This window comes from Salvelinus alpinus, chromosome 29 (assembly GCF_045679555.1).
Source record: "Salvelinus alpinus chromosome 29, SLU_Salpinus.1, whole genome shotgun sequence".
Lineage (NCBI taxonomy): Eukaryota > Metazoa > Chordata > Actinopteri > Salmoniformes > Salmonidae > Salvelinus > Salvelinus alpinus.
This window is the reverse complement of record NC_092114.1, coordinates 16,041,373-16,113,461: the sequence shown is the minus strand read 5'-3', so window position 1 is coordinate 16,113,461 and position 72,089 is coordinate 16,041,373. Positions and strand designations below refer to the sequence as shown.

The 72,089-nt window shown below is 45.4% G+C and overlaps 1 protein-coding gene across 1 annotated transcript; it reads right to left on the bottom strand.

Moving 5' to 3' along the window:
* Positions 1 to 14,893: 14,893 nt before the first annotated feature.
* LOC139559132 (E3 ubiquitin-protein ligase TRIM71-like) lies at positions 14,894 to 57,864 on the bottom strand. The gene is made up of 9 exons (XM_071374866.1): positions 54,643 to 57,864; positions 32,735 to 32,902; positions 26,369 to 26,503; positions 25,008 to 25,112; positions 24,733 to 24,870; positions 23,596 to 23,931; positions 23,273 to 23,434; positions 22,449 to 22,643; positions 14,894 to 22,345 (listed from the first exon to the last, which is right to left on the bottom strand). Exons 1-9 carry the CDS (start codon positions 55,360 to 55,362, stop codon positions 21,827 to 21,829), a joined length of 2,478 nt encoding a protein of 825 aa, XP_071230967.1. The 5' UTR covers positions 55,363 to 57,864; the 3' UTR covers positions 14,894 to 21,826.
* Between the last annotated feature and the right edge of the window lie 14,225 nt (positions 57,865 to 72,089).

Below are 72,089 nucleotides of genomic sequence, written 5' to 3'. Positions count from 1 at the left end.
TATTAGAAGAATCTCAAATGTAAAATATATTTTGATTTGTTTGTTTAACACTTTTTTTGCTTACTACATATGTGTTATTTCATAGTCTTGATGTCTTCCCTAATATTCTACAATGTAGAAAATAGGTTTTAAAAATTAAGAAAACCTTGAATGAGTAGGCGTGTCCAAACTTTTGACTGGTACTGTATATATTTTTACAATACAAAACATCCACATACAAACAACAGTTTACAGACACACACAAACATCCACAACATCACTCCTGCTCAGACCCACCTCCTCACACCATCTCCAGAGCCCACATTACTCTCCGCCAAATGCCCTCAAACTGCACCATTTTGTGGGAGAACCTAGACATTCCTCAGCCTTACATCACGGGGAGGAAGTAGAGGTGGGTCTCTCTTTATGTAGTGTTGTCTCTCTTGTCGTGATGTGTGTTTTGTCCTATATTTATATGTTATATATTTGCTTTTTTTAATTGTTTTTATCCCAGCCCCCTGTCCCCGCAGGAGGTCTTTTGCCTTTTTGGTAGGTCGTCATTGTAAATAAGAATTTGTTCTTAACTGACTTGCCATGTTAAATAAAGGTTCAATAAAACCTAGTCTGGTATCATCATCACTTGACACGGTAAAACATGAATAAAGATAAAAATACACCTTATGGAACAGCGGGGATTGTGAAGAGACACATACACACAGATACTCTACACACACATGTACATAGTTTGTATTGTAGATACTGTATGTAATAGTAGAATAGTGGCCTGAGGGAACACACTTAATGTGTTGTGAAAAGTGTTGTAAAATGTAATGTCATATTAATAAATATTAAAATTGTATATAACTACTATAATGTTGCTTGACCCCAGAACGAGTAGCTGCTACCTTGGCAGGAACTAATGGGGATCCATAATAAACCACAGGAAGAGTAGCTGCTGCCTTGGCAGGAACTAATGGGGATCCATAATAAACCACAGGAAGAGTAGCTGCTGCCTTGGCAGGAACTAATGGGGATCCATAATAAACCACAGGAAGAGTAGCTGCTGCCTTGGCAGGAACTAATGGGGATCCATAATAAACCACAGGAAGAGTAGCTGCTGCCTTGGCAGGAACTAATGGGGATCCATAATAAATACAAACAACGTCTTGTGGGTTTTTGGTTGCAAGCCAGTTTGCTTTAACATGTAATCTCCTGTTAGTAGTGTTTTAAGAAATCCAGTAGTAATATGTAGCACATCGCTACATTCTGCTGTTGGTTGCAATTCACCCTCAGTGTCCTATGTAAGAATGAGCTAGGTTTAGGGTTAGGATTGAGTCAGGAAGTACATTTGAAACTAGGATTAGGATTGAGCAAGGAAGTAGATGTGAAGCTAGGGTTCAGATTGGGCAGACAGGAAGCATGACCTGGAGAAGGGTAAGGGCACATCCCTTGACCTAAATGTAGCACAGGGCATAGTTTCCCAAAGGCATCTTAAGGCTAAATTCATCGTTAAATCTCCAAGCTGTTTCCTAAAGCCATCGTTATTAACTTTGCACTTAAAAAGGTTTGTAATCTAACGCCTGCCTCTGAACACTCGTACAACAGCTTGCCCTTCCGCGGCACTTTATAAATCAAATCAAATTGTATTTGTCACATGCGCCGAATACAACAGGTGTGGTAGACCTGACAGTGAAATGCTGAATACAACAGGTGTAGTAGACCTGACAGTGAAATGCCGAATACAACAGGTGTAGTAGACCTGACAGTGAAATGCTGAATACAACAGGTGTAGTAGACCTAAAAGTGAAATGCTGAATACAACAGGTGTAGTAGACCTGACAGTGAAATGCTGAATACAACAGGTGTAGTAGACCTGACAGTGAAATGCTGAATACAACAGGTGTAGTAGACCTGACAGTGAAATGCTGAATACAACAGGTGTAGTAGACCTTACAGTGAAATGCTGAATACAACAGGTGTAGTAGACCTGACAGTGAAATGCTGAATAAAACAGGTGTAGTAGACCTGACAGTGAAATGCTGAATACAACAGGTGTAGTAGACCCTGACAGTGAAATGCCGAATACAACAGGTGTAGTAGACCTGACAGTGAAATGCTGAATACAACAGGTGTAGTAGACCTAAAAGTGAAATGCTGAATACAACAGGTGTAGTAGACCTGACAGTGAAATGCTGAATACAACAGGTGTAGTAGACCTGACAGTGAAATGCTGAATACAACAGGTGTAGTAGACCTTACAGTGAAATGCTGAATACAACAGGTGTAGTAGACCTGACAGTGAAATGCTGAATACAACAGGTGTAGTAGACCTGACAGTGAAATGCTGAATACAGCAGGTGTAGTAGACCTGACAGTGAAATGCTGAATACAACAGGTGTAGTAGACCTGACAGTGAAATGCTGAATACAACAGGTGTAGTAGACCTTACAGTGAAATGCTGAATACAACAGGTGTAGTAGACCTTACAGTGAAACGCTGAATACAACAGGTGTAGTAGACCTGACAGTGAAATGCTGAATACAACAGGTATAGTAGACCTGACAGTGAAATGCTGAATACAACAGGTGTAGTAGACCTTACAGTGAAATTCTGAATACAACAGGTGTAGTAGACCTTACAGTGAAATGCTGAATACAACAGGTGTAGTAGACCTCACAGTGAAATGATGAATACAACAGGTGTAGTAGACCTTACAGTGAAACGCTGAATACAACAGGTGTAGTAGACCTTACAGTGAAATGCTGAATACAACAGGTGTAGTAGACCTTACAGTGAAATGCTGAATAGAACAGGTGTAGTAGACCTGACAGTGAAATGCTGAATACAACAGGTGTAGTAGACCTGACAGTGAAATGCTGAATACAACAGGTGTAGTAGACCTTACAGTGAAATGCTGAATACAACAGGTGTAGTAGACCTTACAGTGAAATGCTGAATACAACAGGTGTAGTAGACCTTACAGTGAAATGCTGAATACAACAGGTGTAGTAGACCTTACAGTGAAATGCTGAATACAACAGGTGTAGTAGACCTCACAGTGAAATGCTGAATACAACAGGTGTAGTAGACCTTACAGTGAAATGCTGAATACAACAGGTGTAGTAGACCTTACAGTGAAATGCTTACTTACAAGCCCTTAACCAACAATGCAGTATGAATAACAAATAATTCAAGAGCAGCTGTAAATAACAATAACGGGGCTATATACAGGGGGTACCAGTACAGAGTCCGATGTGCAGTGGCACCGAGGTATTTGAGCTAATACGTACGAGTAGGTAGAGTTATTAAAGTGACTAGGCATAGATAATAACAGAGAGTAGCAGCAGAGTAGAAGAAGGGGGGGTTGCCATTGCAAATAGTCTGGGTAGCCATTGGATTAGATGTTCAGGAGTCTTATGGTTTAGGGGTAGAAGCTGTTTAGAAGACTAGGCGCTCTGGTAGCGCTTACCGTGAGGTAGCAGAGATAATTGCCTAGTCCCTTTTAACAGCAGAGAGAATTGCCTAGTCCCTTTTAACAGGTAGCAGAGAGAATTGCCTAGTCCCTTTTAACAGGTAGCAGAGATAATTGCCTAGTCCCTTTTAACAGCAGAGAGAATTGCCTAGTCCCTTTTAACAGGTAGCAGAGAGAATTGCCTAGTCCCTTTTAACAGGTAGCAGAGAGAATTGCCTAGTCCCTTTTAACAGGTAGCAGAGAGAAATACCTAGTCCCTTTTAACACTACATCTACATATTACCTCAAGTACCTCATACTCCTCCCTGCACATTGACTCAGTACCGGTACAGCTTGTATTGTCTCCTTATTGCTTTTTTATTGTATTAGTATTTATATTTTTTATTGTCTCTGCATTGTTTGGAAAGGGCAAGTAAATCAGCATTTCACGGGTTAAGTCTACACCTGTTATATTCGGCGCTATATATTAAGTCTACACCAGTTATATTCGGCGCTATATATTAAGTCTACACCTGTTATATTCGGCGCTATATATTAAGTCTACACCGGTTATATTCGGCTCTATATATTAAGTCTACACCGGTTATATTCGGCTCTATATATTAAGTCTACACCAGTTATATTCGGCTCTATATATTAAGTCTACACCTGTTATATTCGGCTCTATATATTAAGTCTACACCGGTTATATTCGGCGCTATATATTAAGTCTACACCGGTTATATTCGGCTCTATATATTAAGTTTACACCGGTTATATTCGGCGCTATATATTAAGTCTACACCGGTTATATTCGGCGCTATATATTAAGTCTACACCGGTTATATTCGGCGCTATATATTAAGTCTACACCGGTTATATTCGGCGCTATATATTAAGTCTACACCGGTTATATTCGGCGCATGTGACAAATACCATTTGATTTGATTAATTGGTGAGTGTACTAAAAAGGCACTAGCCAGGTCATTTTGACCTCCTGGCTTCTGAGTCGTGGCTGAAACACTGTCTGGCCCGCGTGCGTATGCTCCTGTGCGTCATTGAAACAAGTATGAAAGGTTCTCTGGTTAAACGTACTATAAGGCAATATTGACACCAAGCTGTAGAAAGAGGCAACTACAGCTGGTACAGAGTAAACCAGTGGTCCACTACAGCTGGTACAGAGTAAACCAGTGGTCAACTACAGCTGGTACAGAGTAAACCAGTGGTACAGAGTAAACCAGGGGTCAACTACAGCTGGTACAGAGTAAACCAGTGGTACAGAGTAAACCAGTGGTCAACTACAGCTGGTACAGAGTAAACCAGTGGTCAACTACAGCTGGTACAGAGTAAACCAGCGGTCAGCTACAGAGCATTGGTGTGGTGCTATTTTTTCAGGTGCGGGAGAGCAAACATTGAAAAAATAAAGTATCAATTTTCTCAAAGTTTGAAACGACAGATGTATCTTATTGAATATCATTATAGAATATGCATAAAATAGCATTCTCCAATTGACCATGCCTCCGCATTATTGGCTCAAGAAAATGTTATATAGGCCATCATCACTGTCAATCGCGAATGATAATTCTTCACACTTTCACTAGCAGTGAAATGTCCAAACTGCAAGCTGTATCTGCATGGCAATCAACTGATCGCAATCAGTTTCATGGGAATATGAATTTAGGTCAAATGTTATTTGTCACATGCGCCGAATACAACAGGTACAATACAACCTTACCGTGAACTGCTTACTTACAAGCCCTTAACCAACAATGCAGTTAAGAAAATACCTATAAAAAAGTAAGAGATAAGAATAACAAATAATGAAAAGATCTGCAGTAAATAACAGTAGAGGGGCTATATTATATATGTAACCGATGTGAAATGGCTAGCTAGTTAGCGGTGGTGCGCGCTAATAGCGTTTCAATCGGTGACTTCACTCCCTCTGAGACCTTGAAGTAGTTGATCTGCAAGAGCCGCGGCTTTTATGGCGCGATGGGTAACGATGCTTCGTGGGTGACTGTTGTTGATGTGTGCAGTGTGCCTGGTACGAGCCCGGGGCGAGGAGAGGAACGGAAGCTAAACTGTTTCACAGGGGCACAGGTTAGTTGAGGTAATTGAGCTAATATATACATGTAGGTAGAGTTAAAGTGACTATGCATAGATTATAAACAGAGAGTAGCAGCAGCGTAAAAGAGGTGTCTGGGTAGCCCTTTGATTAGCTGTCTGGGTTGGCGCCCCCCCTTGGTTTGTGCCGTGGCGGAGATCTATGTGGGATATACTCGGCCTTGTCTCAGGATGGTAAGTTGGTGGTTGAAGATATCCCTCTAGTGGTGTGGGGGCTGTGCTTTGGAAAAGTGGGTGGGGTTATATCCTTCCTGTTTGGCCCTGTCCGGGGGTATCATCGGATGGGGCCACAGTATCTCCTGACCCCTCCTGTCTCAGCCTCCAGTATTTATGCTGCAGTAGTTTATGTGTCGGGGGGCTAGGGTCAGTTTGTTATATCTGGAGTTCTTCTCCTGTCTTATCCGGTGTCCTGTGTGAATTTAAGTATGCTCTCTCTAATTCTCTCTCTTTCTTTCTTTCTCTCTCTCGGAGGACCTGAGCCCTAGGACCATGCGTCAGGACTACCTGGCATGATGACTCCTTGCTGTCCCCAGTCCACCTAGCCGTGCTGCTGCTCCAGTTTCAACTCTTCTGCCTGCGGCTATGGAACCCTGACCTGTTCACCAGACGTGCTACCTGTCCCAGACCTGCTGTTTTCAACTCTCTAGAGACCGCAGGAGCAGTAGAGATACTCTTAATGATCGGCTATGAAAAGCCAACTGACATTTACTCCTGAGGTGCTGACTTGCTGCACCCTCGACAACTACTGTGATTATTATTATTTGACCATGCTGGTCATTTATGAACATTTGAACATCTTGGCCATGTTCTGTTATAATCTCCACCCGGCACAGCCAGAAGAGGACTGGCCACCCCTAATAGCCTGGTTCCTCTCTAGGTTTCTTCCTAGGTGTTGGCCTTTCTAGGGAGTTTTTCCTAGCCACCGTGATTCTACACCTGTATTGCCTGCTGTTTGGGGTTTTAGGCTGGGTTTCTGTACAGCACTTTGAGATATCAGCTGATGTACGAAGGGCTATATAAATACATTTGATTTGATTCAGGAGTCTTATGGCTTGGGGGTAGAAGCTGTTAAGAAGCCTTTAAGAGGGCCTCCCGGGTGGCGCAGTGGTCTAGGGCACTGCATCGCAGTGCTAACTGCGCCACCAGAGTCTCTGGGTTCGCGCCCAGGCTCTGTCGCAGCCGGCCGCGACCAAGAGGTCCGTGGGGCGACGCACAATTGGCATAGCGTCGTCCGGGGTAGGGAGGGTTTGGCCGGTAGGGATATCCTTGTCTCATCGCGCTCCAGCGACTCCTGTGGCGGGCCGGGCGCAGAGCGCGCCAGCCAAGGGGGCCAGGTACACGGTGTTTCCTCCGACACATTGGTGCGGCTGGCTTCCGGGTTGGAGGTGCGCTGTGTTAAGAAGCAGTATGGCTGGTTGGGTTGTGCTTCGGAGGACGCATGGCTTTCGACCTTCGTCTCTCCCGAGCCCGTACGGGAGTTGTAGCGATGAGACAAGGTAGTAATTACTAGCGATTGGATACCACGAAAATTGAGGAGAAAAAAAAAAAAAAAAAGAAGCCTTTAAGACCTCGACTTCGCGCTCCGGTACCGCTTGCCGTGCGGTAGCAGAGAAAACAGTCTATAACTAGGGTGGCTGGAGTGTTTGACCATTTTTAGGGCCTTCCTTTGACACCGCCTGATATAGAGGTTCTGGATGGCAGGAAGCTTGGCCCCAGTGATGCACTGGGCCGTACGCACTACCCTTTGTAGTGCCTTGCGGTCGGAGGCAGAGCAGTTGCCATTCCAGGCAGTGATGCAACCAGTCAGGATGCTCTCCATGGTGCAGCTGTAGAACCTTTTGAAGATCTGAGGACATATGCCAAATCTTTTCAGTCTCCTGAGGGGGGAATAGGCTTTGTCGTGCCCTCTTCACGACAAAGATCTTCTTCAATTACTGTTTCGTTAGCGAATTAGAGCAGATGGCGAATTATTAGCCTTTCTTGTATTTTGTTTCAATCAAAGCATACATCCTGCCTAGTGATGCGACTATTCAGCTTCAGCGAGTTAATCACCCTAAAAGCTCATAAGAACTGACTGAGGAGTTGTTTTTGGTGTAACAGTAATAAAGGCCTAGTATGCTATTATATTCGGCTCTGTTATGTAAAATATTAATGAATCATTAGGCCTATGGGATCTTGCAAGACATCCAACTCAATATTTCATTAAAAAAAATAAAAAAATATGCAGCCCCCTCCCCAACGTAAAAAATGTTTTCACATGACCCTCTCCTTGGCCTGTAAAAAAAAAAGGCACACCCTCCCCCCCTCAGAAAATCAACTCAAAAAGAATGTTTAAGACCACAAATAACAATAACTGTTTACGATCCTGTGTTTATAAAACGTGGATATCGATGTCATGCAGGGCGAAGGGGCCAGAAGGTTGAGGGTTCGGCGAAGGGGCCAGAAGGTTGAGGGTTCGGCGAAGGGGCCAGAAGGTTGAGGGTTCGGCGAAGGGGCCAGAAGGTTGAGGGTTCGGCGAAGGGGCCAGAAGGTTGAGGGTTAGGCGAAGGGGCCAGAAGGTTGAGGGTTCGGCGAAGGGGCCAGAAGGTTGAGGGTTCGGCGAAGGGGCCAGAAGGTTGAGGGTTCGGCGAAGGGGCCAGAAGGTTGAGGGTTCAGCGAAGGGGCCAGAAGGTTGAGGGTTCGGCGAAGGGGCCAGAAGGTTGAGGGTTTGGCGAAGGGGCCAGAAGGTTGAGGGTTTGACCGACCACCACGGTCGAGCTCACTCTCCCTGCCTGTTTCATAAGGCACTTTTTACACTTCAATCAGAGCCAGCTGCAGACAATGATCAGTTAAAGGGGAAATCTGATTTAACATTTTGATACCATATATAAAATATATGTGTAGCAGGTTGAAAATCCCTGACTTAGAACTAAAAGTAAAGGGGATTCAGGGAATACCTTTTTTTATTTGCTGGACTAAGTACATCCAATCCTATGCAGTCAGCAATTTGTTATGCAGTAGTTGTAGATGCAATTACAGTCAGGACACAAGAGGGCGCTCCAATTGAACGGTCTTCATTACTAAAATGGAAAGTTGGAGAGGGGCTGCTAGCTAACAAGCTTGTGAGCTAGGCTAGCTAGCTATGGAGAGGGGCTAGCTAGCTATGGAGAGGGGCTAGCTAGCTATGGAGAGGGGCTGCTAGCTAACAAGCTTGTGAGCTAGGCTAGCTAGCTATGGAGAGGGGCTAGCTAGCTATGGAGAGGGGCTAGCTAGCTATGGAGAGGGGCTGCTAGCTATGGAGAGGGGCTAGCTAGCTATGGAGAGGGGCTGCTAGCTAACAAGCTTGTGAGCTAGGCTAGCTAGCTATGGAGAGGGGCTAGCTAGCTAATGGGGAATGCGTGTGCACCGGGCAATGTGTGTTCATAAAGTTATTTTAAAATGTATATTACAGTGAATGTATAAGATGGTGTATTTGTAAAAACAGGAGAGTAATATCATGTCATGGTTCAAGGGAGATGCAGAACATAGTGCATTCTGAAAGTATTCAGACCCCTTCACTTTTTCCACATTTTGTTACAATACAGCCGTATTCTAAAATTGATGAAATTGTTTTCTTCGCTCACCAATCTACACACAATACCCCATAATGACAAAGCAAAATCAGGTTTTTCGATTTTTTTTCAAATTTGTAAAGTACAGAGGGATCCTTGATGAAAACCTGCTACAGAGCACTCAGAACCTCAGACTGGGGTGAAGGTTCACCTTCCAACAGGACAATGACCCTAAGCACACAGCCAAGACAACACAGGAGGGGCTTCGGGACAAGTCTCTGAATGTCCTTGAATGGCCCAGCCAGAGCCTGGACTTGAACCCAATTGCACATCTCTGGAGAGGCCTGAAAATAGCTGTGCAATGACGCTCCCCATCCAACCTGACATAGCTTGAGAGGATCTGCAGAGAAGAATGAAGAAACTCCCACAAATACAGGTGTACCAAGCTTGTAGCATTACACCCAAGAAGACTCGATGCTGTAAATCGCTGCCAAAAGGTGATTCAACAAAGTACTGAGTAAAGGGTCTGAATACTTATGTAAATCTGAGTTAAATTTTTTTAATATATTAGCTACATTTTCTAAAAAACCTGTTCTTGCTTTGTCATTATTGGGTATTGTGTGTAGGTTGATGAGGGAAAAAACGATTGAATAAATTATAGAATAAGGCTGTAACGTAATAAAATGTGGAAAAAGTCTGAATAGTTTGCCGACTGCACTGTATATACAGTACCAGTAAAAAGTTTGGACACACCTACTCATTCAAGGGTTTTTCTTTATATTTACTATATTGTAGAATAATAGTTAACACATCAAAACTATGAAATAACACATATGGAATCATGTAGTGACCAACAAAAAAAAGTGTTAAATCAAAATATATATTTGAGATTCTTCAAAGTAGCCACTCTTTGCCTTGATGACAGCTTTGCACACTCTTGGCATTCTCTCAACCAGCTTCATGATGTAGTCACCTGGAATGCATTTCAATTAACAGGTGTGCCTTGTTAAAAGTTCATTTGTGGAATTTCTTCCCTTTTTAATGCATTTGAGCCAATCAGTTGTGTTGTGATGGTGGTATACAGAAAATAGCCCTATTTGGTAAAAGACCAAGTCCATATTATGGCAAGAACAGCTCAAATAAGCAAAGAGAAACTACAGTTCATCATTACTTTTAGACATGAAGGTCAGTTAACTGGAAAATGTCAAGAACTTGAAAGTTTCTTCAAGTGCAGTCGCATAAACTATCAATCGCTATAATGAAACTGTCTCTCATTAAGACCTGGGGGTGCTTTGCTGGTGACACCTTCCGTGATTTATTTAGAATTGAAGGCACACTTAACCAGCATGGCTACCACAGCATTCTGCAGCGATACACAATCCCATCTGGTTTGTGCTTAGTGGGACTATCATTTGTTTTTTAACAGGACAATGACCCAACACACCTCCAGGCTGTGTAAAGCAGTGGTGTAATGTACTTAAGTAGTACTTTAAAGTATTTTTTACTTACCCTAAAAAAACGACTTATCTGTAATTGACTTTACTATTCATATTTGACAACTTTTACTTCACTACATTCCTAAATAAAAATATGTACTTTTTACTCCATACATTTTCCCTGACACCCAAAGGTACTCATTACATTTTTAATGCTTAGCAGTGCAGGAAAAATGGTCCAATTCATACACTAATCAAGGAGCATCCCTGGTCATCCCTACTGCCTCTGATCTGGCAAACTCACGGACTCACAATACACATATGCTTCGTTTGTAAATTATGTCTGAGTGTTGGAGTGTGTCCCTGGCTATCCATAAATTAAAAAGATTAGCTTAATAAGGAATTTGAAACAATTTATACATCTACTTTTGATACTTAAGTATATTTCAAACCAAATACTTTAAGAATTTTACTCAAATAGTATTTTACTTAGTGACTTTCACTTTCACTTTTACTTGAGTCATTTTCTATTAAGGTATCTTTACTTTTACTCAAGTATGACAAATTGGGTACTTTTTCCATCACTGGTGTAAAGGCTATTTGACCAAGAAGGAGAGTGATGGAGTGCTGCATCAGATGACCTGGCCTCTACAATCACACGACCTCAACCCAATTGAGATGGTTTGGGATGAGTTGGACTGCAGGGCGAAGGAAAAGAAGCCAACAAGTGCTCAGCATATGTGGGAACTCCTCCAAGACTGTTGGAAAAGTATTCCAGGTGAAGCTGGTTGAGAGAATGCCAAGAGTGTGCAAAGCTTATATGGCTACCCGTCCACCCCGACCAACCACCCTACTTTCATTTTTGCCTTAGGTAAGTAACCTTCTGTCTTATGTAACCATACCAAATGTAACATATCATACTAATTTGAGTGTCACAGATTACATTTACTATCTTATGTCTAGTCTATGAGACCAGGCTGCTCCACTGCTGTTCCAGCAGTACTACAACCCTGGTAAAACCAGTGATCATCTATCTCTGTGTGTGTGTGTGTGTGTGTGTGTGTGTGTGTGTGTGTGTCTCTTCACAGTCCCCGCTGTTCCATAAGGTGTAATTGTATCTTTATTCATGTTTTACAAGTGATGATGATACCAGACAGCTGCGTCTAGGTTTAAAAATATATATATATTTTAACCTTTATTTAACTAGGCAAGTAAGTTAATTAAGAACAAATTCTTATTTACAATGACGGCCTACCACGTCCAAACCCGGACGATGCTGGGCCAATTGTGCACCGTCCTTTGGGACAATCACGGCCGGATGTGATACAGCCTGGATTCAAACCAGGGACTGTAATGACGCCTTTTTTCACTGAGATGCAGTGCATTAGACCCCTGCCCCACTCGGGAGTCCAACTACAGCTGGTACAGAGAAAACAAGTGGTCAACTACAGCTGGTACAGAGAAAACAAGTGGTCACCTATTCCGAACAGTTAAAAGGAATGCAGGCTTTAGTTCCAGCCCAGCACTAGGACACATCTTGATCAACATAATGATCACTAGTGGTTAGAGCGTTGGGCAAGTAACCGAAAGGTTGCAAGTTCGAATCCCCGAGCTGACAAGGTACAAATCTGTCGTTCTGCCCCTGAACAAGGCAGTTAAACCCACTGTTCCTAGGCCGTCATTGAAAGAAAGAATTTGTTCTTAACTGACTTGCCTAGTTAAAATAAAATAAATTAAAATTAAACTCCATCAGGTTTAAATTAACCCTGGACCAGAGTTGAAGAATTACAATCAATGTCTGGTAAGGGATGGGCAAGTTGAGATGTGGTAAGGGATGGGCAAGTTGAGATGTGGTAAGGGATGGGCAAGTTGAGATGTGGTAAGGGATGGGCAAGTTGAGATGTGGTAAGGGATGGGCAAGTTGAGATGTGGTAAGGGATGGGCAAGTTGAGATGTGCATGCATACTTGTATTTGAATCATGCAACCATGTTGATGGGAGTTTTTTGTGAGATAAAAAAAATACACTTAAACCCAAGCAGATCTCATTTCAGGATTTGGCTCTAGTTGAGTTGAGGATGGGTAAATCACATATCCTGTAACTTCCCCTTTCTCCACTAGGGGGCACCACAGTAACACCAGTATGCGTGTTGTAGTAAGTGTACATTCTGGGTTAGAAGTACACCCCCCCCACCCCCCGTACCAAAATGTACATTCAACTAGTTTTAAGGATGACTGCATCCTCCCCGCTGCAGCATCAAAGAGTTCTAAGTAATCCAATGTTCCTTTCATTCTCATTTTCCAATAACTACTCTAAACCAATGACATGTACGAGCCACAAGAGGTTCATGGTATCTTGATTAGGGAGGACAGGCTCGTGGTAATGGCTGGAGCAGAATGGTATCAAATTCATTGTTGCCATTCCATTCACTCTGTTCAAGCCTCCAATGGTATTTCTGAATGGAGATACAGGAAAAGGAATTGTTTATTATACGAGAGAGAGAGAGAGAGAGAGAGAGAGAGAGAGAGAGAGAGAGAGAGAGAGAGAGATGAGTCTAGAAGCATAGCCTGCATACATCATAACCATATGACTATAGCTGTTAATAACCTTGCACACATGCCACTCTGTCACCTCCAGCACAAAAGGGAGAGAGGGTACCAGAGTTCAAACACACTGAAAACAAAGAGATGTTTTTATGACGTGCCCTCGCCTCAGTTCTGTGCCTCAAGGAAGGGACATGAACGTCACAGAAAATGTTTAGATAATTGTCATTGTTAAGATTTCTGTCCAAGGTGCCGTTGGCTGGTTTCACAAGCCTTCTCTCTATTCAACACCCGTGAGTAGACCTACTCAGAGCAGGGTTGTCCTTGTCCGAGTAGCGCAGCGGTCTAAGGCACTCCATCTCAGCGCTAGAGACGTCACTACAGACCCCGGTTCGACTCCAGGCTGTATCACAACCAGCCATGATTGGGAGTCCCACAATTGGCCCAGCGTCGCTAGGGTTTGGCCGGGGGTAGGCCGTCATTGTAAATCAGAATTTGTTCTTAACTGACTTGCCTAGTTGAATAAAGGTTAAATTTAAAAAATAAACCCAAGTAGCACTTTATTCAGCATCTACTAATTTGTTCAAGTATGCTGAAGTGTGTACTTAGAATGTAGTCTGGGATAAAGCTCCATTATATAATGGTTAATATACACTATATATATATATATATATATATACATATATATATATATATATTGTGTGTGTACTGTGTGTGTACGTGTATATATATATATACATATATATATATATATATTGTGTGTGTACTGTGTGTGTACGTGTATATATATATATATATATATATATATACACACGTACACACACAGTATGTTGACACCCCTTCAAATTAGTGGATTCGGCTATTTCAGCCGCACCCGTTGCTGACAGGTGTATAAAAATCGAGCACACAGCCATGCAATCTCCATAGACAAACATTGGCAGGTCTTACTGAAGAGCTCTGTGACTTTAAACGTGGCACCGTCTTAAGATGCAACCTTTCCAACAACCTACAGGACAGAACAGTTCGTCAACTTTCTGCCCTGCTAGAGCTGTCCCGGTCAACTGTAAGTGCTGTTATTGTGAAGTGGAAACATCTAGTGGTAGGCAACACAAGTTAACAGAACGGGACCGCCTAGTGCTGAAGCAAAAAGCACTCCCAAATTGCAACTGGCTCTGGAAGCAACGTCAGCACACTAGCTGTTCGTCGGAAGCTTCATGAAATGAGTTCCCATGGTCCAGCAGCAGCACACAAGTCTACGTTCACCATGCACAATGCCAAACTTGGCTGGAGTGGTGTAAAGCTCGCCGCCATTGGACTCTGGAGCAGTGGAAATGTGTTCTCTGGAGTGATGAATCCCGCTTCACCATCTGACAGTCCGACGGACAAATCTGGGTTTGGCGGATGCCAGAAGAATGCTACTTGCCCGAATGCATAGTACCAACTGTAAAGTTTGGTGGAGGGATAATTGTCTGGGGCTGTTTTTCATGGTTTGGGCCCTCTAGATCCAATCTAAAAGCTACAGCATACGATGACATTCTAGACGATTCTGTGCTTCCAACTTTGTGGCAACCGTTTGGTTAAGGCCCTTTTCCTGTTTCACAAGCGAGGTCCATACAGAAATGGTTTGTTGAGATTGGTGTGGAAGAACTTGACTGGCTTACACAGAGCCCTGACCTCAACTCCATCGAACACCTTTGGGATGAATTAGAACGCCCGACAAGAACCAGTACTGTATATTCTTTCAATAGATTAACAATGTAAGAGTCAAACATTTTCAATGAATCATTTTATAGCTTTGCAATTGATGAGAAAAATTAACTCCAGACCGAAATCAAAGAAATACGTTTATTTAAGTGTAAACAAAAAAACTGCATAGGAAATGTGTAAAGTCCACAGAAGGCAGCAGACGAGGGAAGGCAACAGACGAGGGAAGGCAACAGACGAGGGAAGGCAACAGACGAGGGAAGGCAACAGAAGACAGCAGGTAACAGAAGACAGCAGGTAACAGAAGACAGCAGGTAACAGAAGACAGCAGGTAACAGAGTCTCCTCTTCTTTATTTAAACTGAAGACCTGACAACTGCACTTCCACACCGACCACTGTGTGTGAGGAGAGGGGGAGGGGGAAACACGTGCATACACACATACACACTCCTTACAGATAACTTCAGTGTGTATGTGATAGTACACCAACACAAAACACACACCAGCAGCGTCCATCTAAACTCAGCTGGTCCCTGCTGTCCTCATGCCTCGTCGACAGAGGAGAACACATTCAGTGGATTTGACAACAACACAATGCAGCACACAAACACACACTCACACCTACTGCACACAGGACAGAACAGAGCCTTAGAGATAGGTCTACAGAGTGACTGTTGATAAACAGACTCAGAATTCTTTTTTTAAAGAGGCCATTTTGTCACCAAAGGCTCCATGACAGTAAGATTCTAAATTGCATTCTCACTGGAATGGAACATTGGGTAACAACATGGCGTCCATTGTAATTCTCCAGACATAGATTTATTGGTAGTACAGTATCCGTTCTGTTTTGTGATCCTGCTAGCAATGAGTAGGGTGTGAGTGAGAATCACTCCCAGCAAACCATTTTCTTAAAAAATAAAAATAAAAAATACATTCCAAAAGGGTCGCCGAGAGTCGTGTGGTCTGGAGTATGTCCTTTGGTGTTTATCAAACAAACAACTGGAACATTTAACAAAAATAAAACCTGAAAATTAAACATAAAACAGTACATTTGAGGGAAATAATTCAAAAAGCAAAATGTTTCCATTTTCGAGATTGAGAACTAATGTATAATATGCAAAAACGGACACACAGAAAAGATTGGTCGCGTTCCAGACCGTCTTTACCACACACACACACGCAGAAATCTCAGCATTTTCACAACCCAACTGCAAAGAAAGAGGGTCCTGGAACATGACCAATGAGACTCATACTGAGGTCATAACAGAAAGGTTCACTACATTTTCACTATGGGGGACATATTTCACTGACACCCGCATCACTAGGGGGTAAACATTTCACTGTGACACCCGCAGGGACATAGAACTACCTGAGTTTCTATTTTTTTTCTTCCTTTTAAAAATGTTACGTATTTTAACTTTTCTTTAAAAGATACAATCATTAACATGTTGCACACCTTCCACCTGGAGCAGTTTCGCTTACACCAACTTTTCTCTTCTGTTCTCTTAAAGCCGTGAGATGCCAGAAACAAAATGGTGGACAGAAACATAGGGGCCAATAAAACCCTGCCCATCAGGAGTACAGGAGACCAATCAAGTGCTCAGCACCACACTTCCTGGATATTTGTGTGAGGGGAAAAAATACACTTTTTTTAAAAAAATCAAGCGATTCTAATGATGCTTGCCCGGCTAATCCTGTGAAGAAACCTAGCTTATTTTGATAGAGAGAATGAGGTTGTCATTACTAGGCCAAAACCAAAATGTCTACAGTGTAAACAGTCTTCATTGTGTGTGTGTGGAGGGATCATTAAACTGAGCTGCTCTAAAAGTTGTTGTACTAAACTGCACTCTGCTACAGATTCCAGACATGGCCGGCCAAGCACCGATTGGCCTCTGTAGAGCCTCTTGGGAACAGGAAATACAATCGCAAAGGTCAAAAGGTTAAATCCATCCATGATAAAACCATCCCCAGATTCAGCTACCAACCCGTCGAGTTTACAACACCTATATCTGTGAGACGTTGTTTCACTTTAAAAAAATGTAAGCATGCAAAAAATAACAAATCTAAAATAAAAAAAAGATACAAAAACAAACAAATAAAGTTTCAAATAATAGTTTTTCCTCTTTAAGAGTGAAAACCTAAGGATGTTAAAGATAGAATTTTGTCATTTTTTATTAAAATGTAAAAGATTGCAGACTTTTTCATATAGTAATACTGAAACACATCGACAGATCATATCGGTGACACGCCTGTGGGTTCTAAGCAGCAGAGTCTGGGGCCTCTAATGTCTCCGGTCTATTAACGTGCAATAAACAGGCTTATTAACGTGCAACAGGCTTATTAACTCGTAATAAACATCTTATTCACGCAATGTGTTCCTACACACACCACATTTTTTTTTGCATTGTCAAAGAGTGAGTTTTCAAATAAGTTAGTACCAACCAACATTGTGCTAACTCTTAGGGTACACACTTCTAAGATGTTCTTACTGAGGAGAACCTGTGCAGATATTAGAGGTAATTCTTGTAGGTCTAAAGGGGGTATGATGAAGGCCTCAAATTAGCCAACAGTGACATCGCCATCATTCTCACTATTGGCCAATCAGGTTACAGCTCTACTGAGGTGACGCAAAAAAAGGGGGGGGGGGGTTCAGCCCACATAAGTGCATCCAATCAAAGCACAGGGATCTGTCCTCGGCTGCTTTGATTCGCTAAACACTAATACCTATGATATAATGGTCCAATGACATTCACCGTCTATGACAGTGTCATTCCGACGCCAACTCCGTTTTGACACCAAACTCCCACAAATATCTTTTTGGCACAATGCTCTGATTTTCACTATTTTGTTTCTCCATATGATTAAAAAAGGCATAATGCACCACAATGCTAAACAGACGACTCATGGACACAATGTGTAGAGATGGCCATTTGTAACTTGTCATTTTACATGAAAAGGAGCCACCAGGATTAAGATCTTTGGTCCAACAGGTGACAGGTAAATGTTACATGATTTAAAGTGGGAGTTGAGGTAAAAGTAATACGAGGTATGTTTAAAAAACAAAACAAATAAAAGACTAACTTAAAAGGTCTGGAAACTGAAGTATACAGTACAAGAGAGTTGATGTTTAGAAGTTACTAGTCAAAATATTTGAAGAGGTAGGCCAATATATATACACACACACACACACACAGTTGAAGTCAAAAGTTTACATACACTTAGGTTGGAGTCATTAAAACTCATTTTTCAACCACTCCACAAATTTCTTGTTATCGAACTATAGTTTTGGCAAGTCGGTTAGGACATCTACTTCGTGCATGACACAAGTCCTTTTTCCAACAATTGTTTCCAACAATTGTCAATTATTTCACTTATAATTCACTGTGTCACAATTCCAGTGGGTCAGAAGTTTACATACACTAAGTTGACTGTGCCTTTAAACAGCTTGGAAAATTCCAGAAAATTATGTCATGGCTTTAGAAGCTTCTGATAGGCTAATTGACATAATTTGAGTCAATTGGAGGTATACTTGTGGATGTATTTCAAGGCCTACCTTGAAACTCAGTGCCTCATTGCTTGACATCATGGGAAAATCAAAAGAATTCAGCCAACACCTCAGAAAAAAAATTGTAGACCTCTAAAGTATGAACACCATGGGACCACGCAGCCGTCATACCGCTCAGGAAGGAGAAGCGTTCTGTCTCCTAGAGATGAACGTACTTTGGTGTGAAAAGTGCAAATCAATCCCAGAACAACAGCAAAGGACCTTGTGAAGATGCAGAAGGAAACAGGTACAAAAGTATCTATATGCACAGTAAAACAAGTCCTATATCGACATAACCTGAAAGGCCGCTCAGCAAGGAAGAAGCCACTGCTCCAAAACCACCAAAGATCGTACTTTTTGAAGAAATGCCCTCTGGTCTGATGAAACAAAAATAGAACTGTTTGGCCATAATGACCATCATTATGTTTGGATGAAAAACGGGGAGGCTTGCAAGCCGAAGAATACCATCCCAACCGTGAAGCATGGGGGTGGCAGCATCATGTTGTGGGGGTGCTTTGCTGCAGGAGGGACTGGTGCACTTCACAAAATAGATGGCAACATGAGGAAGTCAGGAAGTTAACGCTTGGTCCCAAATTGGTATTCCAAATGGACAATGACCCCAAGCATACTTCCAAAGTTGTGGCAAAATGGCTTAAGGACAACAAAGTCAAGGTATTGGAGCGGCCATCACAAAGCATTGACCTCAACCCTACAGAAAATGTGTGGGCAGAACTGAAAAAGCATGTGTGAGCAAGGAGGCCTTCAAACCTGACTCAGTTACACCAGCTCTGTCAGGAGGAATGGGCCAAAATTCACCCAACTTATTATGGGAAGCTTGTGGAAGGCTACCTGAAACGTTTGACCCAAGTTAAACAATTTAAAGGCAATGCTACCAAATACTAATTGAGCGTATGTAAACTTCTGACCCACTGGGAATGTGATGAAAGAAATAAAAGCTGAAGTAAATCATTCTCTCTAATATTATTCTGACATTTCACATTCTTAAAATAAAGTGCTAATCCTAACTGACCTAAGACAGGGAATTTTTACTAGGAATAAATGTCAGGAATTGTGAAAAACTGAGTTTAAATGTTTTTGGCCCAGGTGTATGTAAACTTTCGACTTCAACTGACACACACACACACACACACACACACACACACACACACACACACACACACACACACACACACACACACACACACACACACACACACACACACACACACACACACACACACACACACACACACACACACACACACAGTAACATGAGGCATTTAAAGTTAGGTAAAAGGTGTGTTGAGGTAGATTTGTAAAATTACATTTGTATGTTGATGAGGTCTGAGAATTGAGGTACTGTAGCCAGTTACTGGTTAAGGTAGGCTGTATTACAATTGAGTTACACATGAGTAACTGTGAGGAATATGAAAGTATATAAAATGTTGAGGTATCTGACAGTTAAGGTAAACGATGGGATGTGAAAGTTTTACGTAAATTAGGATTTAAAGTGCAGGTCTGCACTTTCCTCTGAGGTAAGAAGCTCAGTCAGAAACCAACTAATAAAAACGCCCATACCGCTAGGCTAGACTACGCTAAAGTGGCTAACTTCACAAGAGAAAGGGAGATTTACAACCCCTCCAAAAAAGTCCACCACAGGTGATAAATCAGGAATCTGTTTGCACTCAATGGTTAAATGGGTTGAGATGCTAATGCTAAATAAGGGATGCTAGACATGAAGCGGTGTCACGGTTAGCATGGGTGGTGGAGCTAGATTGAACCTCTCAGGGTTGTGAGATGGAAAGTGGCCTGGAAAGATACTCTTTGGTTGCTGTGAGATGTGGTTTGTTTTCAGACCTTTCTACAACGTTCTCCTCGGGAAGTAGGCTTGAAAGGTACTTCCATTTTAAAAGCTAAAAGTAGGCCTGATATTCTTCTTCTCCCCATTGACAGTGCTTTGAACAGATCTTTTTGGTGACAGCTGGTGAGCGTTTTAGACCTCCAACATAAATGATTAAACAACAAAATGTCTTCAATGGGACTTGTAGTTCTTTCGACGCCAAACATACAGTTGGCCGAAATTCTACCTTTGGTTGACTCCACTAGCTGGTCTCTAGACCTCCATCTTTCAGAGGTCTGGTCAGCATGTACATGTTCCGGAACACTCTCTCTCTCCGGCATTTCAGAATGGCCGTCAATAACTAGGGTGGGGCAGTGACGTCAGAAGGGGATTGGATTAAATCCTAGCCCCCAAGAGCCAATCAGTGCCCCACAATTCAACCACTCAGGATCACTGATTTCTGATTGGCTCTCACTCCTGTGGACAGCCAATCAAGACGCCTGCTTTCTGGAGGCATTGTTATTCTTCCGCATCATTCACAATGAGATGTCAGACAGAATTCATAATCAATCTCCTAATCAACAACCAATACATCCTGATAACTCCTGATAAACTTGTAAAATACTTTGGTGGGCCCTTCGTTTGAGAGTACACAAATGCTGTTTTTGCTTTTTCATATTGATTTTCATTATTTTTCTCCTCATAATCAGACCAGCTTGCTGATGCCTGAAAGGAATCAACAATGTTCAATTGATAATTGGATACTTTGGGACAGAAAAGAGAATCTCCCCACAACAACAACGACTAGCTCATGATTTCAACCAATCATCAAACTGCATCTGTCCCAGGACAGACTCCCGGCGCCACTGCGATCAATAAACCAGTCAAGCTAAAAGGAGATTCTTCTGGTCCATCTGGTACTGTGACCTGAGTTAACTAACACAGAGTCAGTCTAACGGGTTTGGCATTACATAAAACCCTCCGTTCTTACCTCTATTCTGTCAGTCTGCAGTGACACTACACATGGAGAGATGAGGGGACATGCTAAACCAAAATCTACAGAACAAGCTACCCTAAACATCACTGAACACACTAGACTCCACTACAGGTCAGGTCAAAACGTCTTTTCATTTTTATGTCTCTCTTTAAATAAAAAAAGTATTGAGGTAGACTTTTTTTATTTTCTTCTTTGTAAAACTTGACAGACTAGAGTAGACCTCTGCTCGGAGAGGGTGAGTACATTCATTAAGAACTAGATGAGGTAGGTGGCGGAGCAGAGGATTCAATATTTCAAGAAAAAGTGAGAAAAATCCCTGAGAAGGCGACGTGAGGAGAGTTGAGAGAGAGCAATTCAGATAGAAGACAGGGAAATCGTGATCTCTTCCTTGTTACTTTCACTACTGATTATCAACTAGTCTTAGTGGTCCCCTTTGTCATACAGTATACCACAGGAATATGATTCCACAAACTAAAACCTAAAAGTAAAAAATAATTTAAAAACGAACAAATTAATTTCCCCTTCATTTGTAATAACGCATTTCTACCTGCTCTGATTATCTCTCTTTAAACTGTCCTCTCTTTGTGTGTTTGTTGAATCCTTTTCCTCGCTCTTCAATTTCCTCTCCCTAACAGAGAAACGGAGAGAAAACAGAGCGAGAGAAAGAAAGCGAAAAGTGATTAGAACTTGAGGATGCGGTTGTTTCCGAAGTCGACGACCACGATGACTCCGTCAGGTGTCACAGCAACACCGGAGGGGCGGTCCATCTGTCCGAAGCCACTGCCATGGGTGCCAAATTTGCATAAGAAGTTCCCGTTGGGCTCGAACACCTGCACCCGGTGGTTCCTCGAGTCGGCAACGATGATCCGGTTCTCCTGGTCCACCGCTATGCCCTGGGGACGCAGGAACTTCCCGTTACCGGTACCCTCAGAGCCCAGGAACCGGGCAGACTGGCAATCTGGCCGAATCACCAGCAGACGGTGGTTGTTGAAGTCGGTGACGACTAGGTGGTCCTCATGGTTAAAGGCGACGCCACGCGGCGAGTCAAAGTGTTTCCACAGGGCGCCCTCAAAGCCGTACTTGTTGATGAACGAGCCATCAGGGCCAAAGAGCTGGATGCGGTGGTTCCTGGTGTCAGAGACCAAGATCTTCCCCGCAGAGTTCACTGCCACATCCCAGGGGTAGTTGAACTGACCGTTCTACAATAGAGTACAGTAGAATATAGTTATTAGTTCAGCTCTGATGAGTGTGTGTGTCTATACTACTGTACGTGAGAGAGCGCGCGATTGAAATAGTTTGTACCTTAGTGCCCTTCTCGCCGAACTTGAGCATAAACTGTCCGTCAAAGGTGAACACCTGCACACGGTGGTTGTCTTTGTCCGTTACGATGATCTGCTGTTGGCTGTCGCACGCCACGCCCGCTGGACGATCAAACTGACCGGGGCGAGAGCCCAGGGAGCCAAACTTGTGGTGGAAGGCACCGCACGGCTTGAAGATCTGGACAGTAGGAGGTAGTCGCAGAAGAAAGGAAATAATTAAAAGAGTCACTGTTCTAAAGATGGCTAGCTAGGGCAGTGTACACGCTGTGCTTCACTGTTCTAAAGATGGCTAGCTAGGGCACTGTACATGCTGTGCTTCACTGTTTTAAAGATGGCTAGCTAGGGCACTGTACATGCTGTGCTTCACTGTTTTAAAGATGGCTAGCTAGGGCACTGTACATGCTGTGCTTCACTGTTTTAAAGATGGCTAGCTAGGGCACTGTACACGCTGTGCTTCACTGTTCTAAAGATGGCTAGCTAGGGCACTGTACACGCTGTTCTTCACTGTTCTAACGATGGCTAGCTAGGGCACTGTATATGCTGTACTTCACTGTTTTAAAGATGGCTAGCTAGGGCACTGTACACGCTGTTCTTCACTGTTCTAACGATGGCTAGCTAGGGCACTGTACACGCTGTGCTTCAGCTCTCAAGAAGAGGGCTACTGAGAGACAGATAGCTGGCAAGTTAAAAGCAAACAAACTGACACTGATTTAGCAAGAGTTAGCTTTCTAGCATCATAAAACCCTTTCTCCTTAGTATTACGGCTGAGTCGACACCAACCCACGACATGAAATTAATGAAACCCACCTGTACGCGGTTGTTACTGCGGTCGGCCACCACCACGTATCCCTCTTTATCCACACTGATTCCCCAGGGACGACACAGCTGACCATCACCCTCCCCCTCACTGCCAAACGCAGACACCGGTGAACCCAGAGCCCCATAGCGTCGCCCAGACTTCACCAGTACCTGGAACATAGGCAGGGAGAATGCTACTTAGCATTTCATCCTATCTACAGCAATTTACAAGTTGTATTACTTAGTTGTTGCTTAAGAGATGTGCATAGAATATGTTGGAGTGTAAATATATTACTTGGTTGTTACATTTATTATAATACTATACATTTTACCTTGAAGGGGCTGCCCATGATGTGCTGGTTACAGACCAGAACTGACACCAAATCTTCTCCCTCAGTCTTGGGCAAGTAGCTGACGGTGTACGACCCGTTCTGGTTGTCACACACCTCCGCAGCCGATAGGTTACCATCCGCGGCTGCCATCACCACCGCTGACACTGCGTCACCGCCCGAGAGGCAGGGCTCCCTGTCGTGGTCGTAGCCAATTACGGTGAAGGAGGCGGTCTTGCCACGGAGTGCGGTCTTTAGGCCCTCGCCGTGAGCTTTGGTGACGGGAGCAAACGCTCCGCTACTGATCAACCCCATGGACTGAATGGCTTTGTACAGGGCCTGGTGAAGACAATATCATCAATAATACTATTAATATGCCACGAACTAGGGACAAGTGGAAATAGCAACATTAATATAATGTATATGAAATTGGCTGACATGTAGATAATTCCAGTCATCCAAAGAGCCACAAGAGTCTCTAACCCCTCTCGCTTGGTCTGGCGGGGCGAACAGGAACCTGTTATTTACCTGGTCTGGCGGGGCGAACAGGAACCTGTTATTTACCTGGTCTGGAGGGGCAAACAGGAACCTGTTATTTACCTGGTCTGGAGGGGCAAACAGGAACCTGTTATTTACCTGGTCTGGAGGGGCAAACAGGAACCTGTTATTTACCTGGTCTGGAGGGGCAAACAGGAACCTGTTATTTACCTGGTCTGGAGGGGCAAACAGGAACCTGTTATTTACCTGGTCTGGAGGGGCGAACAGGAACCTGTTATTTACCTGGTCTGGAGGGGCAAACAGGAACCTGTTATTTACCTGGTCTGGAGGGGCAAACAGGAACCTGTTATTTACCTGGTCTGGAGGGGCAAACAGGAACCTGTTATTTACCTGGTCTGGCGGGGCAAACAGGAACCTGTTATTTACCTGGTCTGGCGGGGCGAACAGGAACCTGTTATTTAGCTGGTCTGGCGGGGCGAACAGGAACCTCTTATTTACCTGGTCTGGCGGGGCGAACAGGAACCTGTTATTTACCTGGTCTGGCGGGGCGAACAGGAACCTGTTATTTACCTGGTCTGGAGGGGCGAACAGGAACCTCTTATTTACCTGGTCTGGCGGGGCGAACAGGAACCTGTTATTTACCTGGTCTGGAGGGGTGAACATTAAACGATCGTCCTCCTGTGGCTGCAGCAGGCCTCTGAGAGACTTGAGCTCCTGAATCTGGGTCAGCGTGCGTTCTCTGGCCAGCAGCACGTCCAGGTGACAACCCTCATCCAGCACCTGATGAGTTATGAGGTGAGGAGACATGGATGCCATAGTTAGCAATAATCATGAATGACTTTCAACATAGTATTTAGAAACCTGGTCGTCTTGCCCTCCCCCCCTCCTCCCCTCCGGACATGCACCTTTTAACATACCTGAGTGACGGCTGCGATGGTGCTGTCCAGCTTGGTCAGGTTCTGATGCAGCTTCTCTACCTGCAGGTACAGGGACTTGGCTTTCAGCTGGTGGATCTTCTCAACCTGGGAGAGGGAGGGAGAAGGGGGAGAGAGAGAGAGAGAGATTAATTCATGTGGGTGTACAAGTATGGGCAAATCCAGCAGTGTGAAAACAGTAGTTTGTTAAATCTCAGATTGTTGTAGATCAGTGTACAGGTTAGAGTGGGATATTGGACATATAGTGACAGCATTGACTAACAGTCAAAACAGGCCATTCAACAGGGGGATGAAGGGTGTGAGGTGAATCAAAAGCTAGAGGTTAACAATACTTAAAAGTTCAACCTGTCTGGATCCATGTTAAAGGGAAGAACTAAACCTCCAGCCTGTCTGGTTCCATGTTAAAGGGAAGAACTAAACCTCCAGCCTGTCTGGATCCATGTTAAATGGAAGGACTAAACCCCCAGCCTGTCTGGATCCATGTTAAAGGGAAGAACTAAACCTCCAGCCTGTCTGGTTCCATGTTAAAGGAAAGGACTAAACCCCCAGCCTGTCTGGATCCATGTTAAAGGAAAGGACTAAACCCCCAGCCTGTCTGGTTCCATGTTAAAGGGAAGGACTAAACCCCCAGCCTGTCTGGTTCCATGTTAAAGGGAAGGACTAAACCCCCAGCCTGTCTGGTTCCATGTTAAAGGGAAGGACTAAACCCCCAGCCTGTCTGGTTCCATGTTAAAGGGAAGGACTAAACCTCCAGCCTGTCTGGTTCCATGTTAAAGGGAAGGACTAAACCCCCAGCCTGTCTGGTTCCATGTTAAAGGGAAGGACTAAACCCCCAGCCTGTCTGGATCCATGTTAAATGGAAGGACTAAACCTCCAGCCTGTCTGGATCCATGTTAAATGGAAGGACTAAACCTCCAGCCTGTCTGGTTCCATGTTAAAGGGAAGGACTAAACCTCCAGCCTGTCTGGTTCCATGTTAAAAGGGAAGGACTAAACCTCCAGTCATGAGTCATAAACACACACACAAAGCAACAGAAAAGGCATAAGTCATGTGGGCGGACAGGGAGAATCAGGACATGCAACGTGAAGTTGTATACAAACATGTAGAACACGTCTACTGTAAAAACACCTTGTCTTCAAAACATGTTAGTCAAACAGTGACAACAGCTGTTGGATGAGCCCTCTAACCACGTAAATATGTGAGTGAGTGAGTGAGTGAGTGAGAGACAGAGAGAGACAGAGAGAGAAAGAGACTGACAGGCAGAGACTGACAGGCAGAGACTGACAGAGAGAGACAGAGACAGAGACACACAAACACACCAACACAGTTGGAGAAAAGCTTACCTTCCAGAGTAGCTGACTCTCTCTGTCCTCCAAGGCTTTCAGGAGTCTGAGGACCATGTTCTTCACCTCTGTCTGAACCACCTTGGCCTTGATGTCTACCTGCTCTGCTATGGCCTGGACCTTCTCCATACTCAACTAGAACAGGGGATATTACAGGGTTAGAAATAACACACACACACACACCACCTTGATCTCTAGGATACAGGACCAACTGGGGGTATAGGGTCAAAACATATAATACAACATCACTGGACCTTCCCCATTCTCAGATTAACAAGAACTAACCAGGTTAAAAATACCCACATAACACTTCTACCCAGCTATGACAAAATCTTTAACTATTTTTCCAGACAAAAACTAATAACGAGACGCCTGAAAAAAAAAAACACTATTACAAATGACTTTAGTTGATGAAAATGTAACGAGACGAAAAGTCCACGTGACACTAATCAACATTCAAATGGACATGAATCTCCTTTTCCATCTGTTTTGTCCATGCCGTCGCAGAATATCTAATGCAGTCAATCCACTCATTGGCCAATAACGTCTTTCAGTTGCACGGGCTCCTTCCAAACACACAGCTAGGCGGTCATTTCAATCCCCGGTGTCTCTTTTGAACTGATGCACAGCCAGGATACAGGACACAATTGTACAAAACAATAAAAGGTATTTGATCAACTTTGCTTTCATATAGGCAATTTGTTTGCGCTGATCACATCAGAAGCTCCATTTTGCAGGGAAAGCTCAGACTCTCCCCCTTTCAAGGAAATCACTTATTTACCACGTTCCAATGGTTACGATGACAAAATAAGATAGATTGTTTAACCTGTAGCCAAGCTGTACAGTGCTGTGAAAAAGTATTTGCCACCCTTTCTAATTTTCTCTACTTTTACATATTTTGTTATACTAAATGTAAATCAGATCTTCAAGCAAAACCTAATATTAGATAAAGGGATCCTGAGTGAACAAATAACACAGCAATGACATACTTATTTCTTAAACAAAGTTATGCAACAGCCAATGTCCCTGTGTGAAAAAGTAATTGCCCCCTTACACTCAGTAACTGGTTGAGCCTCCTTTAGCTGCTCTAACCAAACACTTCCTGTAGTTGTTGATGAGTCTCTCACGTCGCTGTGGAGGAATTTTGGCCCACTCTTCCATACAGAACTGCTTGTTTCAAGTCCTGCCACAACATCCTAAATTAGGATTAGCTCTGGACTTAGACTAGGCCATTCCAAAACGTGTTGCTTTTTAACAATGTTCATGTCGACTTGTGTGTTTTGGATCATGGTCTTGCTGCAGGACCCAGCTGTGCTTCAGTTCACAGACGGATGGTCTGAAATTCTCCTGTAGAATTCTCTGATACAGAGCAGAATTCATGCTTCCTGTTTGGTTTTCGCCAGACATAAATGGGACCGTTGTCGTCCAAAAAACGTTATACTTTTGACTTTTCTGTCCATCCAAGAGTCTTGACGGTCATTCAAATGCTTTTTGGAAACTTGAGTAAATGTTTTGGATGAGATGGGTCCCATAATGTCTGGTGAAAACCAAACACTGCATTCTACGTTAAGAACCTCACACCAACGGTCCAGCATGGTGGTGGTAGCGTGATGGTTTGGGGTCCAGCATGGTGGTGGTAGCGTGATGGTTTGGGGTCCAGCATGGTGGTGGTAGCGTGATGGTTTGGGGTCCAGCATGGTGGTGGTAGCGTGATGGTTTGGGGTCCAGCATGGTGGTGGTAGCGTGATGGTTTGGGGTCCAGCATGGTGGTGGTAGCGTGATGGTTTGGGGTCCAGCATGGTGGTGGAAGCGTGATGGTTTGGGGTCCAGCATGGTGGTGGTAGCGTGATGGTTTGGGGTCCAGCATGGTGGTGGTAGCGTGATGGTTTGGGGTCCAGCATGGTGGTGGTAGCGTGATGGTTTGGGGGATGCTTTGCTGCCTCAGGACCTGGACCACTTGCCTTAATCGAAGGAACCATGAATTCTGCTCTGTATCAGAGAATTGTACAGGAGAATGTCAGGCCATCTGTCAGGAAGCAGAAGCACAGCTGGGTCATGCAGCAAGACAATGATCCAAAACACACAATCAAGTCTACATGAAAATGGTGAAAAAGCAACATATTTTAAGTTTTGGAATGGCCTAGTCAAAGTCCAGACCTAATCAGAATTAAAATCTTGTGGCAGGACTTGAAACGAGCAGTTTATGCTTAAAAAACCCCCACAAAATGTCATTGAGTTAAGGCAGTTCTGTATGGAAGAGTGGGCCAAAATTCCTCCACAGCGATGTGAGAGACTGATCAACAACTACAGGAAGTGTTTGGTTGCAGTCATTTCAGCTAAAGGAGGCTCAACCAGTTACTGAGTTTAAAGGGGGCAATTACTTTTCACACAGGGGCATTGGGTGTTGCATAACTTTGTTAAATAAATAAATACAATACAAATAACAAAAAAAGATATACTTAAACTCAGGTTCCTTTTATCTAATAGCAGGTTTTTGTTAATGATCTGATAACATTCGGTAGCAAACATACAGAAAATCAGAAAGTGGGTAAATACTTTTTCACGGCACTGTATAACTTCTTTACCTTCAAATTCAACTCTGGAACTCGAAGTTCCACTGCTTTAAAATCCCCTATAATCAAGGACTGACTTAGACCTGGGACACCAGGTGGGTGCAATTCATTATTAGGTAGAACAGACACCAGCAGGCTCCGGACCTCGTAGGGGTAAGAGTTATGGTTAATTATGACTGGCATTGGTTACAATCTACCACAATAGCAATGTCGCCAGCTAAGGTATACAGGTAGCCTAGTGGTTAGAGTGTAGGGACGGCAGGTAGCCGAGTGGTTAGAGTGTAGGGACGGCAGAGCGTTGGGTCAGTAACCGAAAGGTTGCTGGATCGAATCCTCGAGCTGACAAGGTAAAAGTCTGTCGTTCTGCCCCTGAACAAGGCAGTTACCCCGGTAGGCCGTCAAATAAGAATTTGTTCTTAACTGACTAGCCTAGTTAACTTATCTGGGATATGTGGGACTCTAACGTCCCACTTGGCCAAAAGCCAGTAAAAATGCAGAGCGCCAAATTCAAATAAATTACTATAAAAATCAAACTTTCATTAAATCACACATGAAAGATGCCAAATTAAAGCTACACTTGTTGTGAATCCAGCCAACATGTCAGAATTCAAATAGGCTTTACGACGAAAGCACACCAAACGATTATGTTAGGTCAGAGCCAAGTCACAGAAAAACACAGCCATTTTTCCAGCCAAAGAGAGGAGTAACAAAAAGCAGAAATAGAGATAAAATTAATCACTAACCTTTGATGATCTTCATCAGATGACACGCATAGGACTTCATGTTACACAATACATGTATGTTTTGTTCGGTAAAGTTCATATTTATATCCAAAAATCTGAGTTTAGGCGGGATGCTACTGTCTCACTTGGCCAAAAGCCAGAGAAAATGCAGAGCGCCAAATTCAAATAAATTACTATAAAAAATCGAACTTTCATTAAATCACACATGAACGATACCAAATTAAAGCTACACTTGTTGTGAATCCAGCCAACATGTCAGAATTCAAATAGGCTTTTTGGCGAAAGCAAACGATGCTATTATGAGGATAGCAACAGAGTAAACAAAGAGAGAGAAGTATATTTCAACCCTGCAGGCGCGACACAAAACGCAGAAATAAAAATATAATTCATGCCTTACCTTTGACGAGCTTCTGTTGTTGGCACTCCAATATGTCCCATAAACATCACAAATGGTCCTTTTGTTCGATTAATTCCGTCGATATATATCCAAAATGTCCATTTATTTGGTGCGTTTGATCCAGAAAAACACCGGTTCCAACTTGTGCAACATTACTTCAAAATATCTCAAAAGTTACCTGTAAACTTTGCCAAAACATTTCAAACTACTTTTGTAACACAACTTTAGGTATTTTTTAACGTAAATAATCGATACAATTGAAGACGGGATGATCTGTGTTCAATACAAGATTAAAACAAACTGTAGCTAGCTTTCTGGTCACGCGCCTCTAACAAACAGTACACTTTAAGTGACCCTCGTTCTGGATGGCCGTACTTCTTCATTACACAAAGGAAAAAACCTCAACCAATTTCTAAGGACTGTTGACATCCAGTGGAAGCGGTAGGAACTGCAAGAAGGTCAATTAGAAATCTGGATTCCCAATGAAAATCCATTGAAAAGAGAGTGACCTCAAAAAAGAAAATCTGAAAGGTTTGTCCTCGGGGTTTCGCCTGCTAATTAAGTTCTGTTATACTCACAGACATGATTCAAACAGTTTTAGAAACGTCGGAGTGTTTCCTATCCAAATCTACTAATAATATGCATATCTTATCTTCTGGGGATGAGTAGCTGGCAGTTGAATTTGGGTATGCTTTTCATCCAAATGTTTTCATCCAAAAGTTAAATAAAGGTGAAATAAAATTTTAAAAAACATGAGCAGTGGCCTTTGAAGTCAGAGTGTGAGATAGGAGCTAGTAGAGAGAGGTAGTGTCACTGACCGCCATGCTGTTCTCACTATGAGAGGAGAGTGACATTTTAAGAAAAATGCAAAAGTTTTGTAGAAACGTCAATGTCAAGGGGACCTAATGGAAATAGTTTGGCTTCATTGTCAAAAAGCATTAAATTGATTTTCTAACACATTAAATTCGTGTATTTTTTTGTCATTTATGTCTCTCCCTCTCGTTCCTTTCTATCACTTTACACTCTGTTTCCCTCCGAGTTGGGTGGTTTGAGGGCGGTCTGGACCCCACAGGGCCGAGGGGGGAGGGATCCTTTGTGACATTACCCAGAGAGGGGGGGGGGGGGGGGGGAAATCAAAGGTCACCCAAATCCCCCTGAGGTCATTGACCTCCTGACCCATGGCTGAAGACCCTCCCCCTGGGCAGCAGGGTCCCTTCTCCCGCTGGCCATTTGGGACAGACCGCTAAAGGGTCAGTTATAATCAGGACGTCTGGAGAGAACAGCAGGAAGGGAGGGGAGGGGCTTCATCAACACTGACATAGAGAGCAAGGGGGAAGATGGAGAGGGGGAGAGAGGAAAAAGATAGCGTGAGAGCAATAGGAGAGAGAGAGAGAAAGATTTGGCACTAAAACGTAAGCTCAAATGTGTAACTAATGACATTTCATCATTTAACTGTTTAGTGCCCATATCATTGTGAAACAAAGCTATTGCTGGTCCGTGGCAGGCCAATACAGTAGCAGCTTGGGACACAAAGGAGGTCAAACTGGCCAATCAGAAAGCAGCTTACTCAACCAGCAGGTCACAAGTTCAGAGTTGGAGGTCATGGGAGATAATGGGTGTGGAGTGGGCGGAAATATCCTGCCCCGAGAAAGAGTGTGTGTGTGTGTGTGTGTGTGCCTGTCCAAGTTCTGTATCAGGAGATAGAGGGACGAGGCGGTGGTTGAACAGTGACAACGTGCACAGTTCTGACGTAACGTAACCTTGGCTCGCTGAACTAGATCATGTTTCAGGGTTACGCTGAGTCCTGACCAGTGTCAGACACGCACCTTCCAGGGCGATTACACAACATCTCACACTTCCTGGTAACACTGGTTTCCAGGAAGTACTGTAACAAAGCATCTCATTCAGCAACATACCCATCTGTTTCAAAACCATTCTCAACAGATCATGGGGAGTGAATGGAACTGTGACTGTCTCAGAATCCATCACCGATAACACACCCCTGTATAACAATAAAGGCTGTTTTTAAGAGGAAAGCTTTTCTTAAAACCATAGAACTAGAATGAATACAATACTATTTATGTGTAAGAGTTCTCAGTCCCAGGTGATTGTCAGTGAGTGAGCACGTGGTTGTGAGGGAGGACATGGGTATCAACACCGTGACTGAATAGATCGTTTAACATTATTAGTAACGTCCATCTTCTACCCTTCTCGTCTCTCCCTTCTTCCATCTCCCATTCTCCTCCCCCATCTCCCTTTTTTCCTTTCACGTGTGTAACTTCTTCTAGTGACCACTGCTACAGACAAAACAGAGTCAGAGAATCTATTTACTCTACAAGCATTTACATAGAGATAATATGTCCCTCTCTCTGTGTGTGTGTGTGTGTGTGTGTGTGTGTGAGAAAGAGAAGGGTGGAAGGGTCTAAGATTCTATTCCTAGATGACCTTTCCCCTTCCTCTCCTCCCTTCCCTGTCACTCCCCTTTGACCCCCGTCACCCCAGGCAACCCACCCCCTTCCTGGGCCAGCTGGGTACCTCTAACCACAGGCTTCCGTGCAGCCTAAAAGGAGAGTGTGGATTATATGCAGAATATACCACATTTCTGAACCGGTAATGGGTCAAAAATACCACAGATGCATTGAGACACACTCACCTGTACAGCCTGTCTTCCTTGCTGTGCGTCGGCCAGTAGCTGGATGATGATGTCTCTGGAGTCCTGGACAGCGTCCTGTAGATAGACCAAGCTGTGGCCCATGTGTCTGCCCACACTACACTCCCTACAGATAGGCACAGAGCACGTCTCACAGAAAAACAGAAACACCTAAACGAGAGAGGGAGAGAGAGTTCATTCAATCCTCCTATCAAAACTCGACCCCCCCCAAAAAAAAACATACATTAGAACATATTATTTAAAAGGTTTTAAGTGCTTTAATATGTTAAACAATGAACCATGATGGTGAGTATATGAGACCAGAAACCATTGGGAAAATGGTTTGTTATTGACTATGAGGTGTGTTGCCGTGTACATTTCTGCAGCACATGTTTGATTGAATACATCCCCTGGTTCTGTTCAGGCTCAGAGGGGTGACATTGAGATGAGACCAGGCATTCTGGGGCTTTACGGATCAATACACCAAATCAGAGGACTTAATGCACACACACACACACACACACACACACACACACGGTTTAAGAACCTGGTTAATCAACAACTAAATCATAACAAAATGCATTGATCAATCTGTAATACTAAACACGATCACATTTCAATAAATAACAAATATAAATATTTGATGCTGACTCATTAATAGGTCACACGTAACCATTAGCATGACCAAAATCTCCTCTACACTGACGGCTTGTAACAAGACACTAATCAAATATGCACCAAACATAAAATCCCAGAGCGACAGGGATCAATGTTGTCCAATGGGAGTAGAGCTGAGGGGAGGGGGTGGGAACCGCAATCAATCCATTGATAATGGCTACAGTCCCAGGGGGAGGCATGATGTAATGAGGCATGTGCACACTCCTGTCTGCTCCTTTGAGCCCCTCCCCTTTCTTTCTTTTCTCCTCCATCCCGCTCTTCTCCACTTCTAGCCCCGCCTTCTTCAACCTCTCCAAAATTCCAAGGGGAGGGGCAGAACAAAGGGATGGAATGCAGCTGCATTTGGTGGAGGAGGGGAGGTATGGATTGTGAGATGGGTGAGGGTATGACAGCAGGGGAAGTCTAACATCTCCAACCAAGGGTCTCAATCATCATTGTGGAGCGATTTTAGTGCCAAAAGAAAATAGTTTTTGAATTCCATCATTTTGAAATTGTATTAGGATATTTAATTTGAACAAAATATTTTGGGATTTGTAAGGCACAAATTGAATTCATAAACTGAACTTATATTTCATGATTTGAAACAGAATTTAATAAATATTTCATTCAGTTAAAAAAATATTCAACTGAATATTGAATATTCAAATTCTATATATTCAGTTTTAATATGGTAGATATTGCATTCATTGTCTGCATCATGTTTACCAACTATCATTTTAAGTTTCATATTCAACTTCTCAGATGCATTCAGATTCAGTTTTCAAATTCAGTTCTCTAAATTCAGACTCAAAACCAGAGTCAACATCCTGGTACTTTACCAGCCAGGAGAGGTAGAGGAGAACAGATAGAGACAACATCCTGGTACTTTACCAGCCAGGAGAGGTAGAGGAGAACAGATAGAGACAACATCCTGGTACTTTACCAGCCAGGAGAGGTAGAGCAGAACAGATAGAATCAAACTCTCTCTGTGGTAAAACAGAAACTTCTGGCAGTTTCTGAAGCCAATGTGGCATGTTGAATGTATTTTCTTCCAATGAATTTGGCTCTAGCGTTTGAACTGTTTTGGCTATTAGCTATTACAACCTCATTCCTGAAAGTTAAGACTCTGGAAAATGGACGTGCCTTCTATGGTGATCAAAGACCGTGCAGGACAGGTTAGAAGGGAGTGTCACAAAAACATAGCTGAATAGCCCTGTCATAGCCCTTCTAAGGCTAGCATTTCCACTCCCTATTTCATATTGCTCTTGTGAATGACTGGGTTCCAACCAGCTCTCATACATGTCACCAAACTGTGTTAGCCTACTTAGCTAAAGCCTATACAGTTTATTTAATTATAGGGATAAGTTCTGGAAGTTAATGTAAAAGGGCTGCTTGTACCAGTTCCCCGATTCAGCTCATAACGAGACTCGAACTCTGCCTCGCAAACACACGTGACCGCACTCCCGAAGCGTTCCAACCCACCGCGCTATTGAACAAAGGCCTTCTTCAACACTTCAGGCTGAGCTTCACAGATCCCCATTTTGCTACCGTCACCTCCCAAACTCACTTCACAGCAACGCCAGTGGTGGAATCAGCACGACTGTAGATACGAGTCCAATGGCACCACTGTAAAGGACATCACGATGTCTGCATAGCAAGTACTAGTTTCCCCCTGGTTAAGCTCATACGGAGACTTGAACTCAGGACTCAAAAACAAAACGTGACCGCCCTTCTGAAGCGTTTCAACACATCTTGCTATTTAAAAAAAATTACGTATTTCTTCAATTGCGCAAAGGGGTGACACTTGAAGCGGAGTTTCCCAGAACCCCATCTGCTACACTAATACTAAGTCTTCAAGAGCCAGCAAGGTTACTCATAAAAAGAGCGTGGTTTGGTGATCCATGCTAACGTGATGAGCAACCTTGCCTGAGACCTGAAGACGTGTTCGTTTGACATGTGGAAGTTTGTGTTAGACGCGTTCGTTTCAAGTCTCTTCCGGCAAGGGTAGTCATAAGGGTAACATGTGACTTACAGGGTTAAGACTGCATTTGCCTGCTGAGCTAAAGCCTAGGCATTGGTTCTGTGACTTGGATGAGTTTCTTCAAGGAGGAGGTCAAGGGGGGGGGGGGGGGGGGTGAAGTGTAACAAAGGTCATTGTAAATAAGAATTTGCTCTTAAAACGACTTGCCTAGTTAAATAAAGGTTAAATCACGCTCGGGTGATGAGTAACTTGTCTGAGACATGAAAAGTTGCATTGTCTGTTAGAACCCCATCAGCCAAACTAACACGTTTACAAGGTTGCTCATCACACGAATGGATCACCAAACCACCTCTGTTGCACTCTCATTCAAATGGGGTCCACAGATCCTTCTGCTTGCCACAGAAAGTGGTGTTGTGCAGTAGGCCTGATTTGGAACGAGGCAGGTAGCCTAGTGGTTAGAGCGTTGGGCCAGTAACCCGAAAGGTTGCTGGATCGAATCCTCGAGCTGACAAGGTAAAAATCTGCCGTGCTGCCCCTGAACAAGGCAGTTAACCCACTGTTCCCCGGTAGGCCGTCATTGTAAATAAGAATTTGCTCTTAAAAACGACTTGCCTAGTTAAATAAAGGTTAAATAAATAAAATAAAATATTTTTTTAAATATATATTGGTGCCGGGATCTTAGTCAAAGGGGGGTGGAAATGTTACCGGGGTGGTTCGATGAACCTTGCTGAAGACTTGTGTTAGCTTCCTGAACTAATCCCTATAGGCTTTATCTAAGTGGGCTAACACAGTCTTGTGACATGCGGGGGACCTGGTTCGAACCCAGTCAGTCACAACAAGGTTAAATAGGGAGTGGAAAGGCTATCCTTAGAAGACAGGGCTATTCAACTATATTCTTATGGGGGCAGCAATAAAAAATTGTGACACTCCCTTCTGTGTCCTGCGTGGCCTGTAATCATCATAGAGGGAAACAGAAGGCACTTCCTTGTTCCAGAGAGTCTTACAATAGCGTATAGCCAAAACGGTTCAAATGCTAGAGCTAAATTCATAGGAAGAAAAAAATGTATTCAACATGCCACTTTGGCTTCAGAAACCACCAGAAATGTCTGTTTACCACTACCTCACCTGGCTCGCAAAGTACCAGGATGTTGTCGCTGGTTTTGAAAGTGAATTTGAAAACTGAATCTGAATGCATCTGGGAAGGAATATGAAACTTTGATCAACTTGAAATTACAGTTTGTAAACTCGATACAGAGACAATGAATGCAATATCTACCATACTAAAACTGAATATATAAATATTAAACTTGAATATTCAATGCAATATTCCTTCAATTCAGTTTCAAATAATGAAGTTACATTTATGAATTCAATGATTCAATGTGTATTACAAATTCAAACTCAATATCCTAACATATTCAAAACCCTAATACAAATTCTGAATTATGGAATTCAAATACAATGTGTTGGCACTGAAACCGATCCACACATCCTGATCATTAGATCCTAAAACGCTCTCGTCCCACTTGTCATGTTTTTAATTTACTTCTTAAACCTTTGAGAGATTAGACTAACCAAAACAACAACTTTGATATACAAACGACGGAAAACAAGTAGATAAGCATGACTTTATACCCATATTCTAGTTGCTCGTTCATATTCCCATATTCTAGTTGCTCGTTCATATTCCCATATTCTAGTTGATCATTAATATTCCCATATTCCAGTTGATCGTTAATATTCCCATATTCCAGTTGATCGTTAGACAAGAACATGTTTCACCTTTCTGAGAAGAGAGAAACTGGCTGAAGGATTTTGACCATTGTTGTGTCAAGCACGGTTGAGATGTTGAAATGAGATAACCTAGTAGAGTTTAACATGGGGAGAAGAGACTTGCAGAGAGAAGACCGATGTTTGTGAGAACAGTGGTGTCACGTTTTAACTGGAGATAAATTATACGGCCAGCTGTATAACGTGACTAGTCTTCTCCACCACTATCATGTGTCAGCTGCTACTTACTATAGAGTCTTCTCCACCACTATCATGTGTCAGCTGCTACTTACTATAGAGTCTTCTCCACCACTATCATGTGTCAGCTGCTACTTACTATAGAGTCTTCTCCACCACTATCATGTGTCAGCTGCTACTTACTATAGAGTCTTCTCCACCACTATCATGTGTCAGCTGCAACAATGAGTCCTTAAACCTGTCAAACACACCATACACACACGGCTGGAGTTTCTTGTGGATTATATAACACGGTTCCTGGAATGGAGTCAATATTATTGACTGACTATCACAGGGGTGGGCAATTCCAGTCCTCGAGGGCCTGATAGGTGTCAGAGTTTTGCCCCAGCCCCAGCTAACACAGCTGACTCCAATAATCACCTAATCAGGATCTTCAGTTTAGAATGCAATTTGATTAATCAGGTGTTTGCTAGGGATGGAGAAAAGTGACACCAAATCAGGCCCCCGAGGACTGGAGTTGCCCCCCCATGCAGCAGCAGGAGTAGCTTCATATAGCCTCCAACACACACACTCTCTCTGGGCATTCCATGAGCCTGAGTCACAACAAACAAAACAGACAGAAACATGAAAAACAGGAGGTGTGTTTCAGGGAACAACAGACGCCATAGGTGTACTACCAAGGTAAAGGGGTAAAATCCACACCGGAAATTCTAAAACCAGACAAGGACTTTAGGGGAAAATGATTAACCAACAAAAGTCACGACACCACCACCCCAATCCACTCCTGATCACAACCAGGTGTTTGCTAGGGATGGTCGGTAGCCATAATAGCTGCTTTTTAACTGTTTATGACCCCTCCACGCAGGCTGTGTCACCCTCGACCATAAAGCTAAGAGCAGCTCCCTATGTTCAGCTCTCAGGTCCCAATAAAGCTTTACCATAACACGCATAACCACCAAACCAGACAGGCAAATTCAGGGTCGGTGAAGACAACCAAAGCCAAGGACAAATTGCCTTAAATCTACAGTTTTATATAGAGCCATAGCTGAATGGAACTCTTTATCAATCCATATTTCTCAGGAAAAAAGTAAATCCACCGTCAAGAAAAAAATAAAAGAACATTAATGTGATGGACCATATGACTGGACAGGAAATGGAAAGAATCAACTGAATGTTAAATGTGTTTCCTGTCAGGTATTTTAATTGTCTGTATTGAACGTTTGTGAAGTCGATTTGTTGTTGTTTGTAATGTCTTGTTAATTGGTGTTGGACCCCAGGAAGATTAGCTAGCGTTACGGCGTTAGCTAATGGGGATCCTAATAAAAATGACAAATTACCATTTCAAAAGAAAGAAGAGACGCTACTAGGGATGGGCGTGGTTCCAGTATGTGAATAAAATGTACACCAAACAAAAACCATTGATTTCAAAAGTTTAACAAACCATAGACCTCTATGCACAAGGACTACTTTTAACAATTTACACAGAAAATGTTACAAAACATTTTTTACTGGAAAAACTGTTTGGATGCTTCTGCACAGTTGCTCCCAGTAAATTAGTTTTTTTTACTGCGTAAATATGCATTGAGTGCAATGGTTTGTTAAAATGTGAAATCAACAGTTTGCTGGGCTTACATTTTAAAGTCTCAGCATAATTCTGTTACCATGGAATTGCCCTTCTTTGAATAGTGAAAATTCAAATAGCCATCGCTACAGCAACTCCTACATGGTGTGTGACGGAGCAGCCCCTACATGGTGTGCGACGGAGCAACCCCTACATGGTGTGCGACGGAGCAGCCCCTAGATGGTGTGCGACGGAGCAGCCCCTACATGGTGTGCGACGGAGCAACCCCTACATGGTGTGCGACGGAGCAGCCCCTACATGGTGTGCGACGGAGCAGCCCCTACATGGTGTGCGACGGAGCAGCCCCTAGATGGTGTGCGACGGAGCAGCCCCTAGATGGTGTGCGACGGAGCAACCCCTACATGGTGTGCGACGGAGCAGCCCCTAGATGGTGTGCGACGGAGCAGCCCCTACATGGTGTGCGACGGAGCAGCCCCTACATGGTGTGCGACGGAGCAACCCCTACATGGTGTGCGACGGAGCAACCCCTACATGGTGTGCGACGGAGCAGCCCCTAGATGGTGTGCGACGGAGCAGCCCCTACATGGTGTGCGACGGAGCAGCCCCTAGATCAGGGTTCCCAAACTGGTGGTTTTCTGAGCAAGTTGTTTTTTGGGGACTAAAAACACCAGCTAGTCAAGTTATTTTAGGAAATATTTCCCAAAGTAATCACATCCATAATAGAGAGATACTGTACGTGATCGTATACACATGTAAGCAAGGTCTGAAATGACTATATTTTTGTTAAATTATACCTGTTGTTTGGGGCTGAATCTAGTTATTGATCCCTATCCTAGATGGTACAACTGGTGTGTGATGGTAAAACAAACTCAGAAAGGTACAACTGCCAATGACAGGAGAAGATAACACTTGATTCCACATGCAGACACACCCAAAAGCAGTTACATTACACATAAAACCTATGCAAATGCATCCACACACACACCAGAGAAAGGAAAACCTGGATGATGTGTGAAATGGGGTGTGGACTGGGGAGCCTGGGGGCCTTCTGGGAAGGGGATGAATGTCACACACGCTCAACCACACCCATAAAAAAAATGGGGAAGTGAGTTATTGTATTTCATTAGTGCACCGGACGTTACTACTAGGGTTAGCAATAGCATTGTGAGGGTATTTTGGAACCAGAGTTTACATTCCTTGTAGCAACAGGGATATAGTGGAGGGGGGACGGCTGCCTTGGGAAAAAATAAAAAATGGAAGAAAAAACTTTTCTGTGGAACCACCATTATTGCTCACATTGAGTCCTTTCCTATAATAATATATGTTACTAGCCCCACATAGCAGATATTTCCATACCCTGACAGATCAAATCAAATGTTATTTGTCACATGCACCAAATACAACAGTTGTAGACATTAGTGAAATTCTTACTTACAAGCCCTTAAACAACATTGTAGTTTTAATAAAATATTTTTTTTAGGTAAGAGATAAGAATAACAAATGATTAAAAGAGCAGAAGTAAAATAACAATAGCAGGGCTATATACAGGGGGTACCAGTACAGAGTCAATGTGCGGGGCCACCGATGTCGAGGTAATTGAGGTAATAAGTACATGTAGGTAGAGTTAATGACTATGCATAGATAATAACAGAGTAGCAGCAGCGTAGAATGGTGGGGGGGGGGGGGGGGGGGGGGGGCAATGCAAAAAGTCTGGGTAGCCATTTAATTAGATGTTCAGGAGTCTCGTGGCTTAGGGGGTAAAAGCTGTTAAGAAGCCTCTTGAACCTAGACTTGGCGCTCCGGTACCGCAGCAGAGAGAACAGTCTATGACTTGGGTGGCTCGAGTCTTTGACCATTTTTAGGGCCTTCCTCTAACACCACCTGGTATAGAGGTCCTGAATGGCAGGAAGCTTGGCCCCAGTGATGTACTGGTCCGTACGCACTACCCTCTGTAGCGCCTTGAGGCCAAGCAGTTGCCATACCAGGCAGTGATGCAACCCGTCAGGATGCTCTCGATGGTGCAGCTGTAAAACCTTTTGAGGATTTGAGGACCCATGCCACATTTTTTCAGTCTCCTGAGGGGGAATAGGTTTTGTCGTGATGTCTTGGTGTGCTTGGACCATGTTAGTTTGTTGGTGATGTGGACACCTCGACCTGCTCCACTACAGCCCTTCGATGAGAATGAGGGCGTGCATGGTACTACTTTTCCTGTAGTCCACAATCATCTCCTTTGTCTTGATCACGTTGAGGTAGAGGTTGTCGTCGTTGAACCATACGGTCAGGTGTATAGGCTGTCTCATCGTCATCAGTGATCAGGCCTAGCACTGTTGTGTCATTGGCAAACTTGATGGTGTTGGGAGTCGTGCCTAGTCGTGCAGTCATGAGTGAACAGGAAGAACAGGAGGGGACTGAGCACGCACCCGAGGGGCCACCGTGTTGAGGATCAGCATGGCGGATGTGTTATTACCTACCGTTACCACCTGTGGGCGACCCATCACGAAGTCCAGGATCCAGTTGCAGAGGGAGGTGTTTAGTCCCAGGGTCCTTAGTTTAGTGATGAGCTTTGAGGGTACTATGGTGTTGAACGCTGAGCTGTAGTGAATAGCATTCTCAAATAGGCGTTCCTTTTGTCCAGGTGGGAAAGGGCAGTGTGGATCTGTTGCATCATCTGTGGATCTGTTGGAGCAGGATGTAAATTGGGTATGCAAATTGGAGTGGGTCTAGGGTTTCTGGGATAATGGTGTTGATGCGAGCCATGACCAGCCTTTCAAAGCATTCCATGGCTACAGATGCGAGTGCTACGGGTCGGTAGTCATTTAGGCAGGTTACCTTAGTGTTCTTGGGCACAGGGACTATGGTGGTCTGCTTGAAACATGTTGTTATTACAGAATCAGTCAGGGAGAGTTTGAAAATGACAGTGAAGACACTTGTCAATTGGTCTGCGCATGCTCATAGTACACGTTCTGGTAATCCGTCTGTCCCAGCGGCCTTGTGAATGTTGAACGGTTTAAAGGTCTTACTCACATCGGCTGCAGAAAGCGTGATCACACAGTCGTCCGGAACGGCTGATGCTCTCATGCATGTTTCAGTGTTACTTGCCTTGAAGCGAGCATAGAAGTTACTTAGCTCGTCTGGTAGGCTCGTGTCACTGGGCAGCTCTCGGCTGTGCTTCCCTTTGTAGTCTAATAGTTTGCAAGCCCTGCCACATCCGAAGAGCTTCGGAGCCGGTGTAGTACGATTCGATCTTAGTCCTGTATTGACGCTTTGCCTGTTTAATGGTTCGTCGGAGGGCGTAGTTAGAGTCCCGCTCTTTGAACGCGGCAGCGCTACCCTTTAGCTCAGTGCGAATGTTGCCTGTAATCCATGGCTTCTGGTTGGGGTATGTACGCACAGTCACTGCGGGGACGACGTCATCGATTAACTTATTGATGAAGCCAGTGACTGATGTGGTGTACTCCTTAATGCCAGATTGCATGGAACAGTGACTAACAGCCGGGTGGACACAAAGGCTAGCGCCAAATACTGCCATTTGTCCCCAAGGGCTAAGAATAGTTTACTTATGGTCACTTATGTCACCAGTGATTATGTTCAAGTAGCCCTAGTGTTATTTCTGGGGGAAACGGTGTTTTCATATTGCTAGGGCTGACACCGAGGACTTGTCAAGACAGCTCTTTGTGAGAAGGTGTTAACACATGTTCACAGTGAGCCATTGTAATGTAAATGCAAGCTGAAAAGTAGCAGTGGCCTAGGCACCAAGTCGGAGCAGGTCTGCAGGAGCCATTGACCAGTGAGACACGGGTGTCGGCCCGCATAGAAATTCACCAATCGAGTATATTGCTCTGAATACAGAATTCACAGGTTTAACTGTCCCTCTCGGTCTGTCACATACACACAAATGCACACACGCGTCAACACAAACATATACTCCACCACAAGCTGTAAGGAAATTCTATCATTTTCTATCACGTCCATGCCTCAGCCCAGCAGGGTCAACAACAAGATACAGTTCCTCTAGATAGGTTATAGAAGAGAAGGGACAAGGGTATAGAGAAGGATGAGAGGAGAAAGAGGGAGGGAGGGATGAGGGTATAGAGAGGGAAGAGAGGAGAAGGGGAGGGAGGGAAAGATGAGGGTATAGAGAGGGAGGAGAAGGGGAGGGAGGGAAAGATGAGGGTATAGAGAGGGAGGAGAGGAGAAGGGGAGGGAGGGAAAGATGAGGGTATAGAGAGGGAGGAGAGAAGGGGAGGGAGGGAAAGATGAGGGTATAGAGAGGGAGGAGAGTAGAAGGGGAGGGAGGGAAAGATGAGGGTATAGAGAGGGAGGAGAGGAGAAGGGGAGGGAGGGAAAGATGAGGGTATAGAGAGGGAGGAGAGGAGAAGGGGAGGGAGGGAAAGATGAGGGTATAGAGAGGGAGGAGAGGAGAAGGGGAGGGAGGGAAAGATGAGGGTATAGAGAGGGAGGAGAGGAGAAGGGGAGGGAGGGAAAGATGAGGGTATAGAGAGGGAGGAGAGGAGAAGGGGAGGGAGGGAAAGATGAGGGTATAGAGAGGGAGGAGAGGAGAAGGGGAGGGAGGGAAAGATGAGGGTATAGAGAGGGAGGAGAAGGGGAGGGAGGGAAAGATGAGGGTATAGAGAGGGAGTCTGACTATGTGGCTCTGGTGTGATGGGGCACGTACCATTCTACCAGCTTTAGAAGCAGGTGCCAGAGGAGAAGGGATCACTGATGCACGCTCTATGACCCATACCCTGATCGGGCTGTCACACACAGATGCATAGCTTCCTGCTCGGCCCTCATCAAGGTCTTATCTGGGCTTTCCTGATTAAAGAGAAGAATATATGGGAGAGGGGGAGAAGGAGAGAGAGCCTGCCCCCATTCCAATCCTGACAATCCAGCCCTGTTACAATTCCTCCCTTTCCAACGCTCCTGCTCTCAATCCCATTAGGGAACTCCCGTTGGCTTGCTGCCACACACAAACGCTGATGTAAACTGGTCCAGATACGACAGACGGGGGCGGCGGCTGGCAGTGAGCAATATGATTGGCCGGTTACAACAGTGAGCTGGCCTCTTCAGCCAGGCAGCAGGTGATGGAGGGGTGGAGCGGAAAACAGGAGGGTGACTAGAGGACGAGGAAAATAACAGAAATATGAGGAAAGAGGAAAAAATATATAGAGAGAGCCCGACCAAAATGTTTTTTTTGGGGGGGGGGGGGGGGGGGTCCCGATACCCATTTCTTGGGGGACAAAACTAACTGATAATAAAAGTGTCATTATTCCACACTGAATCGTCCTAGATGTCCATCCAAAACAGCAATTGTCCATTAACTATGCTTCAAACGTTGATTTCATACATTGTGACAATAATGACATCATGGAAAATGGCAGCAAGTGTTCTGATCAGCATGAGATTCCCCTTTTTTTCCATTATATTTATTGAATATCGGTTGAGTTTGTCCATTACCGATAATACAAAAATCGGTGAACTGTTATAAATCGGTCAGACTCCACAAATGTCTCTCTCTATCCATTAAGTCAATACAGCAGACAGATCAACATCAAAGCTGCCCTGACACACCATGAGGGAGACACTGAGGAAACATTGGGGCAGTCATCCAAATTGTGAGGCACATGTTGTGAATTAATACCCTGGAAGTCAGACTTCACATAATCAAACTCTGCTGGCCGCTCAGAAACACAAACACACACAAATCTTCGTAGGATAAGTGCCCACAGATGGGAGATGCAGGAAGAAAAAGAAACTCAAAGTTCAATGCCTGTCCTACACACAAACACACAGCACCGAAGGTTAATACAGTGTGTGTGTGTCTGTCTGTGTGCAAAGCCCAGACCAGACAAAGGTCTATTCCATGAGGTGTATGGACAGTCAACAGCTACTCCATCACATTCATAACTACTGTCTTCAACATGCTGATGAGAAACACAGAGCTGCAGAGAGCTAGGGAATCCCAGATGTGTGTGTGTGCGAGTGTACAGGGAGAAACTTGAGGAGGCCAAAATTCAGTTACGAGAATTCCTTTGCTGTTGTATCGGTCTCAGCCCTGGGTCAAGTTTCCTCCTAAGGCCTCACAAACTGACTGTCCGTGTGTGTCAGATAAGGCTCTCCTTTCCGATGTCTCTCTGATCAGGGCCTTTTCTCAATTGTATTGGCTCAACTCCTGCATCCTCTCGCGCCTCCTTTTGACAAAGGTCAGAAGGTAATCGAGGAGAGGGAACTTGGACGAAAATGTGCTCGTATGAACTGAGACTCATCAGGCAAATGAAGTTTTCAGGGGTAGATCCCAAAATAAATATGTAAAGATATTTTAAAAACTAATTGTTAGTTGTGCAAGACATTTTCTAGATAAAACGCTAAGTAGCGTATCGTTTTTAAACGTGTGTATGCATTTCTCCGCTGACAAAACAAAAGCTGATTCAAAGGGGGTGTGGCAGATTTCAAAACTCTTCCATGAAGGACTTAGTCTTATGTATTCAACCTATCCTTGGTAAAACTTCAAGTCGCCTACTAACGAACTGACATCTCAACAACTCATCAGTTTCCTGGTCACGGAGGAGAGGGGACGGCGGAGCAAGAATGGAGGACAGATTTTTTCCTCAAATGAGAAAAGGTCCATGTTACGGCTGTATGAACCTAAAGCCAGTCGTTCCCTTGGGGAATCATTTCAGCGCGACACAGGAAGAGACTCTGTGGGAGGCCAGATACAGCTGCTGCACTACAATTCTCCTGGGTACTAACAACACAAGTACTCTGAAAAGCCTTTCTTGCAGCTCTAAACCCAACAACGCAGTAATCAATATTAATGTAATACTATAAATAACAAGGTAGAACAAAAACACATGAGAAATAAAAATAAGAAGAACATGAGAAAGTAAGCAAAAGTAAGCAAGCTATATACAGGCTCAGTGTGTAGGGTACTGTGAAAGTGCAGATGGGCAGATCGTTGGGCAGATCATGGCTGGGTCTTCCTTTGAAATCCATAACAGACTGTAGCCCCCTGCCCCTGTGTAATAGGATTCCCAACTCATTCCTATATTATATTGTCCTTTTGCTCATTTGATGACTCTGCGGAGGTCATAATGGGACTTCTTGTACTTGTTCCTGTCCTCAGCAGTAGCATCAGGGTTGTCTGATCACCCTGTGTGGTAACCCTGTCCTTTAGTTAAGCTCCAACCTCAGTGTTGATCCAGGGCCTTTTATTGGGGATGCAGTGAACCGTCACCGTGGAGACAACGTCACGATGCATTTCCTAATGAAGCCGGTGACGGAGGTGGTTAACTTCTCACGAGTCACCAACCCTGATCCGGTAGCACCCCCCACCCCACTGAGTAGCATAGCTAGCATAGCGTCACAAGTAACTTGTAGCATCTAAATATCATTAAATCACAAGTCTAAGACACCAGATGAAAGATACAGGTCTTGTGAATAAAGCCACCATTTCAGATTTTTTAAATGTTTTACAGGGAAGACACAATATGTAAATCTATTAGCTAACCACGTTAGCAAAGGACACGATATTTTTACTCCCAACAACCTTTTCCTGCGTCAGTAGCTATCACTAATTCGACGAAATAAAAATATATATTGCCACTAACCAAGAAACAACTTCGTAAGATGACAGTCTGATAACATATTTATGGAATTGCATAGTTTTTTTTTTTTAAATGTACATTTTTCAGGTATAAATCACAGTTCTACATTGCAGCTGCAATCTGAAAAGGTGCCGACCAAGCCAGAACAATTACAGAGACCAACGTCATATAACTAATTACTCATTTTAAAACATTTCAGAAAAATACACAGCGTACAGATATTGAAAGCCCAACATCTGGTGAATCCAAACAATATTTCAGATTTATGAAATGTTTTATAACGAAAACAAAATGTAGCGCTAAATTAGCATAGCTATACCAGGCAGATTCGGCTAGGCGCCCACGGCCAGTTCACATGCACAACAGATATGATATAACATCGTAAATTGGGTCTTACTATGGCTGATCTTTCATCAGAATGTTGATCAAAGTGTCCTTTGTCAAGATGAGTCGTTGGTTCAGTTCAGAATTGTTCCTTGCCCACTCCATTTAGCACAGGTACCGGTCGAGTGGCACGGATCTCAAACGTAAACACCACAAAACTCCCGAAAAAATTCAAATAATCTGATTAAACTATATTGAAAAAACATACATTACGATGATATGGTCACATGTATCAAACAAACTTCGAGACGGAGATAATAATGGCCGTACAACAGAAGACAATCGCAGCTCCAGGTCGCACGATATAGAGAACCGGAAGTTGTCGGTCACGCCAAAGAATTAGCTCTCATTTCACGTCAGTCCCAGATAAACAAGATATTTTTCCTCTGACGTCCTCTTGTCACCCAGAGGAAGGCCAATGAGGTGTGTTTCGGGTCATAGGGGGCACGACCATATATAGGCAGAGCTTTGAAGCCAGCATAACACATCTTGATTTTATGTTCTTGGTCATGGAAAGTGCTGTGGAATGACTTCTGTATCACTCAGAGACAAAATTGAAACGGTTTTAGAAACTAGGGATTGTTTTCTTTCCAATGGTATTATTTATATGCATATAGTAAGAGCAATAATTGAATAAGAGGCAGTTTAATCTGTAGAGCAAATTATGCTAATGCGAAAATAGCACCCCCTGTATTCTCAAGAGTTAAGCTGGTCGATGTTATCGGCGGAGTTCCGAAACATATTCCAATCAGTGCTAGCAAAAAAATCAGTCCTGTAGCATAACCTGATTTTGGTGACCATTTCTCAACGGAGCGAGTCACGGGTACTTCCCGTTTGAGCTTCTGCTTGTTAACAGGAAGCTAAAGTACAGAGTCATGATCTGAATTGCCGAAAGGGGAACGAGAGAGGGCCTTGTAATGCTTGCTTGTGGGTAGAATAACAGTGGTGTAGGATTTTATCACCCCTAGTGGCGAGGTGAGACGTGTTGATGAAAGTTGGGCATCATGTGTCTTAATGGCGCAGAATTAAAGTCACCAGTAACCAGATAAAACAACGTCCAGATGTACATTTTCCGGCTTGTTTATAACCTCGTACAGTTGTGCCAGCTTGTAATGTTTCTTGTCCCGAGGTGGAATACCCTCGGGAGGTAGAAGGGTCGGCATTTAACCATCAGATATTCCAAGACGGGTGACCAATGGGTCGACACTTCCCACTGCGCTCGAGTGAGCACACCAGTTATTGTTGATTAAGAGGCAAACCCCTTCCCCCTCTCAATTTCCCTGCGCGTGTGTTTTCACGTCTGGTTTCAGCCTAACAACCACAAGCAGAAGACAGTGTTCAACCAGTAGACAAGGGAACGGGTCTCTTGGCTCTCTCCTTTTACATGGACAAAGGTTGGAGGATGTGTGTGACAAAGAGCAACAATGAGAGTGACTTGTGTGTTGTGGAAACGGGTGTAAAACTGGATACAATGTCCACAATGGATTCTAGACACACAGCATTCCCACCCCCCAACATCCCACCCCACAACATCCCCACCCCCCAACATCCCCACCCCCCAACATCCCCACCCCCAATCCAATACTTCCAAGAGGGGAGTAGGCTACACGTGTGTGTGTGTGTGTGTGTGTGTGTGTGTGTGTGTGTGTGTGTGTGTGTGTGTGTGTGTGTGTGTGTGTGTGTGTGTGGGTGTGTGTGTGTCTAACACAAACTACCATTTCCAAACAACTAGCATTCCTCGTTTTACAGACCCACCAACCCTGCTTGAATACCAACCAACACTCTACACTACACCGCACCGCCAACCCAACCTCTGCCTCGACTCCGCCCCCCCAACCTCTGCCTCGACTCCGCCCCCCCAACCCCTGCCTCGACACCGCCCCCCCCCCCAACCCAACCCCTGCCTCGACACCGCCCCCCCCAACCCAACCCCTGCCTCGACACTGCCCCACCAACCCCTGCCTCGACACTGCCCCACCAACCCCTGCCTCGACACCGCCCCCCCCAACCCAACCCCTGCCTCGACACTGCCCCCCCAAATCCTGCCTCGACACCACCCCCCCCCCCAACCCAACCCCTGCCTCGACACCGCCCCCCCCAACCCAACCCCTGCCTCGACACCGCCCCCCCCCAACCCAACCCCTGCCTCGACACCGCCCCCCCAACCCAACCCCTGCCTCGACACTGCCCCCCCAACCCCTGCCTTGACACCGCCCCCCCAACCCAACCCCTGCCTCGACACCGCCCCCCCAACCCAACCCCTGCCTCGACACCGCCCCCCCAACCTAACCCCTGCCTCGACACCGCCCCCCCAACCCAACCCCTGCCTCGACACTGCCCCCCCAACCCCTGCCTCGACACTGCCCCCCCAACCCCTGCCTCGACACTGCCCCACCAACCCCTGCCTCGACACCGCCCCCCCCCCAACCCAACCCCTGCCTCGACACTGCCCCCCCAACTCCTGCCTCGACACCACCCCCACCCAACCCAACCCCTGCCTCGACACCGCCCCCCCAACCCAACCCCTGCCTCGACACCGCCCTCCCCAACCCAACCCCTGCCACGACACCGCCCTCCCCAACCCAAACCCTGCCTCGACACCGCCCCCCCAACCCCTGCCTCGACACCGCCCCCCCCAACCCAACCCCTGCCTCGACACTGCCCCCCCAACCCAACCCCTGCCTCGACACCGCCCCCCCCACCCAACCCCTGCCTCGACACCGCCCCCCCCAACCCAACCCCTGCCTCGACACTGCCCCCCCAACCCAACCCCTGCCTCGACACCGCCCCCCCCACCCAACCCCTGCCTCGACACCGCCCCCCCCACCCAACCCCTGCCTCGACACCGCCCCCCCCAACCCAACCCCTGCCTCGACACTGCCCCCCCAACTCCTGCCTCGACACCACCCCCCACCCAACCCAACCCCTGCCTCGACACCGCCCCCCCAACCCCTGCCTCGACACCGCCCCCCCAACCCCTGCCTCGACACCGCCCTCCCCAACCCAACCCCTGCCACGACACCGCCCTCCCCAACCCAACCCCTGCCTCGACACCGCCCCCCCCAACCCAACCCCTGCCTCGACACTGCCCCCCCAACTCCTGCCTCGACACCACCCCCCACCCAACCCAACCCCTGCCTCGACACCGCCCCCCCAACCCCTGCCTCGACACCGCCCCCCCAACCCCTGCCTCGACACCGCCCCCCCCCCAACCCAACCCCTGCCTCGACACCGCCCTCCCCAACCCAACCCCTGCCACGACACCGCCCTCCCCAACCCAACCCCTGCCACGACACCGCCCTCCCCAACCCAACCCCTGCCTCGACACCGCCCTCCCCAACCCAACCCCTGCCTCGACACCGCCCTCCCCAACCCAACCCCTGCCTCGACACCGCCCTCCCCTACCCAACCCCTGCCTCGACACCGCCCTCCCCAACCCAACCCCTGCCTCGACACCGCCCTCCCCTACCCAACCCCTGCCTCGACACCGCCCCCCGCAACCCAACCCCTGCCTCGACACCGCCCCCCCCAACCCAACCCCTGCCTCGACACCGCCCTCCCCAACCCAACCCCTTCCCCGACACCCCCCTCCCCAACCCAACCCCTGCTTCGACTGCCCCCCCAACCCCTGCCTCGACACTGCCCCACCAACCCCTGCCTCGACACTGCCCCACCAACCCCTGCCTCGACACCGCCCCAACCCAACCCCTGCCTCGACACCGCCCTCCCCAACCCAACCCCTGCTTCGACACTGCCCCCCCCAACCCAACCCCTGCTTCGACACTGCCCCCCCCGACCCAACCCCTGCTTCGACACTGCCACCCCAACCCAACCCCAACCCCTGCCTCGACACCGCCCCCCCAACCCAACCCCTGCTTCGACACTGCCCCACCAACCCCTGCCTCGACACCGCCCCCCCCCCCCAACCCAACCCCTGCTTCGACACCGCCCCACCAACCCCTGCAGGGTGAGAGGGGTGAGGCAGGAGCCCTATGCTACGCACCAGGTGCTTCAAACGTTGATAGCCCTCAGGCATGACAATGCCACCAGCCATACTGCTCATTCTGTGCGTGATTTCCTGCAAAACAGGAATCTCAGTGTTCTGCCATGGCCAGCGAAGAGCCCAGATCTCAATCCCATTGAGCACGTCTGGGACCTGTTGGATCGGAGGGTGAGGGCTAGGGCCATTCCCCCCAGAAATGTCCGGGAACTTGCAGCTGCCTTGGTGGAAGAGTGGGGTAACATCTCACAGCAAGAACTGGCAAATCTGTTGCAGTCCATGAGGAGGAGATGCACTGCAGTACTTAATGCAGCTGGTGGCCACATCAGATACTGACTTACTTTTTACTTTGACCCCCCCTTTGTTCAGGGACACATTATTCTATTTCTGTTAATCACATGTCTGTGGAACTTGTTCAGTTTATGTCTCAGTTGTTGAATGTTGTTATGTTCATACAAATATTTCCACGTTAAGTTTGCTGAAAATAAACGCAGTTGACAGTGAGAGGACATTTCTTTTTTTCCTGAGTTTATATATATATATATATTGGGTAACAATGCAGATACAGTCATAATAACTAGGTCAACCAATAGAGGCCAAGTCTTTGAGTTCATGCATCCTCCTAAAGATGGAGACGGACATTTCATGATCAGAGGAAGATGGTCAGGGACGTATTTGATGATGAGTCTAGTGTTGATCTTGTATATACAGTGGGGAGAACAAGTATTTGATACACTGCCGATTTTGCAGGTTTTCCTACTTACAAAGCATGTAGAGGTCTGTAATTTTTATCATAGGTACACTTCAACTGTGAGAGACGGAATCTAAAACAAAAATCCAGAAAATCACATTGTATGATTTTTAAGTAATTAATTTGCATTTTATTGCATGACATAAGTATTTGATCACCTACCAACCAATAAGAATTCCGTCTCTCACAGACCTGTTAGTTTTTCTTTAAGAAGCCCTCCTGTTCTCCACTCATTACCTGTATTAACTGCACCTGTTTGAACTCGTTACCTGTATAAAAGACACCTGTCCACACACTCAATCAAACAGACTCCAACTTCTCCACAATGGCCAAGACCAGAGAGCTGTGTAAGGATATCAGAGATAAAATTGTAGACCTGCACAAGGCTGGGATGGGCTACAGGACAATAGGCAAGCAGCTTGGTGAGAAGGCAACAACTGTTGGCGCAATTATTAGAAAATGGAAGAAGTTCAAGATGATGGTCAATCATCCTCGGTCTGGGGCTCCATGCAAGATCTCACCTCGTGGGGCATCAATGATCATGAGGAAGGTGAGGGATCAGCCCAGAACTACACGGCAGGACCTGGTCAATGACCTGAAGAGAGCTGGGACCACAGTCTCAAAGAAAACCATTAGTAACACACTACGCCGTCATGGATTAAAATCCTGCAGCGCACGCAAGGTCCCCCTGCTCAAGCCAGCGCATGTCCAGGCCCGTCTGAAGTTTGCCAATGACCATCTGGATGATCCAGAGGAGGAATGGGAAAAGGTCATGTGGTCTGATGAGACAAAAATAGAGCTTTTTGGTATAAACTCCACTCGCCGTGTTTGGAGTAAGAAGAAGGATGAGTACAACCCCAAGAACACCATCCCAACCGTGAAGCATTGAGGTGGAAACATCATTCTTTGGGGATGCTCTTCTGCAAAGGGGACAGGACAACTGCACCGTATTGAGGGGAGGATGGATGGGGCCATGTATCGTGAGATCTTGGCCAACAACCTCCTTCCCTCAGTAAGAGCATTGAAGATGGGTCGTGGCTGGGTCTTCCAGCATGACAACGACCTGAAACACACAGCCAGGGCAACTAAGGAGTGGCTCCGTAAGAAGCATCTCAAGGTCCTGGAGTGGCCTAGCCAGTCTCCAGACCTGAACCCAATAGAAGATCTTTGGAGGGAGCTGAAAGTCCGTATTGCCCAGCGACAGCCCCGAAACCTGAAGGATCTGGAGAAGTTCTGTATGGAGGAGTGGGCCAAAATCCCTGCTGCAGTGTGTGCAAACCTGGTCAAGAACTACAGGAAACGTATGATCTCTGTAATTGCAAACAAAAGTTTCTGTACCAAATATTAAGTTCTGCTTTTCTGATGTATCAAATACTTATGTCATGCAATAAAATGCAAATTAATTACTTAAAGATTATACAATGTGATTTTCTGGATTTTTGTTTTAGATTCCGTCTCTCACAGTTGAAGTGTACCTATGATAAAAATTACAGACCTCTACATGCTTTGTAAGTAGGAAAACCTGCAAAATTGGCAGTGTATCAAATACTTGTTCTCCCCACTGTATATATATATAATCTAAAAAAGCAGAGACATCCAGGGTACACGCACACTCTAACCTGATGTGTGAGAGAGAAATGAGTGGAAAACAGAGCCCTTACTGGAAAAGTTAACTCTTACTGGATGTGTGTTAATATTTACAACAGCAGCCATCTTGTAAACAACACCTATAATGAGTGACCGTTTAAAAAAAAAGTTGCTGTGGTACGGGGGGAGGGGGGGGGGGGGTTATACACAGTTCATGTTGGTGTTTGTTTTCGACATAGCTCTGTGTGTGTGTGTGTGTGTGTGTGTGTGTACACAGAGTGAATGTGAAAAGGTCAATGTCCAGTATACAGTAGAAGAACTATGGCCATATGAAGAGCAGCTGTAAGGGTTGAACCTATAGCTGCAGCCAGTGTAGCTCCGGCCATATGAAGAGCAGCTGTAAGGGTTGAACCTATAGCTGCAGCCAGTGTAGCTCCGGCCATATGAAGAGCAGCTGTAAGGTAGGAACCTATAGCTGCAGCCAGTGTAACTCCGGCTATATGAAGAGCAGCTGTAAGGTAGGAACCTATAGCTGCAGCCAGTGTAACTCCGGCCATATGAAGAGCAGCTGTAAGGTAGGAACCTATAGCTGCAGCCAGTGTAACTCCGGCCATATGAAGAGCAGCTGTAAGGGTTGAACCTATAGCTGCAGCCAGTGTAACTCCGGCCATATGAAGAGCAGCTGTAAGGGTTGAACCTATAGCTGCAGCCAGTGTAACTCCGGCTATATGAAGAGCAGCTGTAAGGGTTGAACCTATAGCTGCAGCCAGTGTAACTCCGGCTATATGAAGAGCAGCTGTAAGGGTTGAACCTATAGCTGCAGCCAGTGTAACTCCGGCCATATGAAGAGCAGCTGTAAGGTAGGAACCTATAGCTGCAGCCAGTGTAACTCCGGCCATATGAAGAGCAGCTGTAAGGGTTGAACCTATAGCTGCAGCCAGTGTAACTCCGGCCATATGAAGAGCAGCTGTAAGGGTTGAACCTATAGCTGCAGCCAGTGTAGCTCCGGCCATATGAAGAGCAGCTGTAAGGGTGGAACCTATAGCTGCAACCAGTGTAGCTCCGGCCATATGAAGAGCAGCTGTAAGGGTGGAACCTATAGCTGCAGCCAGTGTAGCTCCGGCCATATGAAGAGCAGCTGTAAGGGTGGAACCTATAGCTGCAGCCAGTGTAGCTCCGGCCATATGAAGAGCAGCTGTAAGGGTGGAACCTATAGCTGCAGCCAGTGTAGCGTAGTGGTTCTGCAACCAGAAACCTCCTGGATCCAGAGAGTGAAGGCAATACCTCCTGTACCAAAAAGGACCAGACCTCAAAGTAATTTGAGTGTGTGTGTGTGTGTGTGTGTGTGTGTGTGTGTGTGTGTGTGTGTGTGTATCATTTCATTCCCGTGTCCCTACCTTGTTGTCATGGTGCTGACAGAAACTCATCCTATCCTGGAACAAAGGCAGCAGGGAGGAGTTGGACTGGAAGGGCTGGGTCAGGGACAACCCTACACCCCTTCCTCCACCTGCGATGGGGCTGGCCTTGCCTCGGCTTGCATGCTGCAGGCTCTCTGCCAGCCTCTCGATGAAGTGGTCCTTGGTCAACCGGACCCTCTGATGGGCTCGGACGCAGTTATCACAAAGGTACTCCTGGCAGTCCAGGCAGTGGAAGCTGGCCGGGTTCCCCTCGTCACAGGAGCTGCACTGGGGCCCTCCCAGACGGCTCGGGCGGAGCCCGCTATGGGCGCGGTGGAACCGGGGTATGGAGCACCCGCTGACCCCCCGGTGACCGTTCTTATTTTGGCCGAGTTGGAGCTGCTCCACGTCCAGAAGGTTACTCAAGAGGAAGTTGGAGGAAGGGAGAGAGTCCACTCCGGCCTCAGAGATGGAGACCTTCTGGTTGCAGGTGGGGCAGCTGAGTTTGAGAGGGTCCCCATGACTGCGCTGGCCCTCTAGACACTGCCTGCAGAAGGCATGCAGGCAGGGGAGGACATGGAGGCGCCGGGAGGAGGAGGAGGACGAGTGAGAGGAGGAGGAGGAAGTGGAGGAGTTACAAGAGATGGGAGCGGAGGAGGAGCCACAGAGCTCCTTGCAGAGAGGACAGGTCTGCAGGTCAGAGTCTGAGAATGAAGCCATCAGAGGTGTTTTAAACAAGGCTACGCTTTATAAGAACCTGTGAGGTATTAGTGAGACTGAGGTATTCATTTAGTAAACATTCGTTTGTTTCTCCAGTCGTGTTCTGTGGAAAACAGGCAAAGGTTTGAGGTAGATATGTGTTTTTTTTTTTTAAGTAAACATTTGTCAAAATAGTCCACATAGGATAGGCCTGTAAGTGTTCTCTCCTAAACATAACCCTCAACTGACGCCAGATATGCAGATACAGGCCGAGAGAAACGCCCTTTTAAAATTCTGGATCGCATGATTTTTAAATATTCTCCTATAGAAAATCAAATGTGCAATATTCATTTCAGTTCACAATGATTCAATCACTACACCTGCATGAAGCTTTCGAACAACTCCCGACTATTCACTACTCATTACAATGATAGTCAACTTTACATACACCTCTTCTATGATTTCTTGGATGGACTATACTAATGAGCGCATGTCGAAAATAGTAATTTAGAGTGGACTGATATTAGTTTTGATTTGTTTGTTGTGGTTTAGATGTGGCGGGGTTTGAGAATAATCCGAAAGCAGAGTTTGTATAGGATCCTCCGCGACGTGTCCAAAGCTCATTCTCTCCTCCTCCAACGACACACCATCACTCCTTCTCACCGCCCCTAATGAATTTACCGACAATGTCAAAATACTTCGTCCCGTTTCAGACCCGTTTTGTCGGCTCTCTCTAGTCCACCATCCGGGCCCTCTCCGACGTCGTCAGAGGTTTACAAACGGCAGTGGCTGTGGTTCGCTCTCTTTCGGACCACAAGACCGTAAATTATTCATCAAAGCACTGGCTCACCAGCAACGCGATCTCATTGCCGGTTGGCGACAAAATAAACACAACCGTTCCCGTTTTTAAAACCACACTGTCGAAGACTCAGGCATGTATGCATTTAGGGTACGTACATACGCTATGACCCCCCTTCTTTCTCTGCACAGGGCTTTTCCACGCGCCTCTCTGGAACCTTGGAGGGGGAAAGGTAGGAGCCCTCGAGCCCCTTCACTCGCATGAGCCAAACGGAACTCCAATCAAAATGCTGGTTTAAAACAAATCTGTAGGCTCAATCGGGCTGTCTGTAGTTCTATTTTCCGTTCTGATAAACGGCGTATAAAACATAAACACACCACACACAACCCGATGCGCTTCTACCGCTGACCGCGCTCTCCGTCCCGTCCTGTATATAGGCGTGTGTACTTCTTCTATGCGTTTTAACAGCGGTTGGCATCCAATTTGTTGCATTATCGCCACCTACTAGACTGGAGTACAACTCCCTTATACTTTGCTTGAAAAAAAAAATGTGTAAATAAATACGCTACTATCTAACACTACACTCACTAATTTCTAAATGATATAAAATAAAATTAACACCACCCTACTCCACTAAATAAATGTATTTATTCCAACCTCATGCCATCATCCTGAAAGAATGGGACATCACCACTTAACACATCCTGTAACTCTTCTGACGTCAAATCTCACACACCCAAATACCTCTCTGCAGCTGCCACCACAACCTCTATTTTCTGAGACTTGCGTTCCATCCCTGCAGTACAGTTGATAACCATTGCTATAAGTGTTAAAAATCCAATCTTACTGAAACTTGTATCACCTTTTGGTCTATCCCTCTGTTCCTGGTATATATCTACAACTCTCACCACTCCTCCCCCTTAACCCATCTTCCTCTACTTTCTTTACTGCCTCAGCATATGACAACTTCTGCTCTACTCTAACCCTGGAAACCTGCCTCTCTCACACGGGTCATTTCTGATCCCCAGCTCCATGGACAACACTACAATTAACACATTCTACTACTTTCACCAATACTACACATTCCTTTGTCTCATGCCGTTCTGCACACTTCTCACACATTTACATTTAAGTCATTTAGCAGACGCTCTTATCCAGAGCGACTTACAAATTGGTGCATTCACCTTATGATATCCAGTGGAACAACCACTTTACAATAGTGCATCTAACTCTTTTAAGGGGGGGGTTAGAAGGATTACTTTATCCTATCCTAGGTATTCCTTAAAGAGGTGGGGTTTCAGGTGTCTCCGGAAGGTGGTGATTGACTCCGCTGACCTGGCGTCGTGAGGGAGTTTGTTCCACCATTGGGGTGCCAGAGCAGCGAACAGTTTTGACTGGGCTGAGCGGGAACTGTACTTCCTCAGAGGTAGGGAGGCGAGCAGGCCAGAGGTGGATGAACGCAGTGCCCTTGTTTGGGTGTAGGGCCTGATCAGAGCCTGAAGGTACAGAGGTGCCGTTCCCCTCACAGCTCCGTAGGCAAGCACCATGGTCTTGTAGCGGATGCGAGCTTCAACTGGAAGCCAGTGGAGAGAGCGGAGGAGCGGGGTGACGTGAGAGAACTTGGGAAGGTTGAACACCAGACGGGCTGCGGCGTTCTGGATGAGTTGTAGGGGTTTAATGGCACAGGCAGGGAGCCCAGCCAACAGCGAGTTGCAGTAATCCAGACGGGAGATGACAAGTGCCTGGATTAGGACCTGCGCCGCTTCCTGTGTGAGGCAGGGTCATACTCTGCGAATGTTGTAGAGCATGAACCTACAGGAACGGGTCACCTCCTTGATGTTGGTTGAGAACGACAGGGTGTTGTCCAGGATCACGCCAAGGTTCTTAGCACTCTGGGAGGAGGACACAATGGAGTTGTCAACCGTGATGGCGAGATCATGGAACGGGCAGTCCTTCCCCGGGAGGAAGAGCAGCTCCGTCTTGCCGAGGTTCAGCTTGAAGTGGTGATCCGTCATCCACACTGATATGTCTGCCAGACATGCAGAGATGCGATTCGCTACCTGGTTATCAGAGGGGGGAAAGGAGAAGATTAATTGTGTGTCGTTTGCATAGCAATGACCCTCCCTCGAATACACTGCTGCCACGTGCCCATAAGCTTGACACCTGTAACAACGTAATGTATTCGGCACATTTGCTCGTACATGATAACTTATACAGTTGAAGTCGGAGTTTACATACACCTTAGCCAATTCCTGACATTTAATCCTAGTAAATAGTCCCCTGTCTTAGGTCAGTTAGGATCACCACATTATTTTAAGAAGGTGAAATGTCAGAATAATAGTTGATTTATTTCAGCTTATATTTCTTTCATCACATTCCCAGTGGGTCAGAAGTTTACATACACTCAATTAGTATTTGGTAGCATTGCCTTTAAATTGTTTAACTTGGGTCAAACGTTTTGGGTAGCCTTCCACAAGCTTCCCACAATAAGTTGGGTGAATTTTGGCCCATTCCTCCTCACAGAGCTGGTGTAACTGAGTCAGGTTTGAAGGCCTCCTTGTTCACACACACTTTTTCAGTTCTGCCAATACATTTTCTATAGGATTGAGGCCCAGGGTTTGTGACAGCCTTTTCAATACCTTGACTTTGTTGTCCTTAAGCCATTTTGCCACAACTTTGGAAGTATGCTTGGGGTCATTGTCCATTTGGAAGACCCATTTGCGACCAAGCTTTAACTTCCTGACTGATGTCTTGAGATGTTGCTTCAAAATATCCACATAATTTTACCACCTCATGATGCCATCTATTTTGTGAAGTGCACCAGTCCCTCCTGCAGCAAAGCACCCCCACAACATGATGCTGCCACCCCCATGCTTTTTTTTCTGAGGTCTTGGCTGATTTCTTTTGATTTTCCCACGACGTCAAGCAAGGGACACTGAGTTTGAAGGTAGGCCTTGAAATACATCCACAGGTACACTTCCAATTGACTCAAATGATGTCAATTAGCCTGTCAGAAGCTTCTAAATCCATGACATCCTTTTCTGGAATTTTCCAAGCTGTTTAAAGGCACAGTCAACTTAGTGTATGTAAACCTCTGACCCACTGGAATTGTGATACAGTGAATTATAAGTGAAATAATCTGTCTGTAAGCAATTGTTGGAAAAATTACTTGTGTCATGCACAAAGTCGATGTCCTAACCGACTTGCCAAAACTATAGTTTGTTAACAAGACATTTTTGGAGTGGTTGAAAAACAAGTTTTAATGACTCCAACCGAAGTGTATGTAAACTTCCGACTTCAACTGTATATCCTAAGTTCCCTTTGTCGGGCAAAGACAACTTCAAAACTCAAAAGAACAGACAATAACTCTTCTGTTTCCCCACTCTCGCTACCCTGTCTGCTTTGCATCAAACTACGAGCATCATCACATACACCGTGAATCTTTCCCCTCAGCTGGTCAACTTTTATATTTACTGCTACCCCAGTTATCACTCCTTTCATTTGTGCCCTTTTCTTGAGAACGAAACAATTCACTTTTCTTGCTCCCATTCGTTTTACTCTGAGCGCCTTCTCCCTCTGATCCAACAGAAACACAAACAATTATCACTAGACCACTTCTGGTTACCCTCACCGATTCCACATGACCCAACTATTTTTTTCACCCACTGTGAAACCACAAATGGATCAGCCAAAAGGCAAGAGTCCACTTTTTCCATAAACTCCTACTGTCACAGACTCATCTTTTTCCTGATCCTCAGTGCATACCTCGGTCTCCGATAACTTCCCCACACCTACCACCTCCGATACTTCACTCTCACTCACTTCCATTTCTCCTCCAGCTCCCTCTGCTTACACTTTCTACCATTCTTCTTTAACAAACCATCTCCCTTTTTTCCACTGTTTTTTATCCGACTCAAGCTCACCCTCTTCTTCCCTCTCTCTCTTAGACCTCCTCTCCCTCTCTTTTTCCCTCCATTCTTCCTCCGTTTTCCAAGTACGCGTCTCCTTATGATAACACTGCACTACTCCTGACAACCATCTTGTTCTTGCTTTCTCTAGGGACTCCATTTCCGCCGACCTTCCGGCTTCACGCCTGGCCTTAGGCATGTGTACACTCATCCTCCAATGCTTTAAACGTTATTTTTCTTCTTCTTCGTCAAGGTTTATTGGCAGACAATACCCATAAGGTGTATTGCTGCCACCTACTGTACGGGGTAGTAAAATAGTAGTAGTAGTAAAATAGCCCCCCCAAAAACGAAATACTGTATGTTTTGAAAAATGTATATATAATAATAACAATAACAAATAAATAAATCATACTACCTTACATTTTTATTTGATTTTTACGCTAAATAACATTCACTCTACTTCTCTTAAAGTCACAAAGGCCAATCTGATCCCTACACAGGCTCAGGAGTCTGAGAGGATGATACTTCTTCCGTTGCCAGTATCCCTTGCCGGTTTTCCGATGTGAATTCGTTCAGGCCCTAAAAAAGAGTCATGTCTAGATGGGTTACAGCTTTTGTCAAATTGACGTCAAAAGTTGTATCTTTTTTTGCTAACCCCAACCTTAACCCTTTTCCTAAACTTAACGTTCATTATTCGAACATGCTGCGTAAATTCTCCTGAACCTGCAATGAGATGACAATTTTGACAAAAACTGTATTCCTTCCAGACAAAACTCCTTTAATACCACTTGGAGGAATGGGCACACACTTCAGCCGTGGCTAGGAAGAGGGGAGGGGCTTAGCGTATTGCTCGCGCTGCACGTGGGGGTGCCGGGGTGGGGAAGGCTCTAGTGCTGGGGATTGAGATGTGTACCATAAGCACAGGCAAATAGGCCTACGTCTGATTAAACAATAAAAAAAATGTCAGGTGATTTAGAATGTTATTTATTGCCCGATATAATTAGAAAGAAGAGAGGGTTTGGAGAATGAGAGCGAAAGAAGGAGGTTAACAAGGTTTGGAGACATAGGGAGAGAGACAGGGGGAAACAGGGTCTGGAGACATAGGGAGAGAGACAGGGGAAAACAGGGTTTGGAGACATAGGGAGAGAGACAGGGGAAAACAGGGTTTGGAGACATAGGGAGAGAGACAGGGGAAAACAGGGTTTGGAGACATAGGGAGAGAGATGGAGGAAGACAGGGTTTGGAGACATAGGGAGAGAGATGGAGGAAAACAGGGTTTGGAGACATAGGGAGAGAGACAGGGGGAAACAGGGTTTGGAGACATAGGGAGAGAGACAGGGGAAAACAGGGTTTGGAGACATAGGGAGAGACAGGGGAAAACAGGGTTTGGAGACATAGGGAGAGAGATGGAGGAAGACAGGGTTTGGAGACATAAGGAGAGAGACAGGGGGAAACAGGGTTTGGAGACATAGGGAGAGAGATGGAGGAAAACAGGGTTTGGAGACATAGGGAGAGAGACAGGGGGAAACAGGGTTTGGAGACATAGGGAGAGAGATGGAGGGAAACAGGGTTTGGAGACATAGGGAGAGAGATGGAGGAAAACAGGGTTTGGAGACATAGGGAGAGAGACAGGGGAAAACAGGGTTTGGAGACATAGGGAGAGAGACAGGGGGAAACAGGGTTTGGAGACATAGGGAGAGAGACAGGGGGAAACAGGGTTTGGAGACATAGGGAGAGAGATGGAGGAAGACAGGGTTTGGAGACATAGGGAGAGAGACAGGGGGAAACAGGGTTTGGAGACATAGGGAGAGAGACAGGGGAAAACAGGGTTTGGAGACATAGGGGGAGAGACAGGGGGAAACAGGGTTTGGAGACATAGGGAGAGAGACAGGGGGAAACAGGGTTTGGAGACATAGGGAGAGAGACAGGGGGAAACAGGGTTTGGAGACATAGGGGGAGAGACAGGGGAAAACAGGGTCTGGAGACATAGGGAGAGAGATGGAGGAAGACAGTGTTTGGAGACATAGGGAGAGAGACAGGGGAAAACAGGGTTTGGAGACATATGGGGAGAGACAGGGGAAAACAGGGTTTGGAGACATAGGGGGAGAGACAGGGGGAAACAGGGTTTGGAGACATAGGGAGAGAGACAGGGGGAAACAGGGTTTGGAGACATAGGGAGAGAGACAGGGGGAAACAGGGTTTGGAGACATAGGGAGAGAGACAGGGGGAAACAGGGTTTGGAGACATAGGGAGAGAGACAGGGGAAAACAGGGTTTGGAGACATAGGGAGAGAGACAGGGGAAAACAGGGTTTGGAGACATAGGGAGAGAGATGGAGAAAGACAGGGTTTGGAGACATAGGGAGAGAGATGGAGGAAGACAGGGTTTGGAGACATAGGGAGAGAGATGGAGGAAAACAGGGTTTGGAGACATAGGGAGAGAGACAGGGGGAAACAGGGTTTGGAGACATAGGGAGAGAGACAGGGGAAAACAGGGTTTGGAGACATAGGGAGAGAGACAGGGGAAAACAGGGTTTGGAGACATAGGGAGAGAGATGGAGGAAGACAGGGTTTGGAGACATAAGGAGAGAGACAGGGGGAAACAGGGTTTGGAGACATAGGGAGAGAGATGGAGGAAAACAGGGTTTGGAGACATAGGGAGAGAGACAGGGGGAAACAGGGTTTGGAGACATAGGGAGAGAGTCAGGGGGAAACAGGGTTTGGAGACATAGGGAGAGAGACAGGGGGAAACAGGGTTTGGAGACATAGGGAGAGAGACAGGGGAAAACAGGGTTTGGAGACATAGGGAGAGAGTCAGGGGAAAACAGGGTTTGGAGACATAGGGAGAGAGATGGAGGAAAACAGGGTTTGGAGACATAGGGAGAGAGACAGGGGGAAACAGGGTTTGGAGACATAGGGAGAGAGACAGGGGGAAACAGGGTTTGGAGACATAGGGAGAGAGACAGGGGGAAACAGGGTTTGGAGACATAGGGGGAGAGATGGAGGAAGACAGGGTTTGGAGACATAGGGAGAGAGACAGGGGAAAACAGGGTTTGGAGACATAGGGAGAGAGACAGGGGGAAACAGGGTTTGGAGACATAGGGAGAGAGATGGAGGAAAACAGGGTTTGGAGACATAGGGAGAGAGACAGGGGAAAACAGGGTTTGGAGACATAGGGAGAGAGACAGGGGGAAACAGGGTTTGGAGACATAGGGAGAGAGATGGAGGGAAACAGGGTTTGGAGACATAGGGAGAGAGACAGGGGAAACAGGGTTTGGAGACATAGGGAGAGAGACAGGGGCAAACAGGGTTTGGAGACATAGGGGGAGAGATGGAGGAAGACAGGGTTTGGAGACATAGGGAGAGAGACAGGGGAAAACAGGGTTTGGAGACATAGGGAGAGAGACAGGGGGAAACAGGGTTTGGAGACATAGGGAGAGAGATGGAGGGAAACAGGGTTTGGAGACATAGGGAGAGAGACAGGGGAAACAGGGTTTGGAGACATAGGGAGAGAGACAGGGGGAAACAGGGTTTGGAGACATAGGGAGAGAGACAGGGGGAAACAGGGTTTGGAGACATAGGGAGAGAGATGGAGGAAAACAGGGTTTGGAGACATAGGGAGAGAGACAGGGGGAAACAGGGTTTGGAGACATAGGGAGAGAGACAGGGGAAAACAGGGTTTGGAGACATAGGGAGAGAGACAGGGGGAAACAGGGTTTGGAGACATAGGGAGAGAGACAGGGGAAAACAGGGTTTTGAGACATAGGGAGAGAGACAGGGGGAACTGGGTTTGGAGACATAGGAAGAGAGACAGGGGAAAACAGGGTTTGGAGACATAGGGAGAGAGACAGGGGGAAACAGGGTTTGGATACATAGGGAGAGAGACAGGGGGAAACAGGGTTTGGAGACATAGGGAGAGAGACAGGGGAAAACAGAGTTTGGAGACATAGGGAGAGAGACAGGGGGAAACAGGGTTTGGAGACATAGGGAGAGAGACAGGGGAAAACAGGGTTTGGAGACATAGGGAGAGAGACAGGGGGAAACAGGGTTTGGAGACATAGGGAGAGAGACAGGGGAAAACAGGGTTTGGAGATATACCGGTGTGTCTGTGCTCTCCTCAGCTGACTCGAGTGCCAGCGTCTGTCGTAACATTGTATTTTTCAAACCATTAAATCACATGATTACGTGTGTCCCTCCATGCTAAGACCCCAGAGATGACAGGAGAGGGAGGTTTAAAAGCCTACACACACACTGTCGAGACAGACGTGCTAGGAGTCAGTGGGGTGCAATGCTACAGAACACGCAGATAGAAAAACATGATGTAGAACAGGCATGCATCACAAAGAGAAAAAGATATTCTTTAGAATAGACTTTAGGAGATGAATATTTCATGTAGGACATACAGACACCATGTGATTCCCCCTAAAAACCGTTGTGCTCCGTTCCATCTGTTCCTGGACCCTTTCCCTTCCCATAGTTCAGTGAACATGCAAATCAAATCAAATCAAATGTATTTATATAGCCCTTCTTACATCAGCGGATGCACAGACCTAAAATTGACTGGATTAGGGTCTTTCTCTAAATGAGGGAACACGTCGAGACACCAACTCCACCTTGTTGTTTCTCTGTATGGCCTATTTGTTGCCTACCTTCTTACTCTTCTACATTTACACACACTGTATATAGATCACATACATTTTCTATTGTGTTATTGACTTGTATGTTTGTTTATGTGTAACTCTGTGTTGTTGTTTTTGTCGCACTGCTATGCTTTATCTTGGTCTACCTAAATGAGAACTTGTTCTCAACTGGCCTACCTGGTCAAATAAAGGTGAAATACATACAGTGGGGAGAACAAGTATTTGATACACTGCCGATTTTTTGCCGACACCATCCCAACCGTGAAGCATGGAGGTGGAAACATCATTCTTTGGGGATGCTTTTCTGCAAAGGGGACAGGACGACTGCACCGTATTGAGGGGAGGATGGATGGGGCCATGTATCGTGAGATCTTGGCCAACAACCTCCTTCCCTCAGTAAGAGCATTGAAGATGGGTCGTGGCTGGGTCTTCCAGCATGACAACGACCCGAAACACACAGCCAGGGCAACTAAGGAGTGGCTCCGTAAGAAGCATCTCAAGGTCCTGGAGTGGCCTAGCCAGTCTCCAGACCTGAACCCAATAGAAAATCTTTGGAGGGAGCTGAAAGTCCGTATTGCCCAGCGACAGCCCCGAAACCTGAAGGATCTGGGGAAGGTCTGTATGGAGGAGTGGGCCAAAATCCCTGCTGCAGTGTGTGCAAACCTGGTCAAGAACTACAGGAAACATATGATCTCTGTAATTGCAAACAAAGGTTTCTGTACCAAATATTAAGTTCTGCTTTTCTGATGTATCAAATATTTATGTCATGCAATAAAATGCTAATTAATTACTTAAAAATCATACAATGTGATTTTCTGGATTTTTGTTTTAGATTCCGTCTCTCACAGTTGAGGTGTACCTATGATAAAAATTACAGACCTGCAAAAACCTGCAAAACCTGCAAAATCGGCAGTGTATCAAATACTTGTTCTCCCCACTGTATATATATATATTTTTTTTAAAGCAGAGGATACGCCCTCTAGTGGCACTAGGGAGCATTACCGTCTTCACCACATAATTACTCCACTTAGCAGGCACTTCCATCGCAAGCTACTGGTAGTGTAGTGAGTGCATCCATTTTTAGTATGTGGGAGGTGTATCCACAACTTTGCATTACTAGCTCCTTGACCTTACCAACATCCACACAGCACACGGTACCGATAAAAAATGTATAAATACACAGCACACATTACTGATAACAAACAAATCCACAAAACACATTACCGATAACAAATAAATACACAGCACACATTACTGATAACAAACAAATCCCCAACACACATTACCGATAACAAACAAATCCACAAAACACATTACCGATAACAAACAAATCCACAAAACACATTACTGATAACAAACAAATCCACAAAACACATTACTGATAATAAACAAATCCACAAAACACATTACCGTTAACAAACAAATCCCCAAAACACATTACTGATAACAAACAAATCCCCAAAACACATTACTGATAACAAACAAAGTCAGTAATTGAGTTAAATTTTCACTTTTAATAAAGAAACACAAAATAACAGACTGTTGTTTCAGAAGAGCAATCAATGAATTATGCAACCAAACATCATGCCTACAGTAGATAGAACGGAGAACCAGGTTCTCCACAATAACTTTGAAGGGTTAAAGAGAATGATAACGTACTGGAAAAGGAAACTAATAGGAATGTAAAGAAAATGAACAAAGTCAGAAAGTTCCCACATAGATTTTATTGAGACACAAACCAACAATCTTTCGATCTAGCTGGGACCTTTATCAACCTAAAGAAATCATTTCTACAATGCTCTCACTGTGATTTTATTGAGACACACAAACCAACAATCTTTCGATCTAGCTGGGACCTTTATCAACCTAAATAAATAATGTCTACAATGCTCTCACTGTGATTTTATTGAGACACACAAACCAACAATCTTTCGATCAGGCTGGGACCTTTATCAACCTAAATAAATAATGTCTACAATGCTCTCACTGTGATTTTATTGAGACACATAAACCAACAATCTTTCGATCTAGCTGGGACCTTTATCAACCTAAAGAAATAATTTCTACAATGCTCTCACTGTGATTTTATTGAGACACACAAACCAACGCTTTGATTGAGAGCCCGATGCTACCGGAGCCCGATGCTACCGGAGCCCGATGCTACCGGAGCCCGATGCTACCTGAGCCTGACGCACCGGAGCCTGATGCTACCTGAGTCCGATGCTACCTGAGCCTGACGCACCGGAGCCTGATGCTACCTGAGTCTGATGCTACCTGAGGTCTGATGCTACCTGAGGTCTGATGCTACCGGAGCCCGATGCTACCGGAGCCCGATGCTACCGGAGCCCGATGCTACCGGAGCCCGATGCTACCGGAGCCCGATGCTACCGGAGCCCGAAGCTACCGGAGCCCGATGCTACCGGAGCCCGATGCTACCGGAGCCCGATGCTACCGGAGCCCGATGCTACCGGAGCCCGATGCTACCTGAGCCTGATGAGCCCTACATGAAAGACATTTAATGAGCCCTACATTAAAGACATTGAATGAGCCCTACATTAAAGACATTTCATGAGCCCTACATTAAAGAAATTTAATGAACACCACATTAAAGACCAAAAAAGATGAAATGGGCTGTCTGTCCCCACGCTGAGATGGACTGTCTGTCCCCACTCTGTCCCCACCCTGAGATGAGCTGTCTGTCCCCACCCTGAGATGAGCTGTCTGTCCCCACTCTGTCCCCACCCTGAGATGAGCTGTCTGTCCCCACCATGAGATGAGCTGTCTGTCCCCACCATGAGATGAGCTGTCTGTCCCCACCATGAGATGAGCTGTCTGTCCCCACCCCGAGATGGGCTGTCTGTCCCCACCATGAGATGAGCTGCCTGTCCCCACCATGAGATGGGCTGTCTGTCCCCACCCTGAGCGTTGATGATTCGTCGTGCAGACGCTGTAAAGAAAATAGTTCCATTTCACCCCATGCTGTTCATATAAATACTTGATTATAATTTACTGGTTTCTCGATTTATCTCGGTAAACGAGTTCCTGCCATTCAACCCTAGAGAGAGACCGGTCAGTATGTAGAGGTGACTGCCAGCCCTAGACACTCACTCCAGTCATTCACCTCTTGAGTGTAATGATGATGATGGACTGTGGTGTGTCTGTAGTGTTGAGGATGGTTGTAGTGGTGAGAACCATCTCCCCCAGTGGGCCAGACTCAGGGCTTCAGGAGTGATGAATCTCACCTCCTCATCTAATAGAGAGCGGGCCAGACTCAGGGCTCCAGGAGTGATGAATCTCACCTCCTCATCTAATAGAGAGCGGGCCAGACTCAGGGCTCCAGGAGTGATGAATCTCACCTCCACATCTAAGAGAGAGCGGGCCAGACTCAGGGCTTCAGGAATGGCAGCTTCAGTGTGCGTCGACCTGGAGTGACGAACCTGTCAATGAGGGAGTTCGATTAGGCTGAACCGCGGTGCACCGCGAGCCTGACGGACCGAGGCATGGGCGCTGGACAAGCTGGCTGAGGCGTAGAAGCCCGACGAGCTGGCATAGGCATGGGAGCCTGGCGATCCCGCTGAGGCATGGGAGCTTGACGAGCTGGCTGAGGCATGACGTGGGATGGGAGCCTGCTGACCCAACTGTGGCAAGGAAACTTCTCGAGCCAGCTAAGGTGTGAAAGCCCGATGAACCAGCTGAGGCACCCCCGGTTCCATCGGCGGCGGCATCCAGACGTCACCAACAAAACAAAAAACCTCCCTGATGCTTTGTATGGTGGTGTCAGCATTCTGTAAGGATCGATGCTGGAGACAAGAAGAAGGTACAAGGAGTGAACATTTAATGAAACACAGGCATGAAACATGGACATGAAACAGAACAGGAATAGCGTCTGGACAGGGGAAAAATAACGACATCAACGCTGACACAGGGAACAAAGTGAGGAGCAGACAGATATAGAGGGGGTTATCAACAAGGTAATGAAGTCCAGGTGAGTCCAATATTGCGCAGCTGCGCGTAATGATGGTGACAGGTGTGTGTAATGAAGGGCAGCCTGGTGCCCTCAAGCGCCAGAGAGGGAGAGCGGGAGCAAGTGTGACAGTTTTAGTCATTTAAGTTTACACAAAGTGTTTTTCCATCGCAAAAATATATATATATATATACACTACCGTTCAAAAGTTTGAGGTCACTTAGAAATGTCCTTGTTTTGAAAGAAAAGCACATTTTTTGTCCATTAATATAACATCAAATTGATCAGAAATACAGTGCAGACATTGTTAATGTAAATTACTATTGTAGCTGGAAACGGCAGATTTTAATGGAATATCTACATAGGCGTACAGAGGCCCATTATCAGCAACCATCACTCCTGTGTTCCAATGGCACGTTGTGTTAGCTAATCCAAGTTTATAATTTTAAAAGGCTAATTGATCATTAGAAAACCCTTTAGCAATTATTTTAGTACAGCTGAAAACTGTTGTTCTGATTAAAGAAGCAATAAAACTGGCCTTCTTTAGACTAGTTGAGTATCTGGAGCATCAGCATTTGTGGGTTCGATTACAGGCTCAAAATGTCTAGAAACAAAGAACTTCCTTCTGAAACTTGTCAGTCTATTCTTGTTCTGCGAAATGAAGGCTATTCCATGCGAAGAATTGCCAAGAAACCAAAGATCTCGTACAACGCTGTGTACTACTCCCTTCACAGAACTGCACAAACTGGCTCTAACCAGAATAGAAAGAGGAGTGGGAGGCCCCGGTGCACAACTGAGCAAGAGGACAAGTACATTAGAGTGCCTGGCTTCTGGCATTCTCCCGCCACACTACTTTATAATCAAACAATGAATTCATCTAACGAAGTTACCTAAATGTTTTTTAAATCATCTTAAAACATGATAGGCCCTTATGTAATAATGAGAGATATAACAAGCAATAGCAATACAGAAAAATCGAAGGAGTAGTTTGAACGAACCTTACAGTTGAGCAAAGTTTAGTGTGATGACGTATGCATCCCCCTCCATGCCGTTGAAAACCAAATGGCAAAAAAGCTTAATCTTACTAATTAAAATAGCCTATCAAAAGCATAAAGACAAGTTAAAATAATTACAAGTATTTCCCAAATAGGCTATTCTAATTAAGTGTTTAATGTCCTAAAGTTGCAGCTTTTAAATTGGAACAATTGTGAAAGTCAGTCTATAGGCGATTCTCTATCACAGCTTTATTTTGAATGACAAATATTACAGGCAACAAGAAGTGAAATAGAGCAAACGATATCAAGATGGACAAATCGAATGAGAATTCAAAAGAAAAAATGACAGCTGAGCAAAGTTTACAGTGTGAAAGAAACGATGTGTAGAGTGGGCCAAAATCTACCCGCATTTGGCAGGTGGTGGATGTTAATTTTAGGCCCTGAACAGGACTCAGGTGATGGTCAGAGGACGCAGCAATTTACCTTCACAAGGTGTGCCATTTTGAAATGTGGTTGTGCAGCAGCAGTTTTTCTCTTTATATGTCAGTCACTGACAGTCACTCTCTTTATATGTCAGTCACTGACAGTCACTCTCTTTATATGTCAGTCACTGACAGTCACTCTCTTTATATGTCAGTCACTGACAGTCACTCTCTTTATATGTCAGTCACTGACAGTCACTCTCTTTATATGTCAGTCACTGACAGTCACTCTCTTTATATGTCAGTCACTGACAGTCACTCTCTTTATATGTCAGTCACTGACAGTCACTCTCTTTATATGTCAGTCACTGACAGTCACTCTCTTTATATGTCAGTCACTGACAGTCACTCAATGCAGCTAACATTTTCTAGATTGGTAAATTAGTCTAACGGCCAGCTATCTAAACTTGTAGTAATCACGGTTGAATTACCGACCGTGGGGCCCAAATAGATTTTGTTAGTCACTCAGACATCATATTAAAAACAACATTTCGCTTAGGGCCCCCAAAAGGCAATGGCCTGCATGTGTGGGTACGGATGTGGGTACGGATGTGGGTATAGATGTGGGTACAGATGTGGGTATAGATGTGGGTATAGATGTGGGTACAGATGTGGGTACAGATGTGGGTATAGATGCGGGTATAGATGCGGGTACAGATGTGGGTATATATGTGGGTACAGATGTGGGTACGGATGTGGGTACGGATGGGGGTATAGATGTCGTACGGATGTCGGTACGGATGTGGGTACGGATGTGGGTACGGATGTGGGTACGGATGGGGGTATAGATGTCGTACGGATGTCGGTACGGATGTGGGTACAGATGTGGGTATAGATGTGGGTATAGATACGGGTACAGATGTGGGTACGGATGTGGGTACAGATGTGGGTATAGATGTGGGTATAGATGTGGGTACGGATGTGGGTACAGATGTGGGTATAGATGTTCATATGGATGTGGGTACGGATGTGGGTACAGATGTGGGTATAGATGTGGGTATAGATGTGGGTATAGACGTGGGTACGGATGTGGGTACAGATGTGGGTATAGATGTTCATATGGATGTGGGTACGGATGTGGGTACAGATGGGGGTACGGATGTGGGGACGGATGTGGGTACAGATGTGGATATAGATGTTCATATAGATGTGGGTACGGATGTGGGTACAGATGTGGGTATAGATGTGGGTACGGATGGAGGTACGGATGGGGGTACGGATGTGGGGACGGATGTGGGTACAGATGTGGATATAGATGTTCATATAGATGTGGGTACGGATGTGGGTACAGATGTGGGTATAGATGTGGGTACGGATGTGGGTACGGATGTGGGTACAGATGTGGGTATAAATGTGGGTATAGATGCGGGTACAGATGTGGGTACGGATGTGGGTACGGATGTGGGTATAAATGTGGGTACAGATGTGGGTATAGATGTGGGTACAGATGTGGGTATAAATGTGGGTACAGATGTGGGTATAGATGCGGGTACAGATGTGGGTATAAATGTGGGTACAGATGTGGGTACGGATGTGGGTACAGATGTGGGTATAAATGTGGGTACGGATGTGGGTACAGATGTGGGTATAGATGTGGGTACAGATGTGGGTATAAATGTGGGTATAGATGTGGGTATAGATGTGGGTATAGATGCGGGTACAGATGTGGGTATAAATGTGGGTATAGATGTGGGTATAGATGTGGGTATAGATGCGGGTACAGATGTGGGTATAAATGTGGGTACAGATGTGGGTATAGATGTGGGTACAGATGTGGGTATAAATGTGGGTATAGATGTGGGTATAGATGTGGGTACAGATGTGGGTATAGATGTGGGTACAGATGTGGGTATAGATGTGGGTATGGATGTGGGTACGGATGTGGGTACGGATGGGGGTACGGATGGGGGTACGGATGTGGGGACGGATGTGGGTACAGATGTGGGTATAGATGTTCATATG

What these genes read in the sequence shown, in the direction of transcription:
- LOC139559132 (XM_071374866.1), bottom strand. Translation starts at nt 55,362, where the DNA reads ATGGCTTCATTCTCAGACTCTGACCTGCAGACCTGTCCTCTCTGCAAG. An exon ending in CCATCGCAGCCGTCACTCAG is followed by an intron (nt 24,871 to 25,007) that starts GTATGTTAAAAG and finishes ATAACTCATCAG; the next exon opens with GTGCTGGATGAGGGTTGTCA. An exon ending in TGTTCACCCCTCCAGACCAG is followed by an intron (nt 23,932 to 24,732) that starts GTAAATAACAGG and finishes TGTCTTCACCAG; the next exon opens with GCCCTGTACAAAGCCATTCA.